Source organism: Dryas octopetala, chromosome 8, assembly GCF_963921425.1.
Source record: "Dryas octopetala chromosome 8, drDryOcto1.1, whole genome shotgun sequence".
Classification (NCBI taxonomy): Eukaryota; Viridiplantae; Streptophyta; class Magnoliopsida; order Rosales; family Rosaceae; genus Dryas; species Dryas octopetala.
This window is the reverse complement of record NC_141373.1, coordinates 19,518,165-19,590,253: the sequence shown is the minus strand read 5'-3', so window position 1 is coordinate 19,590,253 and position 72,089 is coordinate 19,518,165. Positions and strand designations below refer to the sequence as shown.

At 37.7% G+C, this 72,089-nt stretch overlaps 2 protein-coding genes, 1 long non-coding RNA gene and 1 other non-coding gene across 10 annotated transcripts; 3 read left to right on the top strand and 1 right to left on the bottom strand.

The window, feature by feature from the left end:
- Nucleotides 1-6,204: 6,204 nt before the first annotated feature.
- Nucleotides 6,205-6,311, top strand: LOC147277836 (small nucleolar RNA R71). Its single transcript, XR_015124149.1, has one exon. It is a non-coding gene; the product is annotated as a small nucleolar RNA R71 (small nucleolar RNA).
- Nucleotides 6,312-19,004: 12,693 nt separating this feature from the next.
- On the top strand, nt 19,005-27,855 carry LOC147277835 (bifunctional 3-dehydroquinate dehydratase/shikimate dehydrogenase, chloroplastic-like). Of its 3 annotated transcripts, XM_086254392.1 has the most exons (12): nt 19,005-19,182; nt 19,850-20,088; nt 20,845-20,950; nt 21,507-21,725; nt 22,458-22,804; nt 22,922-22,985; nt 23,131-23,239; nt 23,332-23,475; nt 24,326-24,474; nt 27,222-27,384; nt 27,493-27,537; nt 27,753-27,855. In XM_086254392.1, exons 1-11 carry the CDS (start codon nt 19,162-19,164, stop codon nt 27,534-27,536), a joined length of 1,605 nt encoding a protein of 534 aa, XP_086110518.1. In that variant the 5' UTR covers nt 19,005-19,161; the 3' UTR covers nt 27,537; nt 27,753-27,855. The 3 variants fall into 3 exon arrangements, with proteins under 3 accessions (XP_086110518.1, XP_086110517.1, XP_086110519.1); XM_086254391.1 differs by having other exon boundaries at nt 27,493-27,805; XM_086254393.1 differs by having other exon boundaries at nt 19,047-19,182; nt 19,875-20,088; nt 27,493-27,806.
- Nucleotides 27,856-38,374: 10,519 nt separating this feature from the next.
- On the top strand, nt 38,375-48,389 carry VPS45 (vacuolar protein sorting 45). Of its 5 annotated transcripts, XR_015123882.1 has the most exons (8): nt 38,375-39,256; nt 39,428-41,851; nt 41,999-42,107; nt 42,200-43,584; nt 44,440-44,547; nt 44,632-44,753; nt 47,208-47,339; nt 47,837-48,389. XR_015123882.1 is itself a non-coding variant. In XM_086254309.1 (5 exons), the coding sequence occupies exons 2-5, from the start codon at nt 44,530-44,532 to the stop codon at nt 47,886-47,888; spliced, it is 324 nt and encodes a 107-aa protein (XP_086110435.1). In that variant the 5' UTR covers nt 43,366-43,584; nt 44,440-44,529; the 3' UTR covers nt 47,889-48,384. The 5 variants fall into 5 exon arrangements, 1 of the variants encoding a protein (XP_086110435.1); XR_015123883.1 differs by having other exon boundaries at nt 38,375-41,851; nt 44,440-44,520; XR_015123881.1 differs by having other exon boundaries at nt 38,375-41,851.
- Nucleotides 48,390-60,478: 12,089 nt separating this feature from the next.
- On the bottom strand, nt 60,479-63,224 carry LOC147277833 (uncharacterized). Its single transcript, XR_015124043.1, has 3 exons — nt 62,836-63,224; nt 62,235-62,291; nt 60,479-61,106 (listed from the first exon to the last, which is right to left on the bottom strand). It is a non-coding gene; the product is annotated as an uncharacterized LOC147277833 (long non-coding RNA).
- Nucleotides 63,225-72,089: the final 8,865 nt, after the last annotated feature.

The following is a 72,089-nucleotide window of genomic DNA, read 5'->3' as shown; positions in this document are numbered from 1 at the left end:
CGCCGTTGCCGCGCCCCCCCTGCCGCGTTCCCCCCTGCCGGATCCACGAAAGACGAGCATTTCCGAGTGGTGAAGCTGAACAAAGGCGACGGCGGCTCGCTTTCTGGGTAAGTGACTGCGTGAGGCGGCTGGGTTTCTGGGTAAGTGAGTGAAATTTCGACGAAATTTCTCTGAAATTAAAAAAATTTGGCTGTTAGGGTATTCGAAATTTCGCCGAAATATTCCGAAATATTGTCAAATCAGTGTTAAAATTTCGGACCCCTTCAAAATCGAAATTTAAACCCTTGCTTACTGTTGATGTGTTTTCTTAGAACAAAATAAACAATTATCTCATTCTAAGTTTACTCGCAAGTGCACGAATCGCATCAGTAGCAAAGCGTACAAGCACGAGGTCGATCCCACAGGGAATGGTTAATAAACAACAAATCAATGCCATTAATCACTAGAATAACTAAATGGGGGGTTTTGGAAAGATGGAACACACGCACACATCACCACACGCACACACACTTTATTCTATCTTGCAATGTTAAGTTTTCGGTTTCAAATCAGATAAGCATGCAATAACCATCCAAGGCTAATGACAGTTAATTTGAACACAACATATTAAAGTTTGACAGCTAAAAAGGTTTGGCTAGTTACTTTCTCGCCATTGTTCTCCTAATGCATAAACTAAGAGCTTCTTGGGCCTTCCTTAGCTAGTTAACCTACATGTTCCCTAGTTCAAGCTAGGGCAGCTGTTACCCATGCAGGAGTCATTAAGTTTTATGAGAACGTCAAACATGCACAACATATAAGCTTTGACTATTTCCTTATAGAGGTCGCCCAACCCCACTACCAAGAATAATCCCTTATTCCCTTGTTACTTGTGGTTTAGTGTCTTTGACTATTTCACAGCTAAACCTAACAGATAAACTAGATGCAATTACCCTAAGGTGGCCAGTCAAAGGATGCAAACAACTAGTGACGGGGGTTTTAATAGATAGTGGAAATTTAATACGTGCAAACATCAAACTAACAGACCAAGAGACGGATAAACGATTTGTTAAAGCATACGAATCCATTAATCGACCTACAACTAACATGCAAGATAGAATAACTAACCTACATAATTAAATAAAACAAATAAAAGACAGAAACTAACAAATAAACAAAGTCTCAATTCATGCTTGCAAAAGGAAATCAGAAACGCAAAATTAAAGAAATTAAAAGCATAAACAAATGGAACTCAGCAACATGAATTGAAAGCAATAAAGAGATAACTAAATAAAATCAGATTGCAAAGATTAAATAACAACTAACTAAAATCAGAACCAAAGCTATAAACTAATTAAATTCAGAAACTTAAATTAAATAAATTCAGAAACCAATATCCAACATTAAATCTGAAACTAGAAGGAAAAAAGAAAGCAAAAATCAGAGGTGCAAGCACATGGGGGCTGCGGCAAGGAGAGAGGAAGAAGGAGGCACCTAGCACAAGCAATTGGCTCACGGCAAGGTGAGCTTGGGCTTGTGGCAGCAGGTGATACTTCCCTCTTACTTGTCACGCCACCCTCTCTCTAAACCTCTCTCTGAATTCGGCTCACCTTACAAAAATAAAAGTCTGAAACTAGAACCCTAAAACAGAAAAATAAAACTAGAAGGGAGAGAGGTTTCGGCTGAACTAGGAAGAGAAAAAGTGTTCTCTAAAAGTCTGAATGAGGGGGTTTAAATAGGAGAAGCCTTCCTTGAGAGGCAAGGAAGAGGAAGTTGCGGCTGGCTAGGGTTTGCTCTCCTAGTTCCTTGCGGCATCAGCTAGGGCTGGCTGCACCTTGGGCTTGCGGCATGGGCTGCTCCCTTTGGGCTTAAGTGGCTCACGCCTAGCCTAGCTAGGGTCCCTCCTTGGCGCATGGGCTGGTAGTCTTGGGCTTTGGGCTTGCATGTTGGGCTTCCATTGCTTGCACAAGATGGGCTAGGGTTTCACTCCATGGGCTTCCATCTTGGGCTTGTCACCTTGGGCTTGCGCATGGCCCCTTGTCTTGCTAGGGTTTGCATGGCATGCATGCGCATGCATGGCTGCCATCTACGCCCTTGCGTGTGGCTTTTGGGCTGCTAGGGTTTGGGCCCATGCATGTGCATGCATGGCCCACTTGGTTCGGCATCCCTAGGGCCCATGGGCCCTCCACTTTTGACTTCCCATTTTGCCCCTCATTTCCATTTGAATTCAAATTCATTTTTTCCCTCCATTCATTTCCATGGATGTCCACCACCTTCTGGAAGCTTCTGGAACCTTGAAAAACATTTCCTGGTGCAACTAGGATTTCTTGGAAATGAGAGATTCCTTATCCATTTCGACTTCTCGTAATGACCATATTGCCCCTGGGGTCTCCTAGTGTCACTAGGACTCCTTTCCCTAGTTGGGTTAGGTTTCCTAGTTCAACCAGGATTTCCTGTTCGGATCAGGATTTCACATTTCTGGCTCCGCAATGATGGTTCTGGACTTGATGTTTCCTAGTGTGACTAGGAATCCTCATTTGACTAGGATTTCTGCACTTTTCCTGGTTTGACCAGGATTTCACTCGTTTTCCTGGTTTGACCAGGAAATGTCCCAAAATGGCTCCATTTGCTTCTTTTTCTCATTTATGCTTCATTTGACCTTAAAACACAAAAACAAGACAAGAAACACAAAATAGCGAGTCCTCGAGCAAATAAAAGAAAGAAAAGACTCAAGACTGACTCTAACATCCCAACAACTGAATTCATGCGCACAACCATTAATCACATAGGAAAGCAAGGCATATAAATTGTATTCTCCAAATTCTAATAACATTTCAAATAACATACATCGCTCCTCTATTGTCATATAGGCCATCCTTGACACAAATCCAAGTATTAGACAAACAAAACTAAATCAATACATACATAATAGATTCAACTCCAATCCTCACTATGGCATACTCTCAATGATAAACACTCAAGAATTGGGTTGATATGTGCACTCAAAAGTATATGTGAGAGGAAATATGTAACAAAAACAATTAGCTCACATATGTACATGAAATAAAGGCACATTTTAGAAAGAAATACTGATCTCATGAAAAGAATACAAATGCTTGAAATAGAATCAATAGCCATAGGCTCCCTTCTTAAATAGACTCCACATAAGTATAATACACACTCTTGAGATCAGCTAGGGCTTTAATAGGGTTATAATGAAGGCTTAGGCTAGGATAGGGTATTGAAATGAAAAGGAAACACAAGGGCTAAACTCATGGAATTGCAAGCATCAATAGAACATTCTGAGGTACCCTTTGCTTCTTTGCACTTCATAGCTCAATTTGAACTCTTTTTGCTCACTTTTTCTTTCTTTTGAAACCGTCCCATCTCTTTTCTTTGATTTCTTTTTTTTTTTTTTTTTTTCTTTTCTTTGGGCTCGGCATACATACATTTCTAACACATTTTTGTATAAGCTATGCATTTTCACTTCTTTTTCACCTCAATCAACATATAAACAACTTGCAATACCATAAAAAGGGTAAAACGGATGAAAGGGGTGTAACACCCCCAAACTTAGGGTTTGGTATGGGGTAACAAAGAAAACGGCTTAAAAGGCTCAAAATGGGTAACTAAGGATAAAACATGTATTGGGTAGGCTTTCAGGCTATGGGGTACACAAACAGGGCCTAAATTCATTTCTCAAGAGTTATGCAAATACGGCATGCTTTGTGTACACAAGAAAAGAGTTCTAGCTCATTGATTCAAGATTATGCATATTCCAAGCAAATGACCAAATGAAAGATAATGAGATCAAAACAACGACTTATATGACAATGATAGAATCAGAGTGGCGCGCAACACTCAAGAATTGAAGAACAGGGCTCAAAAGCTCACTTAGGTCATGCAAGTCTACTCTATTATGCATATAATCATTAGTAATGCTAATCACAACCTAAATTCATATCAACAAGGCCAAATGACATAGAATTGCAAGATATGTTATGGAACACTATTAGAATGAAAAGAACACCAAATATACACACAATACTAAAATATGCTCATAACAATCATGCACACTCAAATCAATTAGTTGGGGACTCAAAACGACCTGAAACAACCAAAATGACTTAAAAACTTTTTGTTTTTAAAACGATGTCGCACACTTCAAAAGAATCACATCCATCACTAAGGTGAATGAGATCTAACGAAAACGTGCATTTTGATGTGGGTTTTGACACCCTAAGTTTAAAAACAAAAGAAAAAGTTTTCTCCTAACCTAAAAACACTAAAAACGAAAATTTTTTTTTTTTTTTTTTCTAAAAACGCTCAAAAACACTTAAAACACTCTAAACACTTGTTTTAACCTAAAAACACTAACAAATGACAATTGCCCTTCCCCCCACACTTAAATGATACATTGCCCTCAATGTATATGAAATAAATGCAAGAATGATCAAAATAAGCGAAACGGGAAATTGCAAACATCCAAAACCAAATAAACACACCAAAATGAAAAATTGTCTTATGAAGCGAAATAAAGAAACTGTTTACTTGCGTACGCAAGCGTGGACACTCCAAGGGTAGGCGCAGCCTCCTTGGTCCTCAATGACTCCTCCTCCATTATTCGAAACAAAAACTTGGGTTGCCTCCCAATAAGCGCTTGTTTTTCTGTCTTCAGCCTGACATTGCCATCTCCTTTACTTGCGTCCTTTCCTCTTCCTCTTTTTGTCATTGCTACTCTCGGCACTCCCTAGGAACGAACTGAAAAAGCTCTCCGTCTCTGACTTCTCCTCTCCATAAAGAGTGATCTCCTCGTTTTCTGGCATCTCGGAAGTGAGCAAATACACCTCTTGCTTGGTGTAGTACCGAATCTTCATGGTGCTCTCCAATGCTTTGTACTCCATGTTAGAGGTGCACAAAAATGGTCTCCCAAGAATAATAGAGACGTCGCTCGGAATTGTCGGCACATCTAGCACTATGAAATCAGAGGGGATTAGTAATTTACGACATTTAACCAAAACATCCACAAGCATACCACAAGCTTTTTGGGCTGAAGAGTTGGCGAAGCGAATGTCCACATCAAATGGTTGCAAATCAGCCTCCTTAAATCCAAGCCTCTCGAACACAACCAGCGGCATGACATTGATAGCTGAGCCATTGTCAACTAAGGCATTGGTGATCTTATGCTCCCCTATGCTGCATGGTATGACCAACGAGCCTGGATCCTTCTTCTTGCTTGGAAAAGATGCAAAGAGATAACCACAAATCTCCCTAGGAACGTTGTGACTATGCCCCTGCTCCTCAACCTTCTTTTCAATAGACTTCAATTCCCTCATGGTTGCTGGAAATTTGGTGATGTCAATGTCCGGAATGAGGGGAATCACACGTGTATCAGCTTTCTCCTCTATCATTTCTGGATCCTCCTCTTCCTCACTATCCATGATCTCAATCACCTCCTTCACCTCCTTAGTCTTGACCACTCTAACTCTTTTTCTTGCAGTAGTCCTCAGAATAGCATTTACATGCTCCTCATTCTTCGGGTTGACGATGGGCTGACTTGGCAACTTCCCCTTCTCTCTCTGACCCAAAGTAGTGGCAATCTGACCCATTTGACTCTCCAAGTGTGCAATAGCCTTCGAATTGGCTTGCATCTGCTGCTCGGTACGGTTCATGAAGGCATTGGTGCTTTGGGCAAGGGAAGTGGTGCTTTGAGCAATCTGAGCAATCTTGTCCTCCAAACTAGACCTCTCGGCATTAGGGTGCACATACGGCTTGTTGGTGCTCCCACTAGCTTGCTGTCCATTGTTGTTGCTCCACCTGAAATTCGGGTTGTTCTTCCATCCAGGGTTGTAAGTGTTGGAATATGGATCATACGGCACCCTAGGATAGCTCCCAACCTGGTTCACTTGTTCCATGTCACCCCCTTGTCCTTGCACACTCATCATCTTCTCTTGAGCCAAAGATAACTTCTGCACCATAGTCTTGATTTCCAAAATCTGTCCCTCCATGGTGTTCGGCACATCAGCTACCTCATACAACCCTCTCTTTGGTCCTCCTCTTGCACGATTGGAATCCCATTGTTGAGAACTCAAAGAAAGCGACTCAAACAATTTTGTAGCCTCATCCTCCGTTTTGGACATGAATGCACCACCACATGCCGAATCCACCTTGGCTTGGTCTCTCTCCAATAATCCCTGATAAAAACAGCAAATCACATACCAAGGAGATAGGTTATGGTGTGGGCAGCTAGTAAGTAACTCATTGAATCTGTCCCAAGTTTCATGGAATGGCTCGTCCGCCTTCTGCACAAATCCAAGGATCTCCTTCCGAATCGAATTAGTCTTGGAAATGGAATAGAACTTGTTCAAAAACTTGCTCGAAAGATCATCCCATGTCGAAATGGAACCACTGGGCAGCGAATACAACCACCTCTTTGCCTTGTCCTTAAGCGCAAAAGGGAACATCCTCAAACGGTACTGATCGGCGTTCAGGCCCCTCAATTGTGCGGCTTCACAAACCCCGGAAAACTCCTTCAAGAAATGGATCGGATCCTCCCCATTCAGCCCATGGTAGCTCGGCAACAAGTGAATCTGGCCACTCTTGATTTCGAAATCAGTGGCTATGGTGGCATACCGAATGCACGATGGTTGAGTGGGCAGCGAAGGTGCTGAAAAATGGCTCAGGGGCTGCGGCACTATCTCATTTGCTTCAGCCATGTCGACACTCTCAGTCTCTTCACTACTCGAATCTGATACACTAGGTTGCGGGCTGACTTGTGATGCACTTAAAGCTTCGTCCTTGAGCCTCTCCAACCTAGCAACAAGTTCAGGGTTCATAAAACACACCTAATCAAGAGAAAACACACAATCAGTAGAAAGAATGCATATAAAAGCATGGCATTTATTAAAAACTAAAAATTAGCAAAAACTGAAATCTAACTAATATAACCTAATTCTAATGACTAATTACACCAATTCATTGATATTAGACACCATTCCCCGGCAACGGCGCCAAAAACTTGTTGATGTGTTTTCTTAGAACAAAATAAACAATTATCTCATTCTAAGTTTACTCGCAAGTGCACGAATCGCATCAGTAGCAAAGCGTACAAGCACGAGGTCGATCCCACAGGGAATGGTTAATAAACAACAAATCAATGCCATTAATCACTAGAATAACTAAATGGGGGGTTTTGGAAAGATGGAACACACGCACACATCACCACACGCACACACACTTTATTCTATCTTGCAATGTTAAGTTTTCGGTTTCAAATCAGATAAGCATGCAATAACCATCCAAGGCTAATGACAGTTAATTTGAACACAACATATTAAAGTTTGACAGCTAAAAAGGTTTGGCTAGTTACTTTCTCGCCATTGTTCTCCTAATGCATAAACTAAGAGCTTCTTGGGCCTTCCTTAGCTAGTTAACCTACATGTTCCCTAGTTCAAGCTAGGGCAGCTGTTACCCATGCAGGAGTCATTAAGTTTTATGAGAACGTCAAACATGCACAACATATAAGCTTTGACTATTTCCTTATAGAGGTCGCCCAACCCCACTACCAAGAATAATCCCTTATTCCCTTGTTACTTGTGGTTTAGTGTCTTTGACTATTTCACAGCTAAACCTAACAGATAAACTAGATGCAATTACCCTAAGGTGGCCAGTCAAAGGATGCAAACAACTAGTGACGGGGGTTTTAATAGATAGTGGAAATTTAATACGTGCAAACATCAAACTAACAGACCAAGAGACGGATAAACGATTTGTTAAAGCATACGAATCCATTAATCGACCTACAACTAACATGCAAGATAGAATAACTAACCTACATAATTAAATAAAACAAATAAAAGACAGAAACTAACAAATAAACAAAGTCTCAATTCATGCTTGCAAAAGGAAATCAGAAACGCAAAATTAAAGAAATTAAAAGCATAAACAAATGGAACTCAGCAACATGAATTGAAAGCAATAAAGAGATAACTAAATAAAATCAGATTGCAAAGATTAAATAACAACTAACTAAAATCAGAACCAAAGCTATAAACTAATTAAATTCAGAAACTTAAATTAAATAAATTCAGAAACCAATATCCAACATTAAATCTGAAACTAGAAGGAAAAAAGAAAGCAAAAATCAGAGGTGCAAGCACATGGGGGCTGCGGCAAGGAGAGAGGAAGAAGGAGGCACCTAGCACAAGCAATTGGCTCACGGCAAGGTGAGCTTGGGCTTGTGGCAGCAGGTGATACTTCCCTCTTACTTGTCACGCCACCCTCTCTCTAAACCTCTCTCTGAATTCGGCTCACCTTACAAAAATAAAAGTCTGAAACTAGAACCCTAAAACAGAAAAATAAAACTAGAAGGGAGAGAGGTTTCGGCTGAACTAGGAGGAGAAAAAGTGTTCTCTAAAAGTCTGAATGAGGGGGTTTAAATAGGAGAAGCCTTCCTTGAGAGGCAAGGAAGAGGAAGTTGCGGCTGGCTAGAGTTTGCTCTCCTAGTTCCTTGCGGCATCAGCTAGGGCTGGCTGCACCTTGGGCTTGCGGCATGGGCTGCTCCCTTTGGGCTTAAGTGGCTCACGCCTAGCCTAGCTAGGGTCCCTCCTTGGCGCATGGGCTGGTAGTCTTGGGCTTTGGGCTTGCATGTTGGGCTTCCATTGCTTGCACAAGATGGGCTAGGGTTTCACTCCATGGGCTTCCATCTTGGGCTTGTCACCTTGGGCTTGCGCATGGCCCCTTGTCTTGCTAGGGTTTGCATGGCATGCATGCGCATGCATGGCTGCCATCTACGCCCTTGCGTGTGGCTTTTGGGCTGCTAGGGTTTGGGCCCATGCATGTGCATGCATGGCCCACTTGGTTCGGCATCCCTAGGGCCCATGGGCCCTCCACTTTTGACTTCCCATTTTGCCCCTCATTTCCATTTGAATTCAAATTCATTTTTTCCCTCCATTCATTTCCATGGATGTCCACCACCTTCTGGAAGCTTCTGGAACCTTGAAAAACATTTCCTGGTGCAACTAGGATTTCTTGGAAATGAGAGATTCCTTATCCATTTCGACTTCTCGTAATGACCATATTGCCCCTGGGGTCTCCTAGTGTCACTAGGACTCCTTTCCCTAGTTGGGTTAGGTTTCCTAGTTCAACCAGGATTTCCTGTTCGGATCAGGATTTCACATTTCTGGCTCCGCAATGATGGTTCTGGACTTGATGTTTCCTAGTGTGACTAGGAATCCTCATTTGACTAGGATTTCTGCACTTTTCCTGGTTTGACCAGGATTTCACTCGTTTTCCTGGTTTGACCAGGAAATGTCCCAAAATGGCTCCATTTGCTTCTTTTTCTCATTTATGCTTCATTTGACCTTAAAACACAAAAACAAGACAAGAAACACAAAATAGCGAGTTCTAACACTCTAGGTTAAGGAATTAGTATCATAAAGTGATGCAAAATGCACACTCATCACTTACATGTCATTTTATACTCTCTGATGAGTGATGGATATTTTGTGGGATTAAGATACTATTTATTTATATGTCAAATGAAAAAAAGCTCAAATCAAAGAGATCAATATATTTGTGATCTAATCTAAAAAACTACATTTAAATTTGGTAGTTCAATTGAAAAATTATATGGTCTTCATGCTATACCAAAAAATTATTGAGATTTGGTATTTAATCTTAATTTTCTAATTTATTAATAGTATGTATACATGTTTTTTTTGGTCGAAGGATGTATACATTTATATGGTAATACAATTTTGTATTTGCATAAAATTAACAAATATTTGTCATCGTATGAAGGGATGACCATTTTACCCGTGGGTTTGGGTATCTGCGAGTACCTACTCTATTTGGGTAGTGTGGGTATGGGTAATGGGACGAGTATGAGTATACATGTTAATACCCGTATAAAAAATGGCCGGATATGGATAATACCCGTGGTTTACCTAAACCCTCTATTTTAAAATTTAATTTTTTTTTATCATTAAATTCAAGTATAATGAACCTGAAATTTAAATTTAAATTACAATTAAACTAATCAATGAATATAAATAGGAAAACAGAAAAAACATATGGATCAATTAAACTGAAAAACGTAAATTAATAGATCAATTTTTTTTTGGTCGAAAACTAATGGATCAACTAAACTGTTGCAATATTTGATATATTGCAACATGATTGAAGTAGGGAGTGGAGCTTGGCCAAAAAAAGAAATAGGGAGCGGAGAGAGAGAGAGAGAGAGAGAGAGAGAGAGATATATATATATATATATGTTATATAATTGTAATTGTTCATAATAACATGTAACTATGTACTGTAAGAGTGGTAAAAAAAACTATGTATTGTAAGAGCTGATCTTTATAAAAATAAAATAAAAAAACAAAAACTGAAATCAAGACAAAAAAAAATCAGGAATGTTGGGTTTTTGGTTGGGTTTGGGTAACCCATTACTTTGGTGGGGCGAGTAAGGGTAATACCCATTATACTATGAGGTGGGTTACATGGGTATGAGTTTGATAAATTTTTCACCGAAATGGGTTTGATTTTGTGGGTATCTGCCCGCTGGGTCAAATGGTCATCCTTACGTATGATTGATTTCTAGTACGTTAAAACTACCTCATGAAGAGGTCTGTTTTTTTTTTTTTTTAATTTGTTTTATTGGAGGGAATTTGAAAATCTCTTAAGAAATATCACTATATTAATCATTTTAATCATCTTATGTTCTAAATTTGTAAGAAATTTTGACCATAAATTTAAGAACAAAAAGATAGTACAATCATTTTTTGCTTCTTTAGTTCAATTTTCATTTGAAAAAAAAAAAAATTCAAATTTTTAGTGTGTTGCGTAATCTACCCTTCTTTTCTACATCCAACTTTCTCTCTTGCCTCAAACTCCTATCACGTTGCACACGCACCATGCGTGTAAGCACTCTAACCTCTTCGATCTTTTTTTTTTTTTTTTTTTCTCTTGTTTGTTTTTTTGGGTTGAAATGCAACTTTACTTAACAAGCCACACTTTTTTTTAATGGTCAAGAGTTGAAGACCACTGATGATCTAATAATTTACCCAAGACTTTATGCTCAATAAGAGAGTGGCCCATAATTAAATGATGATATTTTGTAATAATGTAAACTAAAAACGCATAATTAAGGTTCTTAATGATATTTATTATGCTCGTGCATTTGGATTGTGATGTGCAATGTCGTATCAAATTAGCAATTATTTGTTGTCACAAATGTCTTATCCATGAGAAGATTTGTTTAATAGTCTTTTTTTGGTACTCATCCATGAAAAGAGGAGATGGGGTGAATTTTCAAGAGCGAACTACAATGAAGCCCAAAACAAAGGACATCAATATGGCTGAGATTTTGCATTGTTACCACAAACCAAAGGCCATCAATATGGCTGGGGTCGTTGGCATGAATCATCAATGTTTAAATTGACAGGACATTAATTAGAAACCATCTTAGCGTCTTTGGACCCCAAAAAAACAAAAGCAAGGAAAAACGCCACCAAAAATTAATTGAAAAGTTGCATTCATCAAAGTGAAAGAGCTTTTAAAAACTGGAGTTTCATAGGGCGATTATATTGTCATGGAAGTCTGTACTAGCTAGATGATCAAAGGAAATAAAGAATTTCATACAAATACGTTATTATTGCCATATCACATATATAAACTAAACAACACAACCATTGTTCTAAGTTTACTGAAGGTCTCAATCATCAGAAAGATAAATAATGAGAACTTGAAGAGCATTAGACAGAGGATAAAATGTAAAAAAGGCCACATTTGGCATTCTACACGGTTAACACAAAGCTTTTAAACCTTTGCCAAAAATAACAAGGGTAGATGCAAATATTGCCGACCTGGAAAATTGGCATTAAAGGTACATTTTATATATTTCTAAATAATTAATGGATTCACTTATGAGAAAAGTACATGTATATCACATCATTCATTCTTATTTGACTAAATATCATTCCATTCATTATGAAACAAATTGCACAACAAGAAGACATTTTGTAGTTGTGTATCTAATAAAATTTTGTCAAATAATCATTATTTTGTAAGATGCCAGGGGATTAATCACACATTTCCAAAATCATATTTTTCACATCATTCCATTCTCCCCAAACTAAATCCTAAATCCACAAGTAAACACAAAGACCAAAAAGATTCTTACTATATATTGGGGGGGGGGGGGAGGGAGAATATGCATTATTCAAACTCAAGATTGCATTCTTCATGAAACCCAAATTCTTCATCAATCAATCTCAAGTTTGGCCTTATCTAACCTCTAACAATACCCATCTAAAAATTCTCAAAATTCTACACAGCCCAGCTTCCAAAATTACTCCAAAAGGACACCTAAAACAACGCCCCACTGAACAACGTACACTAGGAAGAAAAAAAATTCTCACTTTATGTTCAAGATAATAAGTAACAAATCAGTCTTAGAATACGAGCAATCCACAAAATAGCCAAGACCTCAAAAGCAACCCACATATAAACGTTAAAGCGAAACCCCCCAAATCACACAGTTCTAAACATAAGCAATGATCAAAATTTAAATCTATCCAACATCAGATTGAAATAAAAACTCATTAAAGCACAAACCTGTAAATCACTCATTCGAAAACAAACACTCCACAAACAATCAAAACTCATTTCAAACAATTGAATTTGAGATCAAGACCAAACTCAAAGGCCACCAAATATCCCACACACCCACCCACCTTTAAATCCAGTAAATTAAACACCAAGCGCCGGCAAAACACAAACCAAAAAACCACCAAATCACACTCACATACGCATACCTCTTTCTTCATATCGACCCTCATAGCCATCATAGCGGCATAGAGAAACCTCGGCAACCGATCAAACTCCGCAGCCTCAATTCTGGGCAGCTAAATCACCTTGGACGGGGGTTAGGAGGGAATCTAATATATCCAATTTGGCATAATCACTAATTGTATTGTTTGTTACATGAAAGGGTTAGTGTGAACCCCTAATAACCCCAAATCGTTCATCATCATTGAATTTAACTTGTACTTGAATTTGCTTGCATTTCCATGTGTTAGTTTCGAATTCTAGTGTTACTTATCATCAATCAACCAAACAACAACTCAATACTACACATTTGCACATACCATTATGCTTAGTCTTGATTTTGCATTGTATATAGAAGGTTGTATGTTAATTAGTTTCATGACCCTAAAATCAATCTAGCTTATGGTTGAAGTCTCAATCCAATCTTTTTGGTACAACAACCTCCTACTTCCATTTCCATACTAAAACTTGAAAATCTTGCACTTGAGGTAAAGCATCATAAGCAAATAATAGAAACCCACACCTCCAATTAAACAAAAGTGTTTATGAGTCAAAAAACATGTCTTTATTCATTGACTTGCAGTAAAAAAACATGTCTTTATTCATTTCGAAAGTCAACCACCCAAGCTACATCTTTCGCTTCCTCCCCCTCCCTCTCCCTCTCCCTCTCCCTCTCCATTTCCTTCTCCATCTCCATCTCCATCTCCCTCCCCCGTTCTTGCCTTTCCCCCACCTGACTGCTGCCAAAGCTCCATCTCTTTCTCTTTCTCCCTCCCCTGCTCTCGCCTCTCCCCCACTTGACTCCACCTTGCCTTTCTCCTAGATTTTCATCTCTCTTTTTGAGATCTACTCCACCCCCTTTAGTGGTGTTTGCTTCACCCTTTTGTGGTGACTTTTGCTTCACCCTCTTTGTGGTGATTTTTGCTTGAGCTATATGCTCAGATCTTGAGATCTCTACTCCTCGTGCTCACGTTTTCAATTTCCCATCGCCAAGCATCGGGCAGCTACTGCCTTCGCTTCCTTCCTCCCGGCATGTCATCTTCGTCTTTCGGCGATGATGGTTGGATCGTGGTTATCGCTATATCACTGGAAGATGTGCGCTTCGGCATAGATGTTCGCACCTTCATCTTCCTCGGTTACTCTTTATTTTTTGGGGTCTCTTTGACTCATTTGGTGGTTGTGGTTCTTGCTCGGTGCTGATGCGATGAGATATTGGGAATTTTGTGGGTTCTGCTCACTTCCACCTTACGGTGGTTCTCGGCTTCCAACCACTGGCGGCGTGGCTCTCCTGATCCACCTCCTTTGCCTAGGGTTTGGTCTTTTGTTTAGATGAGCCTTTTTGCTTGGGCTCTTTGTTAGTTGTTTTTTTTTTAATGTTTTGGGCTTGTGGGTTCTTGCTTTGTATTTTCAATGCCTTTTGGGCTCTTTTAATGTAATGCTTATTTCGACCAAAAAAAGAAGAAGACTTGTAGTGACTTTATACACTAAGCCACAATATACAAATGCTAAATTGTAGGAAAATAACAACTACATGATAAGATCAAAACTACTTAGCTAAAAAATAGAAGATAACATAACATCATCAATTATCAAATAACCCCCAAAGACCCGTTCCAATAACAGTCTTTCCCAATGAGGTGGCAACTTATTCATGTTACACATGTAACATTCCTTCCCCCTTAAGCAGTGCCCTTGTCCTCAAGAGCATAATCAAGGTATTGTTTCTTCATGAACTCCAAATCCTCCCACGTGGCCTATGCAGGGGAAAGTCCTTGCCAATGAATCAAGATTTATGTCTTTCTTCTCCTCACTCGTCGATCTAATGTAGCTTAAGGCCTTGGAAATAACTTATAATCTTCATCCCTCACCAAAGGTAGTTGAGGCTGGGCTGATATATGCTCCCCAATTTTTTTCTTCAACAATGAAACATAAAATCCTAGATGAATACAGTAGTCACTTGGCAACGTACTCTGACTTGTAAGCCACATCTCCTACTTTTTAAAGCACTTTAAATGGTCCGTAAAACTTAGGAGAAAGCTTGAGATTTTTTCTTGCAGTCAATGAAACTTGCCTGTAAGGCTGAAGTTTTAGATAGACCCAATCACTTATGCAAATTCTCTTTCTCTCTGATGTGAATCATACACCTTTTTCATTCTAGCTTGAGCATATTTAAGAGTCTCCTGTAATTCTTTAACCACTTGATCCCTGTTCAATAACTCTTGCTCCACAACTGCAACCTTGGCAGTCCCTGGGACATAAGCCAATAAAGAAGGAGGTGCTCACCCATACACTACCTCAAATGGTGTCTTCTTAATAGCAGAATGCCAACTGGTATTATTACATAACTATGCCCATGACATCCACTTAGCCCAATCTTTAGGCTGAAAACTTGTGAGGTAATGTAAGTACATATTCACAGTTTGATTGACAACTTCACTTTGCCCATATGTTTAAGGATGGTAGGCTGAACTAAAATTAAAATCAGTGTCATTCAATTTGAATAGTTCAGATCGAGCGAGACCAAAACCCACTGGTGAATGTTGGATCCCTGTCACAAACAATAGTCCTGGGCATACCATGGAGCTTAAAAACATGATCAAAAAATATTTGAGCAACCCCAGCAGAAGTGTAAGGATGAGAGATTGGAATGAAATGGGGCATACTTAGAGAGGCGATCAATAACTATCAAAATAGTAGATTTTCCCCATGATATGGGTAACCCATCAATAAAGTCCATCGAAATATCTTCTCATACCTAGTATGAAATTGACAATGGCTGTAACAGGTGGACTAGGGTGAGATTTTCCATCTTATTACGCTGGCACGTGTCACAGTTTTTGATAAACTTTTTGATCTGCTACCTCATACTTGTCTAATAAAAATTGGATCGAATCCAATGCAAAGCTTATGGTAACCTTCATGTGAGCTATTATGGAATTGACTGATAATTGGTGTGTTTAAGGGAGAGTCTGCAGCAAGATAAATGCGTTCTTAAAAGAAAAGCACAACATCATGATGTCTCCACAGAACCACAGCTTCATCTTGTTGTAACCAGCCTTTGAAAAGAAGGATCCTTGTTGTTTTCCTCTTTCACGACTTCAACCAAATCAGGAACAGGATGAGAAAATGCAGTCAACTCTACTTTTCTTCTCTCCTTGATAAGGCATCAGCAACCACATTCTCGTTGCCCCTCTTGTACTCAATGATAAAATCAAAAATCCCAAAAGTTTATATAACTAGTGTTGTTGAGCAGTGGTTGTAATTTTTTGGGACCACAAGTACTTAAGACTTCTTTGGCCTGTACTAACAATGAATTGGCGCCCCAAGAGATATGACCGCCATTTTTGCACAGCTAACACCAAAGCCAATATCTTCTTCTCATACGTGGACAATAATAGGTGCTTCCTTCAGAGTGTATGACTATAGTCAAAATGCAATTGGGCATTCTTGTGTTCTCCAAACAAGTCGTAAAATTGCAGCCCTTCTTTGAAGTCGTCCCATGAGATTTCTCTCGTAGCTTGCTTAAGTAGTCGGTACCACAGCTGTTGGTACGTACAAGTTTCCTCTACCTATTTTTGTATTTTTTGATAATGGAAAATAACAAATAGCTGGATAGTTTAGGCTAATAGAGGAGCCTATGACCTCAAATAAGGCTGATTGAGGAGCCTTTGACCTCCAAAATGTATAACACGTTAATTGTGAATTTTCTTGACACCTGGTTTATTGAGTTTGACACCCTTAAATAGGTGGAGAATACAAACCAAATAGAGAAAAAGAGGGAACAAATTTATGCCCACTACAACCTACATGGAGCAAAAATAGGAGTTTTAAGTCAAATAACAATTGACCCACGTTAACTCCCACTAACTTGACTCCTTATCTTAACAAGTCTCATTATCCTAACAAACTAACATCAAGACTTATTCAAATACCAGAAAATTAATAAAATAGATTGCAATGAAAATTGCAACCATAAAAACTTCTCCTCCCTTAGAAAACAGTCTTGTCCTCAAGGCTACATCTTCAACACATGTCCCGTTCCATAACTACGTCGCCATCTTCTTCCTCCCAGCAAGGTGATATCATGAACAACTTTTTACACCGATGTCCCAGCTTGTATTGCTCATCACAATTAAAATAGAGGCCCTTATTAATTTCTTCGTTCTTGCATCTTTACACTTGTTAATTGTTTCACACGGATAAGTGATGGTGGTGCCAATTTGTTGGGTGATGTGTTTTCCTTTGATTGAGATAAAGTTTTAGCTTCATAGAGGCGTGCCAACCCGATGGGTACGGACAATGTCGCAGGTCTTCCACCTTGCACATCAACACGAACAGAATCTACCAACCCACTAATAAAACAACTTACTTGTCGAGCTTGTGGGAGTTGTCCTGCTTTGGTTAAGAGTCGTTCAAACTGTGTTTGGTAATCTTGCACGGTTCTAGTTTGCTGCAACTTTGTGAGTTCTCCAAAGAAATCACAATATTGATTTGGACAAAAACGGGAAAGAAGGTTGTCTCGAAACTCTTCCCAAGTGATGAGAGTCAGCTCTTGCTTCAGGAGTTGATACCATAATTGGGCATCTCCTTCAAGATGAAAAGAGGCCAATGAAACTCGGTCGCCTTCTGGGGTGTCGTGAAATTGAAAGAATTGCTCTGCTCGGCAAAGCCAACTAGTTGGGTCTTCTCCTCCATTGAAGCGAGGAAAATCGATCTTCACCAATCTGGGAGCGAAAGAATCGCTGGAGCCAACATGTTGTTTTCCACTATCCTTCTTTTTGGTGGAACTCCCTCCATCTTCATGGTTGGGCAATGACTTGACCAGTGCAACGAGCTCACCTAGTTGATCTTGGATTTGTTTTTGGCTGATGGCGAGGGAGCTTGCGTCCGCCTCCAATTTCTCTATGCGTTCGTCCATTGCCAGGCTCTGATACCAAGCTAGTACGTACAAGTTTCCTCTACCTATTTTTGTATTTTTTAATAATAGAGAATAACAAATAGCTGGATAGTTTAGGCTAATGGAGGAGGCTATGATCTCAAATAAAGATGATTGAGTAGCCTTTGACCTCCAAAATGTATAACACGTTAATTGTGAATTTTCTTGACACTTTGTTTATTGAGTTTGACACTCTTAAATAGGTGGAGAATACAAACTAAATAGAGAAAAAGGGAACATATTTATGCCCACTACAACCTACATGGAATAAAAATAGGAGTCTTGAGTCAAATAACAACCGACCCATGTTAATTCTCACTGACTTTTCCTTATCTTAACAAGTCTCATTATCCTAACAAATAACATCAACACTTATTCAAATACCAAAAAATTAATAAAATAGATTGCAATGAAAATTACAACCGTAATAGCTGTGCATCGCCTTCAAGATGAAAGGATGCCAAAGCAACCTTCCCGTTCTGTGAAGTGCCATGAAAGAGTTCTGTAAGTTTATCAATAATCAGATGTTGGCCGTGATAAGAGAACCTACGTAATGTTCCAACTGCTCCACCCGTTGATGTGAGTTTTTTTTTTGTTTTTTTTCGTTTTGATTTTTTTCTAATTTTTTAATATTATTAGGGTAAAATAAAAAGTTAAGATGTGGAAGACCTCAACCATTAAAAAACATGGCTTATTTACACCATTGCTCCCTGTAAGATACACTTTTTTTCACTTTGCCTCCTGAAACTTAAATCCTCTCAGTTTGGCACCTGAACTTCACAAAGTTATTGCAAAAGACCCTATGCCGTTAACTCTGTCAATTTTTCCGTTAAAATAGCTGACATGACACCTATATGGCATGAGTGAGACCCTTTTTTAGTTATGTAAAATCCATGTGGACAAAAAAAATAATTTTTAAACTAAAAATAATAAGATCCATGTCAATTTTTTATAATTTTGCTTGTCTACATGGATCTTACATAACTAAAAAAGGGTCTCACTCATGCCATATAGGTGCCATGTCAGCTATTTTAACGGAAAAATTGACAGAGTTAATGGCATAGGGTCTTTTGCAACAACTTTGTGAAGTTCAAGTGGTAAACTGAGAGGATTTAAGTTTCAGGGGGCAAAGTGAAAAAAAGTGTATTTTACAAAGGGTAATGGTATGAATAAGCCAAAAAACATCGAAGGGTTTAGATTAGAAGTCTGGTACCAGCCTTGTAACCAAACAATCTAGCAGATGATCCAAGTCCATTTTGTACTAACACCAGACGCGCGATAGAGAGAGAGAAAGTGATAGAAAGAGGAGAAGACTCACAGTCACAAGCTCACAGCTGTTGATTGAAGGTTCCTGCTCAAATTTTGAAAAAACCTTTTATCGCTGTAACTTTGCCTGTTTCCGACACTCAAACACAGCAATGGACCCTCAGAACGTCGTGGTAACTCTGATTTTGTTTTTCTACTTTTTCCATTTGCTTGCTCACACAATGCAGAATTTTTTAGAATTTTCCGAATCCCGGTCGTTTTTCTCAGCAACCAAACGAACATGTAAAGCTTGAAAGAAAGCAGAATGTTTGTGATTTACTCAAATCGGATTCGGATTGATTCTCAATTGGTCTACTTTTTGTTCTATAATTTGTTTCGTTCTCTGTCTGATTGGTTGCCTAGAAAATAAGTAGGAAAAGGTAAGATTATAAATTGTTAAAGTGTTACATATTTTCCCGTGCTGTCTTGCCAACCAAACAGATACTTGAACTTTCTTAGAACATATTCAGAGTTATTGTACCCGCAGTAGTGTGAATGCACTCTCATTGTACCCACAGTAGTGTGTAAGAGAGCAGAATGTTTGTGATTAACTGAATGGCATCGATTGTCAATTGGTCTGCTTTTTGTTATATAATTTGTTTGTTTTGTCCGATTGGCTGCCTAGAAAATAAGTAGGAAAAGATGAGCTTATAAAATTTTAAGTGTTACATATTTTCCTACATTGTCTTGCCAACCTAACTGATATATAAGCTTTCTTAGATCAGGTTCAGAGCAATTGAACCCGCAATAGTGTGAATGTACTCTCATTTTTTTTTTTTTTTTCTGTTTGGTTAATTTCAGTTTGCTTTTACTGATGGCCTGCAAGTGGGAGGTGAAGGAATGAGGAGGAGTTCAACCCTAATTTGTGCTCCAATAATGGCAGAATCGGTTGATAAGATGGTGGTTGATATGGGCAAGGCAAAAGCCCTTGGGGCTGACCTTGTGGAGATTAGATTGGACCATCTGAAGCTCTTCAGTTGCAATGAAGATCTCAAGACCTTAATTAAAGAATCCCCTTTGCCCACTCTTTTCACTTATAGGTACGTTAACATGAGTTTCTTATATGATTGAGCTTGTTTTGTGGTATGCCGTTGTCAAATATGTTGTAGTGGTGTCAGTATTTTAGGGACTGGGATTTGGATATATTGGCTGAATTAAAGTATTGGACGAAAATTAAAGAATTGTTGAAATACAATAATTATTAACTTATTATGATCAAGAAGTGTGGAATTGAAGTAATGTTAAGTTCAATTAAAAGTAATTGAAAAGCCTGATCAGTAATATGTGTTTTGTGTTTGATTAGTACTGTAAACCCTTATAGCCACTTCCAGCTAGAAATAAGTGTGATTACTTAAGTTGTTTCCCTGACATTAGGAAATCAATATCTGATTGTTTATTTGGCTAATAGCATATGTAACCTAGAATTGAAATTTTGAAATTTTGTTGTTTTGAAAATGCATTTAGGGTGCTAATTTTGCTTTATATTTGATGAATTGAGTATTTGTATTAAATGGGATAAATGATAGTTCTTATGGGTATTGAAATAATGAATGAGGTTTTTCTGCCTCTTCTCATAATTTTAAAGACATGAGTTTAAGTTGACTTTTCCATGTGAAAATTTTATCATTCAGATGGATGTAGCAATTATCCTCAACAAATTTCACTGCAACATTGTCAAGTGTTTGCATATCGTCGTATGCTAGCCAAGTGTTTCTTTGCTAATTATTAGCTTTTGTACTTTTATCACTCTAAGAATCTCCTCGAAAATTTCTATTTGATATTATGTATTTTTCTAGACCAAAATGGGAAGGTGGTCAATATGATGGTGATGAAAAAAAGCGACTGGATACACTTCGATTAGCGATGGAGTTCGGAGCTGATTACATTGATGTTGAGCTTCAGGTTGCTCCCTTACAAATATATAACTTCAAAACATTTCCATTGTTTGGCTTGATGGAATTATAAGATGTGTAACATGATCTCACCCATCTCATCCTTCATGAATACTAGGTTCTGTGAGGGTAAAGAGAACTTCTAGAGGACTCATTTTCCTTTCTGTATTTTTTTTCTTTGTTAGGATGATTCGCGAATTAAATGCAGGTGAAAACCTCATTTTTTTTCCTAATGAACCAAATACTTGAATAAAAGAATTAATAACATCTCATAGATTGAAAAAAGAGAAAATACAGAAACGAAAGGAACCGATAGTGTTTGATTCTTCTGAAGTCCAAATTACTGATATAGTTTTTGCAAGAGGTGCTTATTCAGCTAGATGTGTTATTATAACCGTAAACTTGTGCATTGAAGTATTGATGAAGAAGCTTGTCAATACGTTATTTTGCTTGTAGTCACAAAGATATTAGAAAATTCATTTATCTTTCTATATGCATTTGAAATTTATCACTAGGATTATAAAACCTTAATTACCTCTTACTATTTTTATTACCTCTCCTTGAAGGTCGCTCATGAATTCATTGACTCCATATATGGGAAGAAGCCTGAAAAATTTAAAGTTATTGTTTCTTCTCACAACTATCAAGATACTCCATCTGTTGAGGCTCTTGGAAATCTTGTTGCAAGAATACAAACCACTGGAGCTGACATAGTGAAGATTGCAACCACTGCCTTGGATATCACTGATGTAGCACGCATTCTTCAAATAACCGTGCATTCTCAAGTAAGCAGTGTTGGTGGTATGCTACTGCATTGTACATTTTAAGCTTTGTCCAAAGTTTCTTTCCATTATGAGTGGAATTTTATATCTATGATTTCTAAGTTACCATTTTATAATGCCAATATGTAGGAATTAAAGTTGATGGATTTCAATTGACCTTATTCACAAAACATTTCTATGCACATATGCTTGGTTGACCTAAGGTGTGCATTTTATATGATTTATACTAGTAGTAATTTTGTAAATATGAGCTGAGCCTTGGCACAACAGTAAGGTACTCCGTTGCGACCTAGAGGCTGCAGGTTCGAAATGGAGACGACCTTCCCTCCAATGGGGGATAAGGCTATGTATATCTGGTGTCCCCAGATCCCGCAATAGTGAGAGCTATGTACCAGGCCACCTTAATACTATGTGAATACCAATAGTTAAGAATGGATTGTGTTTCCTTTTGTTTAAGGTGGTTAATATAATAATAAGTATAATCTTCAAATCAAATAATTGGGGTTCTACTACGGGATGAATGTTGGCAGATTACAGCTCTGGTTTTAGAACTGATTCTCATGATTGATGAAGAGTAAGTTGTGGATAATAACATGTTACTCTGATGCTAAAAGGCTTGCATTAATCTCTCTCTTCCCCTGCGCGCAAGCGTGCCTGTACAAAATGTCTTCTTCTTGAGCCATTGCATTTTCTTCATATGATGAAAATAAAATTAACTCTTTCATGGAATTTCAGGTCCCGACAATAGGACTTGTAATGGGCGAGAGGGGTTTGATTTCACGGATACTTTGTGCAAAATTTGGTGGTTATCTTACTTTTGGTACGCTCGATTCAGGAATAGTTTCCGCTCCTGGCCAACCTACTATCAAGGATATATTACATCTATACAATTTCAGACAGATAGGGCCTGACACAAAAGTGTTTGGAATTATTGGAAAGCCTGTCAGCCACAGCAAATCACCTATTTTGTACAATGAAGGGTTCAAGTCAGTAGGTTTCAATGGAGTTTATGTACATTTGTTGGTGGATGACGTTGCAAATTTTCTGCAGACTTACTCATCAATCGATTTTGCTGGATTCAGGTTCCTTTTTCTACCGAATATCCTTAGTGTCAAATAGAAACAATAGTAGCTGTATACAGGTTGTTCTTGCTCCTTTTACATCAAGATCACAGTGTGTAGTCTTCGTTTCCAAAACAGCATTACAATTCCTCACAAGGAAGCTGCACTTAAGTGCTGTGATGAGGTTGATCCAGTTGCAAAGGTAGTGTACAAACAGTTAATATGTGCTGACATTCTTTGTCTGAGTAGTCGGCTGACATGTGAGTCATGCTTATACATGTCTTTTGTTTTTTGAGTCATATACATACTTATTAATGATCAATTTCTATCTTGATCACAATATTCAGTCAATAGGAGCTATTAATTGCATTATAAGGAGACCAACTGACGGGAAGTTATTTGGATTCAATACGGACTATGTTGGCGCTATTTCTGCGATTGAAGATGGACTGCGAGGTTTCTATTATGTTGTACTGGCTATATTTCCATCTTAATTATGGCTAGAATTTTTCTTTAAGGTGTTCTGGGTTCCCACATCTTTTTCACAGGTTCACATAATAGTGGCAGTATGACTAGTTCACCTTTAGCTGGTAGGCTGTTTGTTGTCATTGGTGCCGGAGGTGCTGGCAAGGCGCTTGCTTACGGTGCAAAACAGAAGGGAGCAAGGATTGTAATTGCCAACCGCACCTATGGTTCAGTTCCAGCTTTTCTTTCTTTCTTTTTTTCCTTTTTTTAGCACATATTTGTTTTTCTGATCTGCCTTTTCACACCATTTCATTAACAATTGGTTTTCTTGTTTATGGTGTCAATTTTATTATCCATGCTCATTATTGTTCTTTGTAATGGCTGAACCTCACAGTCAAAAATCCACTTATACATCATGTCAGCACCAGTTTCTTGTTGTTCAAAATCAGCTATTGAAATTATAAGTTAAAAAGGTTGAAGGGCAGTTTCATTTCTTTTGAAAAAAGAATTCGGAATAAAAATTAAAATTCTGAAGATAAATTGGTCGAGCTGAATTTATTGTAGAAGATAGAGATTCTCTGTGATTAAGAGAACTATAAAGAGCTGCTTTTTTTTTTTTTTTTTGTAGCCTTGGTTTTCTTCAATTTGTGAGTCTTTTTTTTATACTGTTGTTCTGCTAGTAATTTTGGGGTGGACTCCTTGTCCACTGCATGTATGTTTTTTTTATTTCTTTTACTTTATTGGTTATTAAACGTTGTTTCTTAAAAAAAGAAAAATAAAAAAAAAAACCCGGTGGAGCATATTCAACTTGTATCCTTTTCTATTTCTCATTGCAAAACCTTCAAAGTCTGCTTTATTGTAGTATAGATTTGTACTCTATTGCGTGCTTTCTGTTGTTTAGACATGATGTGTGTTGTACTACCTCAATTCTCTGCTTGACATTATCCACAGTTCTAATCAGTTTTGCATGTTAGCTACAAACAATTTTTTTTTTTTCCTATTTCTTCACTTTCATTTCATTTCAAAAAAAAAATCACTGTGATTTTTTTATCTGACTGTTTATTTATTTATTTCAAGATCGAGCTAGAGAACTTGCAGACACAATTGGAGGAGATGCTTTGTCTCTTGCTGATTTAGATAATTTCCACCCAGAGGATGGCATGATTCTTGCAAACACAACATCTATTGGAATGCATCCAAAAGTTGATGAGACACCCATTTCTAAGGTGTGCCACCTTCTTCCCATTATGTTGCAGTATAAATTGTCAGTTGGTCTTGTATTAAAATATGTGATCATAATTGAACATGCATATAATTGATATGGTTGTTATGTTCAGTAACAATGTGGATAGCGTAAGAATGTGTTAAATTCTTTTTAGTTCGCCCAAATTCTTAAATGAAATTTCTTAAAATGTTTTGTTTTGTTTTTTTCTTGTTTTAAAAAATTCATTGTTTTTATAGAAAAGAAATTTTACTGAACAACCCAAGATGTACAATAGCTGTGGACAAGGAGTCCTTATCAGTTCTACAAAGCACTTTACAGTCAAAGTTAAAACACCACCCAAACCAAGACTAAAAATAAGCATGTAACTATCAAGCTGCTGCCTTCCAATCTATTAGAATAGAGGAGAATGGTGAGTCTTTAAATTCTACTGTAACAAATGCCCACAGCGAAGCCCAAAACCTTACTCTATCCCAAAGCTCCTCCACCTTTCTGATCTTCAAAGTTCCTCCTATTCCTCTCCATCCAAATAACCACGACACAGCCAAAACACTACAACCTCAGAGAACTTTGGCCTTCATCCTTCCTCCAAGCACCACATGTTTTTTGCTTAACAAAGAGTAGCATCCTGCTGAATTCATTCAGCTCACCCCAAGTTCCCTAAAGAGTTTCTGCCATAAGCTTAAAGCTACGTGGTAATGCACAAAAATGTGATATGCACATGATGCATTAAAACCTTAACCTTTGGAGGGGCCTTGACCTTCCAAATTGTCCTGGCTGGCCAAAATTTTGGATAAGAGGTTTCTTCCCCCAAAAATTTGAAAAAAGGCTTACAAGAAAAAACTCCTGATGATTCCACTCTCTATCTTCTCATGTCAGGCATTTCCTCTATCAATCTGACGCTTTCTAATAATACCAGCAATAAAGCTAACTCCTCTATCGTTTAGATTTCTTCAAAAAATTGAATTGACAAACCACCAACCCAGACATCTTCCCGAACCTTACTCTACTCCCATTGCCAATAGTCAGTTGACAGCACTGTGAAAATTGAGCCAAACCAGCTGAGATGTCCTTCCAGGGACTTCGTCTTGATCCCCTAAGAACACGTCAAGCATCCCAACCATTCCCATGGTAACCATACTTACTCCTAATGACTGCATGCCATAGTGAATCGCTCTCCAGTGGAAATCTCCACAATCATTTGCCCAGAAAGGCTTTATTAGTTTATTCCTTACCACCAGATTTCTAACTCCCAGTCCTCTCTCCATACATTGAGACACTAGACACCACAGTGGATTCCCACCTAACAAGATGTGCCTTCTTACCCTCTCTCCCTACTTTGAGACCCCACATCTCCACTATGCCCTCTTCTGTGTTTATTCCCACCAAAAAGCATTTGGCTTTATAGAAAAAAAATTCATTGTTGTGTAACGCAGTAACTCAGTTATGTGCAATATCTAGCATTCAAAAGTCATCATTCTTTTGACTAGACAAACTTTTAGGCATCATTATAAATAGCATCTTGAGATTATTGGTAACACTGATCAAGAGAAATGCGAACTCAACGCAATTTAAAGAAGCCAGAGTTGGCACAATGTGTTAAAAAACTTAAAATAGATGAAAGAAAGCTATTTATGATGAAGGTCGTGAGTGGAGCCAAGACAGGTAGTATGGTCGTGAGTGTAGCCAAGATGAAGGTGCCCCAGAATAATTTGGAATAAATGTGATTTGAGGATTTCAGAATAAGCATATTGGTTGTGGCATAATGTATGGGGATATATAGCATATATCACAAGGGGCCAAAAATGAATCTCCAAGGAGTGGGCTATGAGACTGTGTGGGAGTGCACTCAGATTTGGCACATAGGTAACTTGGTTTATGACCATTTAACTGATGAATTTTTCTAAAATGTTTGGCACAAAGAGCACTTTTTCAAGCCATTTAAACCTCAAATCACAAACACATTAACACTAGGATTTTTACTTGGTTCAACTACTTACCCATATCCTTGCCAACACACATTAGCTAGAATCAAACAACTCCACTAATCAAATTGGGGTGTTTTGGGCTAACCCAAAATCAAAATCCTCGCAATACTAATGGGCAGTTTGTCATAATGAGTTCACTCTGTCAACTTCCTTTAACTTCACATCTAAGCATCATCAATATAACACTTGTTATGGTTTTGAGATCTACACCTAAGGTACGTGAGCCAAGTATTAGTGTGTGCCTATTGTGTCATCATACACAAAAAATCCTACTCAACGTCGTCTTTAGTCTTGATGCTTTGAGTCTCCAAAAATCCTAGATGCTACAATCTTCTACTTTGACAATTTCATGACTACACCTGAAGTTCTGGAAATCCATACATTTAAACTCATACAAATAAGTCCTCACTGGATTTTTCACTCATACTTAAAAGTGTGCGTGTGTAAGTGTGATGACTAAAAGTTTTGATAGGATGCAATGGATACATGACCAAAGGATCCTATAACTCTACTGTAAACTATGGAATTGAAGATTTATAGGTTCTTCTGAACCAAACTCCAATCTTAAGGTATGTGAGTGAAGTTTCAGTGTCTACTATTATTGTAGACAAAAAATGGAAATTTAATCACAAGAAACAGAAATAGGACATGGAGTAGAGATGTGAAGCTTATCCGTGATTCACTCTCGTCAAATGCTTTTTATTCATCAAGTTGCAGTCACTTTTAAAGGAAAGAAAAATTAAGTAGCTTTCTGTTTTTTCAGCACGCTCTGAGAACCTACTCATTGGTTTTTGATGCCGTTTACACCCCAAAAATGACCAGACTCTTGGGGGAAGCAGAAGAATCTGGTGCCACTGTTGTTAGTGGGTTGGAGATGTTCATTGGACAGGCATATGAACAGTTTGAGAGGTTCACTGGATTGCCTGGTAAGATTTACTTATATGACTTAAAGAATTCACATTCTACCAACTTAGTATCAATAAGAATGTCTCTTATCGGGTGTTTTTGTTTTTTTCGTTAACTGTTAATTGCAGCACCAAAGGAACTCTTTAGGAAAGTTATGGACAATAACTCTTGAGGTTTGTTTGGTTTTTTATATAACTATTATATTTGATTTTTTTTTTTTTTTTTAATGTAGATGAGTATGTTTTACCCATTTGTCTCAATTTGCATTATTCAATTGATGCTGCTTAAGAAATGTTTTATAGATGCTACTGAGCAAGTTTGTGTACAACTTTTTTGACGTTTCAGAACCTATATTTTTGGGTTCAAAATATTTATTGCTTCCTTGTAGTGACATGCGAAGCTTAAGCAAACGTGATTTCACCTCCAATATAATCTGAGTGCAGGAAATGGAAAGCATTATAGTTCTATGCAATTCTCATGGTATGACCATTGCTTTGTGCAGTGTAACCACAGTCTTATCTTCCAACTCTTATATCATACATCTCTATCGGGCATTACGACATCACGTCAATTCTTTTATGGAGACTTTAGACTAAAAGAATAAGCATACTTTAGACTAAAAGAATAAGCATATTGAGTATGTCATACACCCTTGCTGCTGGTAACTGGCAGTGGGTGCATGTGCATGAGTGCATTTGCATGAAAATTTAGAGAAATATATTATGTAACAAGCAAAAAGTAATTACTGCCACAATCAGAATAGCCTGTTGGCTCTTGCGTTTTTGCATGAGGAGCCAACTTGAGGCTGAAATAATTCGGATTGGGTTGAGGGGGATTCTGACACAACCAGTTAAGCAAACATAAAATGTGGAGCATTTTACCTCATTAATCTCAGGTTGATTGGGTCATTGGAAATTTCACTTCAAATCCAACAAAATATATTTAGCGAAAAGGGATTTGGATTTTGACAACAATAGTACTAAATTAGTTATTAAAAACAATAACTATTAAAACATTAGCCATCGTTAGACATAATGTATTTAAAAAGAGTAGAAGTTACTGGTACTCTGTTTTTTACTTTGAAATGTTTGGATCTAAAGAGACTCATGTGCATGCATTTTTTCACACAAATATGTTACTAATAATCCAGTCAGGTAACGATATAATATTAACTAGGTCTACAATCTTTAAAGGCTAAATTTCACTTTTGGTCCTGCAATTTCAATTGTTTTAATTTTGGTCTTACAATTTATAAACCGTTGTAATTCAATAACAGGTTAGCATTTTCGTCTATTAATTCATTAAATTTGTCATTGAATTGTTAATAATATATGATAAAAAATGCAATGCTTTATAAAGAATATAACAAACAGATGCAATGAATTTGACAATTTAATGAAAGAAAATGTTAACGTGTCTTTAAATTGCAACAATTTGTAATCTATAGAATCAAAATCATAACAATTGAAATTACAAGGATTAAAGTATAACTTTTTCTAAATTATAGGTACCAAAAGTAAAATTTGGCCATCTTTAAATTTTAAAATTGCTTTCCAAATATTCTGAATAAAGTATTGTCTATCAATCTATTCACAAAGTGGCTAATGACCATTTGGACTAATGGATAACACACAATTTCCTTTGTTGGAGTAGGTCATGAGTTCAACGTAGTTAATTATTAAAAGAACAAATATTATTACAAAGTGTTAGTGCAGGAGTGAAATACCATTATTCACTTAAAACATAACAAATGGTCATGGGTAAAAATGTAAAGCATTTTATAAGAGTTGAGAAATAATTATTAAAAATGATTTTGAAGTTCATTTTACAATCTTTAATGATAAATAATCTCACATAATGTTTCCAAGTGTTAAAATAGCCTACCTAATTCGAAATAAGGTCACCTTTTGAAAAACGGGTGCTCAAACTAACAAAAAAATAGTGAAACACACTAAGGGCACATCTAATGTTGTACAATGCCGATTGTCACTGTCTGTTGCATTGATAGCCACTACTTTATAGTGGCTTTAGACAAATTTGACAATAGTTGATACGACTCCATAAGGGTGTTTTTTTTTTTTTTTTTGTATGCTCTTTAGACTCCATAAGGGTTTTTTTTTTTTTTTTTTTTGTATGCTCTTTTGACATGTTTATGCAAGAAAAAGATAGATGGATAATATAAGTTGCCCTTTTTTTTCAGTGTTGTTGTAAAGTAAGAATAGCCACCGTTCAACGGTGACTATAAATAATTGCCACTATTGAACAATGGCAATACTCCAGAAGTGAAAAAAAAAAAGCAACATATGTTGGGCTTTGTGCCCAGTGCATTTTTTCACGTGATTCATTAAAATGGATTGAGTTGGGACCGATTTTTTTCATAGTGGGCCTTAAAACAAGCTTATTATTCATTTTAGGCTTTTAAAAACAAACCCCAAATTAGGAGTGGTCATGGACCCGATTAAATCAACATGTTGGGTCAGGTCGGGTCAGTGACATATCATCACGGGCTCACCCAAGCCCTCTAGCCAACCAGCCTGCAGTCACTTGGGTTGGTAATGGTTTTGGGCTTCCATTTCTCAAAACGAAACCGACACGCTCGTGTATTCTTATTCAATTAAAACTATAAAGGAGTTGCCACCTAAGCTGACTTCGCTGCTTGTTCATTTAGTGACGCATAACATATTTATAGGGTTTCATAAAGCCTATAAGTCTCTCACTCTCTCTAGTCTCTAGTCTCTAGTCTCTCAATTAGGGGTGGGCATTCAAACTAGAGCTGGGTTTTTTAAATGAAAAATCGACAACCGAACCGCAATCGCACTAATTGATTCGGTGTTAATTTGTGAAATATCGGTTTCAGTTTCATAACCGAACTGAACTACCAATATCAGCGTCGAAAGCAGTTTGGAATATCACAAACGTCAGTTTACCAAAACCGAAAACTACACCGAGAGCTCGCTGGATTTCCCGAGTGATCATTGGCTTCCCCGAGTGCTCGCTGGCTTCAGCCTGCTCTGCAATCTCTCCTCCATCCTCTCTCTCTCTCTCTCTCTCTCTCTCTCTCTCTCATTCCCCCATGAATCTTCGTCAATATCTTTTCTCTTAAGCGAGTTATCTGGCTTTTCATTCACAGTTTTTGCCTTAAGGTACTACTCAGGAGGTTTGGTAGAAATAATAATTCGATACTTCAGTTCTTCTGGTCAAGGTAACTCTTTTAGAGAATTAGATTCAAGATAAAACAACATATCACCAAATGTTTGAGTGACCAACATATCAACATATCACTCTTTTAGAATATATATATATATTGTAACTTTGAATAGTGCTTCTAGTAAGAATGAGATACATTAATCATAAAAGGATTAAAAAAAATCACTTATGCTACATTATCTTGGAGATTGGGGAGGTAAGGTGGTCTTCAAGAGTTATGATGACAGGGTATGGAGATGCAGAAAAAGCATGCTCTTTAATTGATTTCAAGCATTTACTAAGTCCCATAGGGGTTGTCAATGTCCTAGATTCACAATACACATTTTGAATATCTATTTCATTAGTTGGAACAAGGCATTTGCTCTACTCTTGCGTGGGAAAACAGAGCAGACCATTTTCTTTGCTCCTGTGTGGGAAAACAGAGCAAGCTTCCTCCTCCTCTCGGCTTATGTTTACGGTAAGACCATCATCGACCGATACCGATTTGTCGGTAACCGACTTCCGATGGTTTGGTGTCGGCTTCAAATCTGTGCATTCCGCCGGCCGTTGGTTTGCCCATATTGGTTCGGTTACCGAACCAAACCCAGCCCTAATTCAAACCGATAAACTGAAAAACCAATCCAAACCGAACAGACAGTTTGGTTTGAATCAATTTTTTTCATATTTTTTAACTGAACGGTTTGAAAATCAAACCAAACCTTAAATTTCGTATTGTTTACAGTTTCGTTATCCCAAACTGCCAATTAAACCAAACCAAATCGACTACTTATATGAATTAATAATATATTATTTTTTACATGTGGCATTATATAATTGGAACAAAATTAATCTATATGGTATTATGCACCATATACAATCATGTATAATGTCTTAAACTTACATTATAAACTAACTTTTCAAAAAATAATCACTATGTTTCGAAAATTTTGGGATTGAAAAATAATGTTGGGCCTTGAAAAACCAAACCAAACTAAACCAATCCAAACCGAAATTTTAGGTATACCGCACCTTCGGTTTTCGGCTTCTATGGTTTGGTGATGGTTTGAGAAAATCTCAAACCGACCATAGCGGTTTGGTGATGGTTTTGACCAAAAATTAAACCAAACCAAATTGTGTCCACCCCTACTCTCAGTCTCTAGTCTTTTTGAGAACTCTCCCAGACCCAGACCCAGACCTCACCACCATCTCACCATCACCATCACCTCATGATCCTTTCCTTCCTTCGATCTCCTCCATCATCTGAGCACCACCACCACCTCATTTTCTTCACTGAAGCTAGCTGGTCACATCGTAAAGATTTTTAGGTGCTTTTTTATTTCCGAGGGTTAGGTGGTTGTGATGTTAAGTTGAATTTACTGTCCTCTTGTTTTCGGATCTAGGTATTTTATTGCAAGGCATTCATTTGCTAATATTGTGTTGGTTTTTACAGGGTGGTCAACAGTTTTGCTACCAGCCACATCGTGCTCAACAATTCCTCTGCTGTAGCAAATCCCCGCCATTTAATTGCGGATGATCAAAGCCGATCTTCTCGTCGCTGAGCTGTCTTCAGGTTGTCGTTGTCGTTGGTGTTGTTGTTGCCAACCATTTGTTTGTCGGCTAGGCCGATACCGCCTAACCCAAACCGTTTGTAACGACCCGACTCAAATTTCATTAGAAATTTAATTTTTTATTTATTTATTCGTAATGGTCATTTAGAGGTGTAGTGGGAGATTAAATTGTGAGACTTCGTATTTTTTTTCAAGGAATTATTTTAAATATTTTGAGAATTTATTTGGATCATTTTGGGGATTTATTTTGAAAATAAAAAGGTTTTGGTTTAATTTTTAATTTCTGTTTTAAATTGGGTTTGACCCAAAGGTTGACTTTTAAAACTAATGAGCTTTTGATTTTGACTCTGGGCTCGTTACAAAGGTCTCGAACCCACAATGTCATAGACATATAGCATGCGTTGATCCGAGTTATGGATCGTACAAGTGTGGAGAAATTGTGTAAAATTGCACTTAAGAATTTTAAAAACCTTTTTTTTTTTTTCCTGAAATCTCTCGTTCTCTCTCCAGAATTTTCTACAAAAATCTCTCTGTCTCTCTCTATCTCTTTGTCTCTCTTTCTCACTCTCCACTCCCGCACCCCTCCCCTGCGCGCACCAACCCCAGCCACCCCCACTCACCATCGCCGGCCACTCTTGCTGGCCACCCTTGCCGGCCTCAACCTCCGGCGAACACCCCCAGCCGCCGACCACCCCCCCCCCCCCCCCGAGCTCACTCTTTCTCTCTCTGCCTTCTCCCTGTGCGCAGCCACCTGGCACCAGCAGCGCCTACCGTCGTCCACCAACCCGAGCCACTGCACCACCCATCTCGCCGACACTGACCACCTGCCCCGACCATTTTTCCAGCCAACCCAACCTAGCCTCTGCACACAAGTCCGATTCGGAGAAACACCAAGAAATTGCCGCACCTTCCTCCATCAATTTCGATCAATCTCCTGCACCAATCAACTCGAATTTAGGTGGGTATTCTTCCCTTCTGAGTAGGCTCTCATTCTCTTGTGGCTGATTTGTCTGAATTTGAGAAATTGTGGAAGATTGAATTTGGGAAATTGATGTCATTTCGGGATTTCTTTGGGGTTTTCGGATTGGGGGCGATTATTGTTGTTTATCTGGATATAATTGCAATATTAGGAAGTTCAATTAATGTTTAGGATGCAGAAATTGAGTGGGTTTGAGAAATTTTGATAATTTTAGCAAATTTTGGTCTTGAACCAGCCTCTTAGGCGGCAATCATCGAAATTTTGAACCCCCACTGCCTTTTTGTGATTTTGGGATTTATTTATGGTAATATTTTGAGTGGGTGATTGGTTTTGGGTATGTAGAGTGTGGTTGGAGAAGCCGATGCTGTTTTGGAGTGGAAATGTGAGACTTAGTCGATGACAAATTTCTCTACAACGAGCTTTTCGACTGAAATAAGTCTTGTGCAGATTTTCTTTTAAGTTTAGGATTTGTTTGCATGGTTGGGTGACGTTGGTTAGAGCCAAGAAGCTTTGGATGTTTGAGGAGGTGTTTGTGAGTTTAATTTTAGCGTTTTAAATCGTTGTGCTGGATGAGAGACCGGTGTATCGTACACACACCTTTAATGTGGTCAAGTCGAGGTAGCAAGTTCCCCAATTGCAGTTTGTCAGTATCTTTGAGCTTAATGGGTTCTTCCCTTAGTTAGTGTACTTGAGGTGTAAAGTTAATTTAGTATGCTCTGATAACCCTGAATTGAGTGAATAACATATTTGGATGTGGATTGGTTATTGGGTCGGAGATCCTTTTGGTTGTGGTAGAGGTGGCTGATGTTTTTAGAAGTGTTTTTACAGGTTTTATAAATTTTAGGTTAGTCCATTTTCAGGGGAGGTTTTGCCGAAATTTAGGTAGGATTTTCTTTGATTTTGGATCCCACAAGACCTCTCCGAGTTTCAGGGTGGAATCCGGGGGCGGTCATGTCACCGTTAACCCACCTCCACTGACCGCCATAAATCAGACTACTTATCGGGCATGATGGGTTGTTTGGGCCTTAACCCGACGTCTCAGCCCGGCTGAAAAAGGCCTTCACCCGCCCAACCCCACCGCCGCCCAGCCTTAGCCCTAAATAATTATGGATTTTTAAAGAAAAAATCAAGCACAAAAACCAAAATATAATGATTTTAATAATTGGTTAAAGATCCATCAAGGGAGCTGGGACAACATCCAATACAAATATTTGCACTAATCAAATGCCTTCATTGTAACAGTTACAAATTCAATCAAACTATAATTATATACTATTTATCACACAGTTGTTTAAAATTTGTCCATCATCTGTACAACTTTATCTAGTAATTAATATAATAAGTTAGACCTTACTTGCACATAATATAGTTCACTAATATGGTATGAAATGTTGTCGTTCTACCATTACATTTAGAAAACTCAAATAAAGTTGTATTATTATTATTATTATTATTATTATTTTTAGAGCAAGCAATGCTCAAAATTATATATTTTTCTCTTGATGTCGTTCAAGCGTTCAAATGGTTTGTTGCTTCTATAATTTTTATGAAAAATTAGGATTAAATATCAAATCTTAATAATTTTTTAGAATGACATGAAGACCATATAATATTTCAATTAGACTACCAAATTAATTTAAATGTAGTTTTTTAGATTATGTCACAAACATATTGGCCCCTTTGTTTTGGGCATTTCCATTTGACATTTTTATTCTTGAGGCTTTTATATTGTCTTGAAAGTTGGCTAATGTAGTCTAATTGTACTTGTGAGCATAAAATTACAACATTGCCCTTAATTTAGTTTAGGGTATAGAAATAAGGTGCATGGTATATATAAATGAGGTTTAAGGTTTAAAATTAGGGTTTCAAAGCTTATAGCTTAGGGTTTAGGTCTCTGCCCAAAACTCGGGAGCTAAACCCTAAGTCGTTTTGTTGCGTAGCAGTCAAACACAAACCTAACATACAAGCTTTGACTATTTTCTTGTAGAGGTCCTACGAAACCATTATCAAAAATAATCTATTATTCCCTTATTACCTATGATTTATTGTCTTTGATTATTTTACAGCTAAACCTAACAAATAAACTAGATGCAATTATCATAAGGTGACCAGTTAAAGGACGCATACAAATAGTGAACAGATTCAAATAGATAATGAGAATTTGATACATGCAAACATCAAATTAATTCATCAAGAGACAGATAAACGATTTGTTAAAGCATGACATATTCAACAATCAACCTACAACTAACATGCAAGATAGAATAATAAATTACATAATTAAAATAAAAAAAAAAATCTGAATAATATAAATAAATTCTCAATCCATGTTAATTAACACACTAATTAAACAAAACAATTAAAAACTATAATTTTAGAAGAAAAGAGAATTGAAAACCAAAGGAAACATTACTAGGGGGGCTGCGGCAATGAGAGGAGACGAAAGAGACACCTAGCAAGCCGGAGGAACCCACGGCAAGGTGAGCTAGGGCTTGCGGCACAAGGCTTGGCTCCTTCTCTGTCTAGTTTATCACGCCAATCACTTACTCACTCTCTCTCTCTCTCTCTAGCTTTCGACCTCTCTCTCTCTCTGAAATTCTGAAAGTGTAAAATATGTGGACCTTGAATTATGAGAGAATATGATGTATTTATAGAGGTGAGAGAAAAATCCTTGTGAGGCAAGGCTAGGGTTAGGAATCCTAGGGTGTGCGGCATGGGCTTGGCTCCTTGGGCTTCTTAGGCTGCTAGGGTTGGCGCATGGAGTGCATGGCATGCGCATGCATGCATGCATGAGCTGCCACCTTGCATTCGACATTCACTTAGGCCTATGGCCCATTTGACTTCATGACATGTCATAGTTGACCCTTGACCATTGACCATTGACCATTGACTTTGACTTCCAATTTCGCCCCTCATTTCCGCTTGGATTCGAATTCATTTATTCCCTCTATTTGATTCCATGGATGTCCACCACCTTCTAGAAGCTTCTGGAACCTTGACTTGATTGAGTTGACTTTGACCACCCTTTCCTAGTCCAACTAGGATTCCTTGTAGATGTAAGATTTCTTGTCTGAAAGTTTGTATTGGGTGATCTATTCACTTAATAAACTTGATTAATTTCACTTTCAGTGATCGGACCCCAATTTTTGATTTATATGATCATTCAGGAACTAGTCAAACAGACACAACTCAGACGATTCAGTAACTAAAATCTGAAACTCCAGATTGACTTCTAAAACCAAAATCACTTTTGTGAACAACACAAATCAAACACAACAAAGGATCAAGTGACATCCTATACACTTAGAGGACCCATCACAGTAGGCATCCCAGTGTTATCCACAACTACAGTGGTGTGTGATTAGCTAGACAGTTCTATAAGACATATATCAATTTCAAACAAATAGCTACAGTGCAGATTTGTGTTTATAAGTTAAGTGAGTCAGTAAGCATACCAACACAAAAGGGGAGACGAATGCACACAAGATGTTCACCCAGAAAAACCACAAAGGGTAAAAACTGGGGGTCTTTTTCAGCTGACCGGGCAATCCACTAAAGAAGAAGTTCAATACAAAGAGAGTATACAGCACACAAGCTCAATCACTAAGTCCTAAACTAAGTGGCAGCTTTCTTACCCCTTTGTGCAACTTCCATAAGCAAGGCAATCGGTCATTCGGTCATTCATGAAGAAGGCAGCTCCAACTCCAAGCTCATCAACCCATGACACCAATTCACACCAAGCCCAGTAGATTCATCAATGTATGAACATGATATGCAAATTTTGGATTCTTTAAAAAAAATCAACCTTCTCAAGCAAGAGGCATGAAAAGGTTGATACAGAATCCTTCAACTAAAATCTAAATGAATATGTTTGAAAAATATATGAAAAGATTTAAACACTCAAGCCCATTCAGATTTTTAGATGAAACAAACAAGTTTAGAAAATCATTTTGATTTTGAAAATAAAAAAAACATTTTCTAACTTGATAAAAGATAAGCACTCACCCCGAAAAATACCCAGATAAGAACCCACGAAAATACTCACTGAAAATATGCTCATCAACACCCACCAAAAAGTCTGAACCGAATATCTCATATACCCGTACACACACACGCCATTTCCATGTTTGCCCGAGCCACGTGGAAGCCAATCAATGACTGTCCACAAGAGACGAATAAGGGGCATATTCCTTTTGTCCTAGAGGGGTATCCTAGTATTACTTAGGATATGAATGATGAGCTGTAAAAACAAATATTGTTTTATTTTGCAAAAATCAGAAATGGAGAAGATGATGAATAGTGCTGAGGTGTGTGTAAGTGTGTGGCGTGAATGAATGAGATGCAATCAGATCTGATTGATACAGTGAGGGAACCAAGTCATGTGCAATGCACATGCATGTTTAGTAAAAACAGAAAAATGAGTTTTCAATGAAATGGGCTTTAATAAGTAAAACCCGAAATGGCCCCATTGCAGTGTCTGTCACTGTATCAACCACTGTACGTGAAAAACATTGTTCTTTATGACTAGTCAAATGGACAAAAAACTGTTATTTTTCATGAATTGAATGAAGTGCAGTATACCTTGAGTCTTTATTCATTCTTGACTTCTTCAATACAGCTGAACTTGTCCTTAATCTAGCCTAGAGCTTGTGAGTGATTAATAAAATTAAATACAAAGGTTTTGACAAGGAAAATAGCCAATATAACAAATCCTAGAAACTAACATTGTCCATTTTGACTTCTCGTAATGATCATGTTGCCCCTAGAGTCTCCTAGTCTCATTAATACTCTTTTCCCTAGTAAGGTTAGGTTTCTTAGTTCAACCATGAATTCTTGCTTCAATTAGAATTTCTCATTTCTGGCTTGACAATGATGGTTCTGGGCTTGATGTTTCCTCTTGTCATTAGGAATCCTCATTTGACTAGAATTTCAGTTCTTTTCCTGGTTTGACAAGAATTGACCCATTTTCCTAGTTTGACTAGGAAATGTCCCAAAATGACTTCATTTGCTTATTTTTCTTATTGATGCTTCATTTGACCTGAAAACACAAAAACAAGATAACAAACACAAAATATCGAGTTCTAACACTCTAAGTTAAAGAATTAGTATTATAAAGTGATGTAAAATGCACACTCATCAATACAATCAAAATTGAAAAAGCCATAAGATTTTAATCAAAAACTTAGGATGATGAAGGAGTACATCCTAATTTATGGCTCCAATAAGTTAAACTTTAAGTCTTAAATCATAAGATCTAAATAGAATGTAAAAATAAATTAAGTAAAACTGTAACTCTACTTTATGTGAAAATGTAATGTTTTGAACTAGTAAACAAAAAAATCACAATGAACATTTGGACACTCCATGTTTTATGGCTTAAAAATAAATAAGAAAATTTTTTTGTAGCTTAAAGATAAACATAAAATCTACAAAAAAAAAAAAAAAGATTTATTGCTAGAATGACCCCTTAAAATGAGGTTGATGAATGGGTTGCAAGATCATATCTCCATCTTAACCCACATTGTGACTTCATCTCATTTATGACGTGACCTTGATGTATTTATAAATGCATAATTTTTCTCAATTTTTTTTTGTTAAAAAAATGTGTTGTTTTTATTTTTTTGGCATAAAGTTATGTTAACGGGTTACTTTTTTCAATAAATTATTTCTTTTATATTGGGAAATGAAAAATTGGAACTTGGAAATATCTTTCAAAAGAAATAAAGAAAAATATTGCTAGACCAATAACTTGTATTATCGTCCATAAGATTTGAACTCATGACCTCTTCCTATAAAGGGAGACTTGATGCTCATTGACATTTCAATATACTTAAATAAAAGTTTCAATTAACATTTTACAATTACACTTATGAGATTTGGGGTGATTCATAATTTGCACACTATTTTTTTAATTTAGTATGTAAACTTTTAATTTTGATACAATTTGCCACTATTATTAATCTGACAATCCACGCCGGACCTAGGTGATTCACAAAATATTTTACCTCCCTTATTATCTGGCTCAAAGAATCGAATTTGAAATTCGAACTCGGGTGTCTAGTTTACCTTCGAATCAACTCCTCCCTCCAACACCTTGGAGTTATTTCTTTTTTGCTGCGTGTATGGGTGTATCTTGCTACACAAAAGGGGCTTTTGCAGGTTAGTGGCCTTGTGCCCTTGTTTTAGAATTTCTCAAATAGAATGGCATGTAGTTAAACTTCGTGCCAAATTACGTCAAAATAGCAGCCATTGCAAGTTGCAAGGTTCGGTCCTTTTCTCTTTTTTACTATCTGTAGCATTCTTCATACACAAAACGGCTTGTACGTATAGACTGTAGGGTAATGGCCTTCTGTTAGAATTCCCGATGACATGCATTCAAACTTTGTGCCAAACTACGTCAAAGATAGCAGCCCTTGCAAGGGTTGGTCAGATAGCATGTGCTCGCAAGTTGTTCGATGAAATGCCTTACAGAGACTCAATCGCCTGGAACGCAATGCTTACTAGCTATACCCAACTGGGGTTTCACCAAGAAGCGCTCTCTCTTTTCCGCCGCATGAGAATCTCTGACACTAGGCCCGATCACTTCACATTCACCGCAACTTTAAGCCCCTGTGCTGGCGCATGCGAGCTTCCTATTGGAACCAAAGTTCATGCTTACTTAACAGTTTTGGGTTACCAGTCTTACTTGCCGGTTAGCAATGCGCTTATTGATATGTATGGGAAGTGTTTGAATCCCTCTAGTGCTAGCAGAGTGTTTGAAGAGATGAAACTTAGGAATGAAGTAACTTGGTGTTCATTTTTATTTGCGCTAACAAACTCTGGCCAGTTTGGCATTGCGCGTAAAGTGTTTGATGTGATGCCAAGAAGGGTGGAGATAGCTTGGAATGTTATGATTTTGGGTTATGCACGATGTTACGAAGTGGAGTCATGTTTGGGTTTGTTGAAGGAAATGAATGAGAGTTTGTCTCAGCCGGATCAGTGGACTTTCAGTGCAATCATGAATGCCTGCGCTGAGGATTTAGAATTTTGGTGTGGTTGCATGGTGCATGCTTTTATCATTAAAAGTGGCTGGGGCTCTTCCATAGAGGTAAAGAACTCGATTTTAAGTTTTTATGCCAACTTAGGTTGCCTTGGCAATGCAGTAAAGGTTTTTGAGTCCATTGGAACTCTAACACAGGTGTCCTGGAATGCCATGATTGATACCTACATGAAATTGGGGAATACCAACGAAGCACTTCTTGTATTTCAGCGAGCCCCTGAAAGGGATGTTGTCTCATGGACATCTATGATCTCAGGGTATGCAAGAAATGGACATGGAAACAAAGCTGCTAGCTTCTTTGTTGATATGTTGAGAAGTGGTCTCCAACCAGATGATTTCACATTTGGAGCTGTCCTTCATGCATGTTCAAGCTTGGCATTACTAGGACATGGTAAAATGATCCATGGTTGCATAATTCAGTATGGCTTCCATGCGTATGTCTTTATCGGGAATGGTTTAGTTAACATGTATGCTAAATGTGGGGACTTGGAAGGGTCAATCCATGCATTCAGAAATATATTTCACAAGGATCTGGTATCTTGGAATGCTATGTTGTTTGCATTTGGATTGCATGGGAAAGCTATCCTAGCTCTACAGCTTTTTGAAGAAATGGTGGAAAATGGAGTAAAACCAGATAATGTGACCTTTATTGGCTTGTTGATGTCTTGCAGCCATTCAGGACTTATAGGGGAAAGTCGTGTGCTTTTTGAAACAATGGGGTCAGTTTATGGGCTTTCTCCTGGAATGGATCATGTGGCATGCATGGTGGATATGCTAGGCAGAGGTGGTCACTTAGCAGAAGCCAAGGAGCTGGTTGATAACTATTCAGAAGTAGGTAGTGCTAAGACCAGCTCATGTGAAACTCTGCTTGGAGCCTGCTCTGTACAGGGGGACATAGGATTTGGAAGATATTTGGGTGAAACTCTGAAAATATTAGAACCACATAAAGAGACAAGCTATGTGCTACTGTCAAATTTGTATTGTGCAAGTGGACAATGGAAGGAAGCAGAAATGGTTAGGAAGATGATGGTTGAACAAGGGGTGAAGAAAATGCCTGGTTGTAGTTGGATAGAAGTGAGAAACAAGGTAACAGCTTTTGTTGCTGGGAAGCATTCTTATCCATGTATGAATGAGTTATGCAATATATTACATTTCATTGATTTCGAAATGAGGAGTCCATGCTTTGTTGGTGTTGAAAATGGAAGGAATTGAAATGTCTGTCCTATGTGCAATGGGTTGTCAAATGACAATTTAATTCAATTTTATTGATTTTTGAAAAAAAAAAAATATATATATATAGTTTGCAATGGGGTTTCAAATGGCAATTATGGAACTGACTTGGCAAAAAGTGGGTCAAAAAAATGAATTGGAATTTGACAAATGACCTACATTGGAACCAAAAAAGTGGCGGGACCAATGTGCAGAAGCTGCTAACGGGAAGAGAGAGAGAGAGAGAGAGAGGTGGCTCAAGCTTGTTCCCCTGTGTCTGGTGCCACGGGCCCTGCGGGCAGATGTGCAGCAGACCACTTGCGCCTGATCTAGGTGGGATCCAGCTGTCCAAATCCAATTGGCAACTGTATAGTAGCTGTATACAGTTTGTGCTTGCTCTTTTACATCAAGATCACAGTGTGTAGTCTTCGTTTCCAACACAGCATTACAATTCCTCACAAGGAAGCTGCACTTAAGTACTGTGATGAGGTTGATCCAGTTGCAAGGTAGTGTATAAACAGTTAATATTACGATGCTGACATTCTTTGTCTGAATAGTCGGCTGACATGTGAGTCATGCTTATACATGTGTTTTGTTTTTTCAGTCATATAAATACTTATTAATGGGATTTCTATCTTGATCACAATATTCAGTTAATAGGTGCTATTAATTGCATTATGAGGAGACCAACTGACGGGAAGTTATTTGGATTCAATACGGACTATGTTGGCGCTATTTCTGCTATTGAAGATGGACTGCGAGGTTTCTATTATGTTGTACTAGCTATGTTTCTTTCTTTATTATGGCTAGAATTTTTCTTTAAGGTGCTCTGGGTTCCCACATCTTTTTCACAGGTTCACATAATAGTGGAAGTATGACTAGTTCACCTTTAGCTGGTAGGCTGTTTGTTGTCATTGGTGCCAGAGATGCTGGCAAGGCGCTTGCTTACGGTGCAAAACAGAAGGGAGCGAGGATTGTGATTGCCAACCAGCTTTTCTTTCTTTCTTTCTTTTTCTTTTTTTCCTTTTTTTGGCTCATATTTGTTTTTCTGATCTGCCTTTTCACACCATTTCATTAACAATTGGTTTTCTTGGTTTGGTGTCAATTTTATTATCCATGCTCATTATTGTTCTTTGTAATGGCTGAACAGCACAGTCAAAAATCCACTTATACATCATGTCAGCACCAGTTTCTTGTTGTTGTTCAAAATCAGCTATTGATATTATAAGTAAAAAAGGTTGAAGGGCAGTTTCATTTCTTTTGAAAAAGGAATTCAGAATAAAAATAAAAATTCTGAAGATAAATTGGTCGAAATGAATTTATTGAAGAAGATAGAGATTCTCTGTGATTGAGAGAGCCAAAAAGAGCAGCTTTTTTTTACCCTTGATTTTCTTCAATTTGTGAGTCTTTTTTGTTATACTGTAGTTCTGCAAGTAATTTTGGGGTGGACTTTTTGTCCACTGCATGTATGTTTTTTATTTCTTTTACTTTATTGGTTAATAAACGTTGTTTCTTAAAAAAAAGAAAAAAGAAAAACAAAGAAATTGACCCCGTGGAGCACATTCAACTTGTATCCTTTTCTATTTCTCATTGAGAAAAATATCAACTAGGTTTTCAGAAATATTATGAGATTTGAAGCTTTGCCAAAACCTTCAAAGTCTGCTTTATTGCAGTATAGATTTGTACTCTATTGCGTGCTTTCTAATGTCTAGACATGATGAATTCTTTGCTTGACATTATCCACACTTCTAATTGGTTTTGCATGTTAGCTACAAACATTGTTTTCTTCTTTTTTACTATTTCTTCACTTTCATTTCATTTCAAAAACAAAATCATTGGATTTTTTAAAATGGATAAAACCATTTTAAATTACAATTGGATAAAACCACTAGAAATTTAAATGGTGCTCTTTGGTTACACTATAGTACAGGCAATGGTTCACGAATTGATCGGTATTGAAGACAACAAAGTTGACTTAAGAAGCATTGGAAAATTTCCAAAGGATGGGTTGAGCTGTATTTTCCTCCTATAATGCACATCTTTGTGTTTGTAATTTTTATTGCTAAACAATTACATTTGTGATATTGGTGCTTATAGGAGGTTGTGCTGTGATCAGAACAAGATGCTTTTTTCAAAAAAAACATGTACGAGAACTTTGGTGATATTGGGATGAACATCAAGCAATTGGTTGATGAATTTCAGCAAATTTCAAAAAGTAACCAGAACATTCAGACGATAGGTTCGTAGGACGCAAATATGAAAATTTCAATCATACAAGGAGCAGAGAACATGTCTATAATTTTTTTATATGATTGTTTACTTTATTACCGTCTGCTTATTGGGGATGTTCAACAGTTTTGAAACTAATGTTCTAGAGCGTAATAAAATTTAAAGCATTTGAATTTCAGAAAGAATTTCAAGTTTTTAAAGGTCAATGTTTAACAAGGAAAAAAACTGAGACATAATTTCATGCATTTGATTCGATTTCTCTCCCTTGAGATCATTTTTAAATGAAGAGGGCCTATCCTGAGATCATAACCATCTGATGACATTTGGACAGTTTGGAACTACCATGGAAAAATGGCATACCTTTTTCATGAAACACATGTAAGCCACGTGACTTAAGTAGTGCTATGAAGTTGACACAAGACCTGCGATGAGTGTGTCTGTGTTCGTTTGCCATATTTACTCTTCTTGTCACAAGTTATATAAGAATTTGGTCTTGAGCTTTTTAGTCTGTACGATATACTTTTTTAAGTTATTGACTTTGAGATAGCACAACTGAGTTTAACCTCCACAGAAACTTGAATCTGAAAACAACCACCTCTTTTTCCTATGTATTTTGCAGGCAGTAACAAATCTATTAAACAATGAAAGTGTATCTGATATTGACCGCCTACGACTTGTCATGTTGTATGCTTTACGCTATGAGAAGTAGAGCCCTGTGCAACTGACATCCAATTTTGTTGGAGATTGACCCTTCTTTGGGAGGCTCAATCAAAGCAGTAATTATGCCGAAAGCTGTCATGTACCTTTAATTTGGTTACTAGACTTATCCATGGGTTTTAATAAATTGGCTATTTTGGCATTACAGCTTGTCCAGTTTCTCTTAAAGCAAGCTGGTGTTGATAAGCGAACTGGGGATCTTTTTGGAAATTGAGATTTCTTAAATATTGCACGTAACATGGCTCGTGGGCTAAAGGTTTGTTTGGGAAAGTTATACTTTCTACTTTCTATTGTAGGGTGTGCTTTATAAGCTTATAGAGAATTTTAACTAATGCTGTAGGGGGTTGAGAATGTCTACACACAACACCAGCCTCTTCTCTTCCAAACTATGGAAAGTATTACCAAGGGACGGCTGAGAGATGTGGACTACCCGTTTGTTGGAAATCACTTTCAGCAGGGCAGGTTTGTTGCTGTTTTTTTCATTAAAATAATTGCTGGGGAGCACTTATAAGTTATAATTTAGCTGCAATTTGGGGATTGTTGTGTTGTTTCATTTTAAGCAGGCAGTACCTGAAGTATTGACATATAACACAAGTTGTCTTCCAGGAGATTCTTAACCTACCCCAAACTGATCGTACTTTCTAATAAGTAAAAACTTCCGATTTTATTATCCGAGATTATATATTGTATGAGAGAACAACAGTTTACAAGCTTAAAGCCATCTCAAATTATGTCATCTAATCAGAAATACGATGAGAATGTCAAACTTTTAGCCCTTGTTTAAACTAGGTAGGATGTAGATGGGGTTCAATTTACGCAAGCCTACATCAGTATATTCCCCAATTTCAAATAGTGTGGTTGTGTTTTGGGATTAGAGAGAAGTTTACTACGTTTGGAATTTCATGTCTTCAAGAGTCTTAACCTTGGGAACATTGTAAATGATGCTGCTGCACTTTTGACACTCTGTTCTATGCATGGTGGCTGGAGCCCATTTCTTGGGTGCTGCTCTATATACATGCCTGGTGCTTATTGACAGCTTATTCTTCAATATTTAGTTTATTAATCAGGACTCTTATAAATCATTGCTTTCTGGACAAGTTAGGAGGTCATCGAGGAGGCCAGGCAACCTCAACCTGATGAAGGTAGGCCTGGCCCTCTCAGCGGACCCTAAATTTAATCCCTATGGTTTCATGATTGCTTTGCACTTCATGAATCATGATTTTCATAATTGTAGACACCCTATGGTAATTACCAGGTTTCTTGCTGGTCATCTCAAATGACTCAGATATAACACCTGGCTGTTACTAATTATCATCTGCTAAGTCTCCCTTTGGCCTCTCCTCTCAAGTTGCTCCACCTTGTTTCTACTGTCTGGCCCACATCATTTTGTCTGGTTTGCATCCCAAAGGACTAACAGATAACCATGGATCTATGATACTTATAAGGGCAAATTACACAAAAGTACTTCAACTAACCACCCTATATCACTTGAGTACCCCAATTAAAAAAAGTTGCTCGTAGGTACCTCAATTACTGATTTTGCACACCCAGGTACCTCCGTCAACTTTTCCGTCAGGCCTGCTGTTAATTGCTTACGTGGCACACTAAAAACATGCCACGTGGACAAAAAATTTTAAAAATTTTAAAAAATGAACTAATTATTTAAAAAAACAAAAAACAAAAAAAAACAAAAAAAACTAAAAAAAATGGAGTTGCAGGGGAGTTGCAGGGGCTAGCTCCCAGCCTCCCTCCGCCTCCCACCCCTCCCAGCCATCCCCCCCTCCGACCCCAGCTACCCTGCCGCCGATCCACCCACCGCGCCGCCGACCCACTCGACCACTCACCCCCTCTCTCCTCTCTCTGCCTCACTCTCTCTCTCTCTCCTCGCCCCTCACTTTCTCTCTCGGCCTCGCTCTCTCTCTCTCTCTCTCCTTGCTGCTTCTCTGTCTCTTTTCCGCTGCTTCTTTATCAATTCATTGGCTTTAGCAATTTCAAGAGCTCTGAACCCAGCAATCTTGGCCTCCGTCGACGTTGATTTACTTTGATCACCAAAACCAGTACTAGTACCAAGAAGAGTGTGTTGTGCCTTAACAATGGTACCCGCAAACCTCGACCTTAACAAAGCAACCCGAGCCGCCCTACCTGGTGACAACTCAGAAGCTTGATCACCGACAACTACAGCGGTGCCGCCATCATGTGCAGGAGGACGACCTACTACTGATGATATTTGGCGCACCGGCACCGACCTACACGCAACTCCGTCAATATTTGCCCTCTTGACAATCTTTGGCTCCGAGTCGGATGGACTTGAACGAACACGCTTCAAGCCTTTAGGAGGAGGAGTCCGCGGAGCCGCAAATTGTGAAGAGAGGAAGTGAGGGGCGAGGAGAGAGAGAGAGAGAGTGAGGCAGAGAGAGGAGAGAGGGGGTGAGTGGTCGAGTGGGTCGGCGGCGCGGTGGGTGGATCGGCGGCAGGGTAGCTGGGGTCGAAGGGGGGGATGGCTGGGAGGGGTGGGAGGCGGAGGGAGGCTGGGAGCTAGCCCCTGCAACTCCCCTGCAACTCCATTTTTTTTTAGTTTTTTTAAATAATTAGTTCATTTTTTAAAATTTTTTTTATTTTTTTGTCCACGTGGCATGTTTTTAGTGTGCCACGTAAGCAATTATCAGCAGGCCTGACGGAAAAGTTGACGGAGGTACCTGGGTGTGCAAAATCAGTAATTGAGGTACCTACGAGCAACTTTTTTTAATTGGGGTACTCAAGTGATATAGGGTGATTAGTTGAGGTACTTTTGTGTAATTTGCCCTACTTATAATTACCTCTACATCATCTTGTTAAAGTTATAATCTGATAGTGTAAGGATAAAAAATTGCAATAATTTTGCTAATGTTGTGAATGACGCAAACTATCTCTAAGCAGGCCTCAAGAAGTGGTCATTTTCATTGTTGGCGGGACAACATATGAGGAGTCTCGTTCTGTAGCTTTACAGAATGCTATGAATTCTGGAATTCGTTTTATACTCGGTGGTTCTGTGGTTCTCAATTCTAAGAGGTATGCTTCAGGTCATCGTTGTGAATTTCACATAAATACTTGCATTGTGAAAAAGTTAACATTGCTGTGCTAGCTGCAGTCAATGCTTGGACCTCTGCACTAGTTTTAAATACTCTGGCTTGGTGCCAGTTACTTCGTTCTTGTGTTGGATGCAAGTTTAAGGAACTATTAGTTTGGCATTATTACTTTTAGCCTTTCTAAATCTTGAGTTGTGGTACTTGGGGTTGCATTATTAATTCCGTGTGAATTAAATTCATCTACAATTTTAGTTCCTAGGAATCTTCAAGATGGTAATAGAGCCATTTCACTCACCTAACCAATCCTGGAGAGTGGGAAGTTGTGATGGTGGGCAGACAGTTGTTTCTTAAAACAAAGGGATTTTGGTATAAATATACCGTAGAGGTTTTTAATCATATGTTGTAATTGCTTGAGGGTATTCCAAATTGTCTAATATAAGATGTTCTCTGATCCAATTATTATTTGGCTGGGAAATGCAGGTTCTTGAAGGACTTGGAAGAAGCTCAGAGAAGAGCTCGTACTGTTGTCTGAATGTTAATCTCTTGCATATCTAGCATTTGAAGAGCCATGTGGATAATTGTTTGTGGATGTATACAAGGATTTCAGTTTCGTCACCAGCTGTAAAAATTGTATAAAAAATTACCACACGTGCTTGAGGGATCATCAGAATATGCCCTCTGTTCCTGCAGAAGGCACAGCCTTTTTCTATACCATTTTGCTGGAGTGAGTAAGTGAATATGATCGGATGTAACTTCCATCAAATTTGGAGGGTAAGATCTAACACCAGCCCCCACCCTCTCATAGGAACCAAGGAAAGAATGAAAGAGATGTCACATATTTGTACCAATATTTTTTTTGCTAACCAAGCCAGATCAGATATGCCTACTGCCACGGGCTTGAATTAATTAACATGTAACTTATTGCCTTATTAAAAAGAGACTTGTCAAAGTTGTCATACATGAAATTCATTCTTTTTTTTTTTAATGCATATATTACTGCATTCATGTAGTTGTACTTGGTATATTGTGAGAAATCAACAAGTATGGCTTTACTTAACAGTCTTGGCTTCTCACTTTTGTTGTTGCAAATCCATGTCTTGGTGAGACTTTGTTAAGTTCTAAGGGTGGTGCACTGGTGCTATTTTTACCATCCCAAACTGGACACCTCATTTTTTATTACAAATTTATCCTAACAATATAAAATCATCCTAAGCTGACTTTGGAAACCCTACTTCCAAACATAATAAATAAACCTAAGTAATCCTAATTGACTAACTTTTCTCACAGGGTTCTTAAGTTAATTGACTTATCATACATTAGCGATAGCGAAGCCTAGAGAGAGGCTGTATATTCCTAATCCATAAGCCACGAAGGACAATAGCAATAGGGACTGACAGCTAACCGAAAGCTTTGTGCAACGCAACAGTTAGGAGCAACCCATCTCTATACATTGAAGATGGAGTTTCTCAAATCAGATGCCCAACATGATGCCCAACATGAAGAGTTTACTAGGTTCATGTATATGGTATGGTAATGGAGAGGCATAAGGCTTATCTTGCAATGCTCCTCGTACATTTTGTTCCCCTCCCTTGGCCCAACAGTTGAGGAATCGTTTGAGATATGGGAATGGGATCTCCATCTCCTTGAGAGTAAGATCATTTCTTATTGCTTAAACATGGTGTAACTAATTACACGAGCATCGATAAAACTTTAATTTTTGAAAGATGAACTGATTTTGATTTTGGAGGCACCACAAATTGATTTAATACAGTTTTAGATGTATATATAATGTATATGCGGATATTGACGGCTTTTATGATAATAAAAATAGATAATTCATATATGCAGCCCTCTTCAGTTAAGGGATCCTTCATTTAACATTAAATAAGGGATTGGGCAGGCTGTCTGGATCTCTTTTAATGAGATCTTGTTATAACCCGTCTAAACAGACCAAATAACCCATAAAAAAAAATAAAAATAAAAATAAAAAGCTGTTATTTGCACATTTTTTTTTCTTTTTGCACACCCCTATTTAAAAAAAAATACACCCAAGAAAAAAGACCACACAACTCCTTTCTTTCCCTCTCTTTTTTCTCTCGTTCACACCCCCTCCCCCTTTTTTTTTTTTCTTCTTCCCCTTACACGAGCCACCACCTTCTTCCTTCTCTCTCTCTCCGCATGCACCACCAAAATAGCCACCACCACCACCACCACCTTCTTCTTTCCTCTCTCTCTCTCTCTCTCTCTCTCTCTCTCTCTCTCTCTCTCTCTCTCTCTCTCTCTCTTTCTCCTTTCCCCTTTCCTCTTTCCTCTCGCCTAAGTAGACTACAAAAAAAAAAAAAAAAAATGGGCGCAGGTGGTTGGGCAAACCAGTGCCGAACCCGTTGGTTTCGTTCGGCAGGTACCCACCGAATCACTCTCTCCTAAAATTTAAACTTTCCCTTTAACACACCCCTCTCATTACCAAAATACCCCAAAAGCCAAAACAGCCACCACCATCTTCTTCTTTCCTATCTCTCTCTCTCTCTTCTTTCCTCTTTCCTCTCGCCCAAGTAGACTACAAAAAAAAAATGGGCGCAAGTGGTTCGACAAACCAATGCCGAACCCATCGGTTTCTTTCGGCAGGTACCCACCGAATCACTCTCTCCTAAAATTTAAAATTTCTCTTTAACACACCCCTCTCGTTACAAAATACCCCAAAATTAGTCATCTCACCAAATTTCTCCAAATTTCTCATGCACACCCACCCCATCTATCAAACTCTACACACCCCACTCAACATCCCACAAACACACCCCATCCTCGACCCCACCTCCCACCTCCCACCCCAACCCCGCACCACCACACGCAACACCCCCAACCCCACATCTCTCTATTTTCTTCTCTCTCCTCCCTCCCTTTCTTTCTCTGGCTTATCAACCTAGCCACCCCGCCAAGACTAGCAGCAAACGCAAAAGCCACCAACCAACGCCGACGCCGCCACAGTCCTCGTCACATGCCGTTTGGCACTAGAGAGAGGAGGGGAGGGTCGGCGCTGGGCTGGGCTGGGCTGGGGTTGTCGCCGGAGAGAAAAGCCAGAGAAAAGAGAGAAGTCGAAGATGGAAGAGAAGCTGGGCTAGGCAGGGCTGGGCGCGGGGCAGGGCTGGGTTGGGAGGGCCGGGGTTGTTTTCGGAGAGAAAAGCTACAGAAGAGAGAGAAGCCGGAGATGGAGGACAAGTTAGGCTGGGCTAGGCTGGGCGCGGGGCGGGGCGGGGCTGGGCTAGGAGGGCCGGGGTTGTCGCTGGAGAGAAAAACCAGAGAGAGAGGAGAGAGAAGTCGGAGATGGGAGAGAGAAGTTAGAGATGGAGGAGAAGCTGGGCGTGGGGCTGGGCAGGGCTGGGAGGGCAAGGCTGTCGTCACCAGAGAGAGGAGAAAAAAGCCAGAGAAAAGGGTGTGCCTAACCAGATTGAGGAGAACAGAGAAGCGAAGCTGGAGATGGAGGAGAAACAGAGAGAGAAGAGAAGAGAAGAGAGATGGGTGTGTAAATGAGTTTTCCATTTGGGTTTTTTTATATTGGGCTTTAGGGTAAATTCACTAATTAAGTGATTGAGAGTGTGCAAAAAAAAAAAAAAAAGGGTGTGCAAATAGCAGCCCTAAAAAAAACCTTACGACCCGCTTGAGAAGACGCACAACGTGACTTCACTTTCATCTGGTTTGAGAGAATGCAGAAGAGCTTGAGAGAATGCCTCGCAACACAAAGAGATCCAACGCAAAGAAGCTCACGATATTGCAAGAGAGACGGAGAAGGCGACGACGTGGGAAAATCCCAAGTTGGACGTGATTGTTTCAGGTATGTTCTTAGTTGTTCGATTTAGGGATTTCTTTTTGGGTTTCCGATTTGGGTTTTTTGATTTGTTATCTTCTTGTTGTATGAATTGGGTTTTCTTGCTTTAGGGTTTGAAATTTGGTTGTTCGATTTGGGGTTTTATTCTTGGATTTTGGGGTTTTCTTCAAATATTTAGGGATTTCCGATTTGGGTTTTTGAATTTAAGTATATATTGATATAGGGAATGAATGAATTTGGCTTTCACATCTTAGTTATGTATTTACTGTTATTTATTTTTATTTTCTATAGCACTCCCAGGCTCTGTTTTTCTTTGTATTTGGATTTTCTTTTACTGGATATATTTAGGGTGACATGGTGACATGGCATGAGATGACTGTTGTTATGATGAATTTAATGTTTACAGAATGTCTAATAGTAGTACTAGCAATGAAGTTCAACCAAGGCAAAAACAACAACAATGTTCGTGCGGCAGTGTTATCTACACATGCTGATCATATATCTTGCAAGGAAAAATGAAGCATTAGAGGAAGAACTTCGAAGGAGGAACGTACCAAGCTAGATTTGGCTTTTTCATGAAAACTATTGTACTATTTTTGGTGTTTTTTATGTTCAAATTTACTAACTAACATGAGACTTGTAATCTTCAAAGTGAGGATGTTCTATACCTTTGTTGGAATGTGTTATTCAAATCCTGTCTGCATTGGTTGTGGATGAATGATGGCTATGCGTGTTCAATTGTAAACTTGAATCTGTTAGTAACGTAGTATGACATATTCTTCAAGTATTGTAAGCGTGACAAAGAGTGGTCATAAAAATGGAAAATAAAAAATATGTCTTGCTCAAACAGAAAGCCTTGCCTTTGCCTAAAGAATTCCCTAAAGCCTCTGCCTCAAAAGGTCAAAGCAACTAAAACCTTGATTTTTCTCTTTTTCCCTGGCTTATTTGTTAGAGGAAATTACAGATTTGGTCAACTTATTTTATACTTAGTCCAATTTTGGTCCACGATCTTTTTAAATTGTGTTTTGGTACACTAATTGTTCTACTTAGTGGACCAAATTTGGCTGAAAAGATTGTTCTACTTAGTGAACTTAAAAAAGATTTGTTCTACTTAGGTAGAACAAATCTTTGTTCTACTAAGTTCACTAAGTAGAACAAAAGATTTGTTCTACCTATTTCAAAAAAGATTTATTCTACTTAGTGAACTTAAAAAAAGATTTGCTGAGATTTGCTAAATTTGGTTGAGATTTGATAGGGTAAAAGGTGAGAACAAATTCAGCAAACATATACTTGTTCTAAAGCTATTCATCTCCTTTTACAACCATATAAAGATCATTCAAATCGGAGTTCTAAACTCAAGATAATTAACCTCAAAGTAGGGTACCCGAAACTACCAATTTTTCTTAGAAAATTTTCAGATTTTTCAAACTTTAATTCTCTTTGATTCTAATACTCCAAATTGGTTCCTATGACTAAAAAATGATGAAAAATAACTTATACTTCAATTATAATTAAAGAAAACATAACCAAAATGATTTAAAATCATAACTTAAAAAAGATCGTGGATTAAAATTGAACTAGGTATAAAATAAGTGAACCAAAATTGAACTTAAAAAAGATCGTGGACCAAAATTGAATTAAGAAAATAAGTGATCCAAATTTATAATTTCCTCTATTTGTTATTACAGTTTCAAAGAAGTCATTGTGGAGTATGAAGTTTTTCAACTTAATCTCATCTTTTCGATCACTTGAGTAAATCTCTTAGGCTATAATGAGGAGTATGAACTAATCAAATTGGAGTTGAGGAGTGTAAATATCTTCTAAGAGTGTTGTTAAAGATGAAATTAAAAGGGAAGAAAAGATTTATGAAATGGACCATAACTATCCATAATAGGGACAATCAAGCAGGCCATTAATAATTTCAAGTGAGGATTTGGATTTGATAATTGTAGGATTCAAATTGTTCATTCAGTCCTCCAAATCATTTGTGGCTTTTTGGAGAGCATGCCCAAAAAGTGCTGAGTCATAAAGATACATGCATCATCATTATCATCGTAATCATAATAAGTACTTTGACATAGTCAGTTAAGTATACAGTGTATACTTGATGACAAAATTATATCTGAAAAACAATTGCAAGAGCCTTTATCATAAAAATGGAAAATATGTCTTGCTCAAACAGAAAGTCTTGCCTTTTCTGAGTTACAATTCCCCCCTGAAGTACTTGCTTGCCAAATAAGATTTTACAGAACCACATCAACTCAACACCAAAAATTGACAAACATACAATTTCAGCAATCTAAAAACATACAACTTCATATAACAGTAAAAGGAAAACACAACAGCAAATGGTTCCATACTAAATCTAAACTAAAACTTCACCAAACAAAAATTGCAAATCATCCAAGTAAGGATGTTCCATACTAAATCCAAACTAAAAGTATCCCAACATCATGGCATCAGCCCATCATCCTAAAAAAAGAAAAAAAAAATGCAAATACCATTACAAAAAACATTTAATATTTCAAATTAGACTATATGGTATAATATATATGGTGAGGAATACCACAAAGAGTTATCATCATCCAAGGCCTCAATCAAAGAGTCATTAGGATCTTGGGGAGTGGAAGACCTACAAGAAAATAAAAAATAACTAAAATAAACCAATCACCTACAATGATAATATCAATGCACCAAAAAAGAAAAAAAAACCAGAAAAATATAAACCATTGCTACATCAAATGAAGAATTAGTGGTATGAAGGTACAAATTCTTACCTATTTAATATCCTTGGACAATTTATTTTGTCATGAGATACTCTAGTTTTCCCACACCCATTACAATGTCTAAATTTTTCACTTTGCTTTCCTTTCGACTTCTATTTTCCTTTCTTAAGTCTTTGCCACTCCCTTTAAACTTAACTAGATTCGGCTCATTATAACTATCAGCACAAGTAATACTCGGTCTATTAGAAACTCCAACACAAGAGCCACCACTACCAATGTTTAAGATAGCCTCAATCCGGTCAATAATAGAATCCATGGCCTCACAAAATATTTGTCTTGCTTTATCATTTAAGATGGCCTTATCAATCATGTATGAGTATAGGTGGAATAATGTACTATGTTTTTCAAGTAAGGATGTGTCAATATTTATCTCCTCAACATCATTGTCCGCCACAACATCAGTTTTAGTAGATCTAGTCCATCTTCTCAAAATGTATTGAACCGATAAGGTATGGAGTTGATGTACCTTGTGTAGAAATGACAAAATATGGCTGCATAGAATTTCTGCACTCTCGAACATCTTACAACTATTGTGAGGCCCTGGAAAATTTTAGTGTTTGATTTTCAAAGGTTTGGAGATCAAAAGTTATTTGTGAACCAATAGGAAGTTTGTATTCATTTTTATAAGTACGTAGTATTTTTCTGAGTCCTGGAGTGTTTTTGGTTAATTTTTTAAGTTAAAGGAATTTCGGCCATTGATTTATTTTGATCAAACGGCCAAGATGGTGACAAGTGGCAGCAGCTGGTGGCAAGGGAGAAGCCACGCGAAGGCTGGACAAGAAAGGAGAAATCGGTGGAAGCTTGTAGAATTTCTCACCGAGGGCTCGGCAGCCCTCACCGATCACTCGGTGCAGAGGTGAGCGCTCGGTAAGCCATGCCGAGGGCTCGGCAGGCCAGCGAGAGCTCGGTGGTTTTGCTATAAATAGCCCCCAGTTTTCTCTCTTCTATGTCATTTTTCTTCCGCAACTCTCTCCCTCTCTGTTTCTCTCTGTTCTCTCTCTTAGCTAAGAGTTTTTCTTTGAGTTTCTCTTCGCCCATGGTGAGGTGGTGTGGTGCACATGGTGGTTTAGGATGCACGAAATCCAGGTGGGTGTACGGAGTATATTTTGTGGGTGAACATAGTATTTATTTTGTGGGTAAACAATGTGTTTATTTTGTGGGTTTATCTTGTTATTTAACTGCATTATTTTCAGTTATTTGCTTGTGTGCTAGAATTTGGTTTTATTCTAGAATTGGAATCATGTTTGTGATTCGAGGATGATTTTGAATCTATATGATTAATTGGTTTTTATATTATGAACTATTGAGGTTAATAGTTGTGATTAGACATTTAATTTGCCTGTTGGATTTATTAATGTTAATGGATTATCCTGTGATTCGAGGATAGATTGTTGGGCCAGATAGGCTAATTGTGATTTGAGAATATCTTGGGATGACCGTGTTGACCGGATTTGAGATAATGTACCGGTAAGTCAAGATATTGTGGTTTGACAAGACCTAAGAGTAACAAGTGAATTGGGTAGGTTGAGATACCAGTGTGATTGTATGATGTGGCAGGTAGCTCGAACATTACTGTGGGCCATTGTACGTGGTTGTTGCCAGATCATACAAATGTGCATGAAGTATGTGTAGCAAATGACCAGGTTTACAATCAGAGAGGGTCACTTTCTCTACAAGTTCATTTTTACGTTGGATCGATCGTGAGATTGTTGATATTGGTAGTTGGCCAATTTGGATCGGCCATATAAGTGAGATGATTAATCTTGGAGATTAATGGTTAGTGTTAGTATCACATTGGGTACAGGAACACTTAGAGATGTGTGATTTGTAATCACTGTTAGTTAGTGGTTGTGGGTGTGAGTCGTTTCACGCATACGAGCTTACGAAAGTTTACCGGGTTTGTTCTTTAACCCGGTGCACCATTCAACGGAGCAGCGGTTGGTTTTGCAGGTTAAGTAAGATTAAGGAAGTAGCGTGGAGGAGATGTGGCAATTGGTAATCCACAAGTGGTTTTCTCTTTTATTTTGTAAATAGTGGTTGTATTTACTTCAGCTCATTAATATTCGAAACAGTTGTACAAGGTTACTATTTATTTATATAATCTTGGGGGTTGGTTTTTAATCAAAGCATTTGATTGATTTATTCCACTGTGTAATTTGCATTCTGATCCAACCCTGTATTTTTGTTTTTAAACTTAACCTTACATTGATTGTTCAGTTCTAGATGTGAGTTGCTGAGCTTGGTAATTCTATTTAGGGCTAAATAGTTAGCTGTGGCGCATCCGAATCTACCAGCATGGGGGTTTGGGGCGTCACAACTACATGATGCAAAGTCCATAGATTTTTCATAGATAATCTCTCGGACTCTCCCCTTATGATCATCCATGTAACTTTTATAAATGCAATTAGTAACACTCTTTCTTATAAGCACTGTGTTATAGTTGTAACTCTCCCACAACTCATCTTGAAACTTATAAAAATATTTGCGCGTGTAAATTTCAGCCATTTGCTTTTCCATCTTAATAGGGCACTTAAATTTAGGCTTCTCAGTGATATCAGTATGATCCGCCATAACCTCATTTTGACGCTGCCGTAAAGTCCCCAATTGAATTGAATCATGAAGTCCACCAAAGAATTTGTCTTGGCCACATAAAAATGAGTGTCCACTTTTGGCTCGTTGACTACTAGACATGTCAGCTCCAAAAACATGGTTTACATAGGCCAGCACCCATTTAAATCTAATTTCATATAGTGATTGCAACCACTTATTTTCTTTTAACCCGCTTTTTTCAAGAATATCATTCCACCTTGAGTCAAACTTATCTCTAGTCTCTGATGTCCAAACACAACGTTTGAAGTCTTCCCAGTAATCTGTATATTTGACTGTGTCAAGTTTCTCCATGAATTTATTTAAAATAAGTCAGCTACAATATCTGTAATATGTGTTGGGGAGAGTTTTTGAAATTAATTTTGTCATTGCTGGATCTTGATCAGTAATGATCATCTTAGTTGGCATAACTTTCAAGAATTCTCTAAATAACCAATTGAATGAGTCCATAGTCTCGTCACTTAAGAATGCCCCAAATAAAATGATTGTATGGCCATGATTGTTTACTCCCATCATTGGTGAGAATATCTTCTCATACCAATTAGTGTTGTAGGTAGTATCAAAGAAATCACATTAGCATAGAAACCATATGATTTCCAAAAATTTGCATTTGACAAAAAACAATGAGTTATCATATGTGAATCATCTGCTTCGATCTTGTAAGTGAATACAATTTCTCTTGTTCCAACAGAAAATGGTCACGCAACATGTTTCCATCGTGCCCCTTCAACTCAGTACACTTATCTCTGCGATAGTTGTACATATCTTGTTGTGTACAACCAATATTTTCAATTCCTCCTGATTGCACTCCAAAAATGTCAAAATGTCGGTGAGGGGTATGTCCACCATGCTTAGTTGTTCACTTAATGATTTTTGAGCACTTGAAAGCCGATCAAGTGGCGTCTTCGTGGGCTTATCAAGTCATGGGTGTGAGCCTCATCAAAGATGGTGACTACAAACCCACCTACTTTTGACTTCACAACTATCAATCTCACTTTACAACCTTCTCTTCCTATTCCACGATACCTTTTTTCGGTACCTTTCAATTCTTTTGAGTATTCTCCCTCTTTATTGCACACAAACTTCTTCCTTGTGATCTCATCATCCTTACTCTTCTTAGTTGAGTGTTGAATCTGAAATTTCTTTTTGAGAAATTTAGTCAACAATAATAAAGATTAACACACGAACATCCGTGGAACTGATTGTACTAAACTTTTCCATTTATCTCGTCGAAGTTTCAACTCCTCGTCGATGGGGTGGATTTCTTGCAAAAAACTCTCCGATGCTAAAGTCAAAGAAATGAAATCCTCTAATCGATAAATAACGATTTTCACATACCTCTCATCAACGATTTCCATGGGTTTTTATAAACTTTCCTCATTAATTCCCATATTTTGTCCGTTACTCTACCTTTCAGAAATTGTAGAATTCATGAGATTTTCTCTTATAAATGCCTTAACCTGTTGACTTTGGTGATAACGTGAGGAGTTATTTTCCATGTTTTCCTCCCCATTAAATCGCCTAATTAATTTATGTTATTATTACTATAATAAATATCAGAAATCCTAATCACTCTTAATTATTATTTTAAATATCTAATTAATTGTGAATATATTTCTTCCTTTGAATGAGTCTTTTATTTTCAACAAATAGGAAATCGCCACATGTCAATATTGTGATTTTTTGCTCCAACAGATGCCCTATTTCCTTTTCATTCTCAATCTCCTTGAATTTAGAAGGGAAAGGAAAAGTTTTTAGATGGGTGAAACACGAACTCCTATCTCCTATAAAATTCCCCAATCAATTCCTCCAATGTACGATCCATCCAAAGGTATATTACTCGTCGATGTGAATTGTCGCTATGTCGAAATCCAAAAGGTGAGTCACAAACTCCTATCTCAATGTTCTAGTGATGATGAGCTCTGTAACTCGTTAGGCGATCCACTAAAAGTTCCATCACTCTACCCAAGGAGTAGGTCTTACGATTAGGTAGCGAGTAAGCGTTTTCGTTTCCATCGTAAATCAAGGTGAGAAATCAAGATCGTTATCAACTAATGGTCGTGTACTATACCGTTAATTCGTGACAATTGGTGATTGACATGCTAGCTCATTTACCTTACTTGACTAGTAACTGTAGTCCAGATATGACAGGACCGCCCTTGGATTCCACCCTGAAACCCGGAGAGATCCTGCGGGAATCCAAAATCAAGGAAAATCTTACCGAAAATTCGGCAGAACCTCCGCTGAAAATGGACTAACCCAGAAATTCCAAAACCTGTTTAAAACACTTCAACACAGCAACCACCTCTACCACAACCAAAAAGGGTCTCAGACCCAACAATTTCACAGAGAAACCAACTTAATACTTAAAGTGGTTATCAGAGCCTCTATTCTATTACAAGGAATTCCTAAAAAAATTAAATGGCGCTTACAGGGTCCGAGTAGGAAGATGGATGCAAATGTCTCGACGTTATCGGCTCGACCTCCACCAAAGCTACTACCTGGGGGAGACAATTCAAGACAAAATAAGAAAATTGTGAGATAACTCAGTGAGTGGACGTGTTAAGAAAATGAAATATAAAACTTATTTATCCTTTTAGAAATCTTTGAATAAACATCTCTAAAACCTCACAATCGTTCTTTGCTATCCCCCAGTTTTAAAACCATTTCGCAATCCATTTTCGAAAATCAACTCAAATAATCCTTGATATACTGAAAAAGCAATAAAACTTCCCAAGCTGAGAAATGGCAATCTGAACTGAAATTATCTTTATAAACTGATATCTCAAAACTCTTATACTTAAACCTCACACCATACTTGTACCCGTACTGTAGACAATGTTCCTGGCCACAATCCCACGCATGGGCAGAATCAAATCCTGGCCACAATCTCGTACCGATGACCCTTCCGCACGAGCAGGCTCGTATCCTGGCCACAATCTCGTACGAAGGGGTCGCTCCGCACGAGCAGGCTCACATCCTGGCCACAATCTCGTACGGATGACCCTTCCGCACGAGCAAGCTCGTATCCTGGCCACAATCTCATACGGAGGGGTCGCTCCGTACGAGCAGGCTCGTATCCTGGCCACAATCCCGTGCATTTAACACAGGTAGGCTCGACCGGTCAACACGTGCATTTACCCAGCAGTTTTTTTTTAAATACTCTTTTCACAATTCCCTTTAACAACCCAACTCAACAAATCAGTAATTAATCCCATGGCAACTCTATAATTCTCAAATTTATTTCCTTAGCCTCAAATCCTCGTCAATTTATTCTCATAATCTAAATCCTCTACTTAGCGTTCTCTAACATAAAGCAGCAAATCACACAAAACAGACAATTCATTAACGGTAGTCTACATTAAACTCCAATAATTATCACTCACATGTTTAATTAACTACGTAAACGACCGAAATGCCTTTCACGGCGCCATTGCCCGGATCTCCAATCCGGCAGCATAACAGCGTCGAGAATGAGATTTCCCAAGCCCGTATACCTGTTAAGACCAGACAACCAATATTTAAATATTCAGAGTTCACAACTTGGCCGTTCAACGACCGAAATGGACGGTAACCACCACGTACGGTGGCTGCCCGGCCCCAAACCACACACAACACTCACCAACGCATATACAGACCCTGGGATTGGCCTCTAAGAGTTCTGGGAAGGCTGATTAACAAGAAAAACCACCCAACTCGCCGCCACAAGTGGCGGAGCCGACAGTGACAGCAGCGGCACAATCTAAAATCATTAATTTCCTAAAGTTTTCAATTCCAAATAACAATTATAGGTTATTAGGGGTGAGAATTGTCTAAAAACCATCCAAAATCATTTCCCAAAATCCAACTTCACCAATTTCATAAAATTAACCATCAACACCTTAGGGAAAAGATTACTCGTACCTAGAGGATCGTTTTTGACAACTGGACCGACGGCCAATTATCGCCGGAAACGTCGGAATCGGCGATAGAAGCCGCCGGCCTTCACAGCATCGATTTGTCTTTGAGAGGCGTCGGGTGGACGATCGGAGCACACCACCATGCTCGGCTCGACGAGAGGAAGCTTTCTAGGCCGGTTCTGGGCCGCGAAGACGCCGGAAACGGCGAGTCAACGCCGGAGTTCCAAACGGCAAAATCTGAGTTCTCGATTCTGAGGGGTTTTTGGGCTGCGCCAATGACAGGACCGCCCCCAGATTCCACCCTAAAACCCGAAGAGGTCCTGCGGGAATCCAAAATCAAGGAAAATCCTACCGAAAATTCGGCAGAACCTCTCCTAAAAATGGACTAACCCAGAAATTTTGAAACCTGTTAAAAGCACTTCTAAGTCATCAACCACCTCTACCACAACCAAATAGGGTCTCAGACCCAACAATTTCACAGAGAAACCAACTAAATATTTTAAGTGGTTATCAGAGCCTCTAATCTATTACAAAGAATTTTACACCGAAAAATAGAATGACGCCTACTGGTCCGAGAAGGAATATGGATGTAACCACCTCGACGTGATTGGCTCGACCTCCACCAAAGCTACCACCTGGGGGGACAATTTAAAACAAAACAAAATAAACCGTGAGACAACTCAGTGAGTGGACAGTTTAATAGAAACGAACATTTGAGGTAAACTTCATGTTTCAGAAAATCCTTCAAAAACACGTTTAGCTCTAAGACCTCGCGTCACTCTTTGAAATCCCCCAATTTAAAACCATAAAGTTTATTTAAACTTAAAAGAATCCTATAAAACAATATGTATTTTCTCAAGATAACAATTTCTTAAAAACAACGAACCGTAAAACATCGTAACAACAACCTTGATAGAATTCAAAAGAAATCCCTCACTTAAAAACATATTTAATAATTTCTAAAAATAGCCAAATTCATTTTTCCACCATGCTATATACCCTGAATAATCCTGGCCATACACCTGCGCGGAATTCCTGCATCGCACAGGCAGGCAATATCCTGGCCATACACACGCGTGGAGTGAAATCCAACACGTGCAGGCAATATCCTGGCCATACACACGTGTGACTAAAATCAGCACGTGCAGGCAAACCTGGTCGTACGTGCACGCAGAGCAGCCCCCAAAGGGCGAAGCATCCCGACACACGGCCCAAAGCCTATATGTGTGTCGTGATGGGTCCCAAAGACCTATGTATCTGATAATCTGGAGGGTACTGCAAAGGGTGGTTTGAAAACCATTTTTTTCCATAACCCAAATAAATCATTTTTCCACCAAGAATAGAATAATTGTACTTTTCCAAGAAACTTTAAATCCATGAACTTATTGCATAAATTCCAAATTCAAAATAAATTATCCTCCACAACGAAAATTCCCAAATTAACAAAGTCATTACTCAACATGGAAATCTCATTTACAAATTTTCAAAACTAGATAAAATCTCATATTTGATTTTCAAATGATTAATTAGGCAAATAACCACATAAAACCCATAATCAATTTAAAATCAAGATCAAACTCACAAATCATCATATTTGGATAAAACTCATTATAATAATCATGACTTAAATCTCAAAGTTCATGAAAAATCATTTCAAAGAAAACAAAATCTAACTCACTACTCAGAAATCAATTACTCAAGATATAAAATATAAACAAATCCATGAAATAAATAAAAACGTTCAAGAAACCAAGTCCACTCACAGTGAGAATCCTAGCTCCGATCCTCCGCCGAATCGTTTCGAGCCGCGGTCGTCTCGCCTATAAAATAGACAATCAACGAAATAAAATTAGTTCCGACTCAAGACACTTAAACGTAGATATGTACTCAACTTAACATCACACCCGCCTCCCATTCTAGTTCGACGATTCCCAACCTCCACTCGTAGACCTAAAACCCCTACATGAACACTCCGGAAGCTCCTCGGCTCAGCCTAACCAAAAACGTCCTAACCAAGATCAATAACTCACTCCACCATTTCCTTAAAATCATCCTACATTCACTAAAATACAATGGGGTTCGAAATCCCCTTGTGTGCCGCCTAAGGTGGCTGTCTCAAATCAGATTTTTAGCCGAGAATGCCCAATTCCTCAAACTCATTCAGTCCTTCAATATTAAACCACAATTGGGGTTCCTAGGAATAGAATTTATTATTCAAAACAACACAAATGGTCCTCTAGTCCGAAAATTAAAGAACACCCGAAATGGCTTCAAAACTCAGAAACTTCAAATTCCCAATTACTTGAAATTGAACAATATGAATTTAGGGAAATGAAGGCCCAATAGAAGAGGAAGAAAACTCACCAACAATATGGATGAAAGGGGCTGAGATTTGGCCGGAAGTCGGTGAGGGAGAGGCGGCGGGCTGGGCTTCCTCTGGCCCTGGTTCCGCGCGTGTGGGAGCTGGGCTAGCTGGAGGAGTGGCCGGGAGAGGTGGTCGGCGTCGGGAAGGCTTGCTGGTGGCCTGGGCTGGTCGGGTAATGGCCGGAATTGGCCGGGCTGGGCTGAGCCGATCGCGCGCAGTGGGGGAGAGAGAAGAGGGAGTTGCGGAGAGGGAGAAAACTGGGGGGGGTCTGTGGGGTCGGTGACGACGAGAGGGACTCGTCGCCGGCCTCTGGTCGCCGGGGAGTAGGCCGGAGCTGGCCGCGCCGGTGAGAGAAGAGAGGGGGAGGTGAGTGAGCTCGGGGAGAGAGAGGGAGAAGTGAGGGAGTGAGGGAGAGAGAGAGAGAGAGAAATAAGAAATAACAAAAGGGAGAGAGAAAGTTCTAGAGAGAGAGAAAGTTCTAAAAAAATCTGATTTTTTTTAAACCCAATTTGCCCAATTTGCCCCTCGCTTCAAACGCCCATATCTTTCAAACTGTAACTCGGATCGACGCGTGCTACGTGTCTATGAAATCGTGGGCTCGAAACCTATCTAACGGACCCGAAGTCAAAATTGAAAGCCCATTTATTTTAAAAGTCAACTTTGGGTAAAGCCCAAATTAAAACGAAAATAAATATTTAAATCAAAACCCTTTTTATTTTCCAAATAAATCTCAAATCTTTAAAATACAACCCAACATTCTTTAAAGACCTCTTAAAAAAGACATACTTAAATAAAAATTTAAATTTCTAGTGAAAATTTGGGTCGGGTCGTTACAGCCGACACCAGGGCAAGGAAGAGGGAGAGACGGCGAGCTCGGGGAGCTCTCGTCTGCCTTCATCCGCCGCCAGACGTGCTCCCACGCGCCGATGACAGGTCGGCGGTACTGAACAGGCGTGGGAGAGAGAGAGAGAATGTCGGGGAGAGAGGGGAGAGAGAGTCCCGAATTTTCTGGTCCCTTTGGGGTTTTTAAAACTCATTTCATGAAATTTACAAAATTGCCCCTCACTTTGAACGTCCATAAAACCCAAACCGTAACTCCGATTTACGCGTGCTTCGTGTCTACGAACTCGTGGGATCAGGATCTATCCAACGGACTGAAAGTCAAAATCAAAAGTCTACTAATTTAAAAGTCAACTTTGGGTCAAGCCTAATTTAAAATCAAAAATTTAAAATTTAAATTCAAAACCTTTTATTTTCTCAAATAAATTCCCAAGATATTTTAAAAATTCTTCCTTGAAAAAAATACGAAGTCTCACAATTTAATCTCCCACTACGCCTTAAAATGACCATTATGAATAAAAAATAAAATTTTTAATTTCTAATGAAACTTGGGTCGAGTCGTTACAAGATATCCTTTTATTCATATTTGAAATTCGAAATCTTACCCAAGCTATCTCAATTCATATCTATCTCATTAATCCCTTTGCTAACAACATGTCGGGGTGATTAGTCTAAGTCTCGCTACGCTTCTGTTGCGCTACTCTGATTGACTTTGTAAGCTTTAACAAAAACCAATATTATTCAAGATAAAATCCGATGACAACCTCTAGCATCGTTATTGTGATTTTATCCATCGAGTAATCATTAACCTCCAGTCGTGAAAGTTTAGTGGGTGATTAACATTTTCGGGTTCACTCTTAACTTAATTTACCACTTCACATGCTACTGACATACAATGTACTTCTTCCCTCTTTTTCTTTTATCAACACTACTTGCATCCATTACCTTAGGGCTATCACTTTCTAGATGCTTACTACCTCCTAATTTCTCTTATAGTTTCCTCATCTAAGGTCGTGTCATCCTACTTAGTTTCCTTAATTTTCCTCCATGAACTTCCAAAATAAAATCAAACCATAAAACTCTTAATCATTCTTATGATATACTTATTTCAATCCATAAACATGAAATAAAATCAACTAAGTGTCACCATATAAGGACATTTCTCATTCACATATCACAAAACATTCCCTTCAGTTTAACTACGTAACTTCACCCAAGATAAATAAATTCGCCAAAACAGATATATCATCCAAAAGCGTCTACTTTTAATACAAATCCAAAAAGGACATATATTACTCGCAACTTTTCATCCACATATACATTATCTAATCCGTAGACATCTATCTTTGTTTACCTTTACTATAATCCATCAAATCTCAACTCTAAATTACAAGTTTCATTCCATATCGAGGCCTGGCATCAATCCAACATAACTTACACAATTATCAAATCTTTGGACATCAATCCTCATCACAAGACACCAAGCTTTCCTTCCATCCACATTAAATTTCAAAAATTTGCCTTGGTTTTACTCCACACTTCGCTTGGTATTGGTTTACCCAAAACATCATTCTGATCACGAGTGAAATTTCTGTTAAGAGTTTTAATCTTCCATAACAAATATGAACTTTTATACTATCACTACCTCAAATATACACAATACAAAGAAATTAAATCCATCAACATCCCTTATGTTTAACTATGTTACTTCCTCAAAATTTAAACTCACTAGAGTGAATCAATAAATATCCAACAATGTTATTTTCCGAACGATTCAACCTAGTTGCTCAAATCAAGTTCAAAGCGTCGTGTCAAAACTTTTAAAAAAACTTTTTATGAGTACGATCAACAAACTTTTCTAAGCTTGAAAGTCAAGGTTGTTTCCACCATATTAATTCCTCATGTACTAACTATTGAAAAGTCGTCACAAGTATGAGCCAAGATTGAAATAGGCATACCGCAAACGTAACACTCACGTTAATTAAACAAACTATACTCCCAAAAACTCATTACAAACTTCTCTGAGGTCGGCCACGTCGAGGAGGCATATTCGTACTTTTAAGAGAATAAACGTTTCTGAATACTAGGGGATGCACACCAATTAGTGCGGAGTCTACAGGAATTCTAACCTAATTCTCTAATACCAAGTTGACAGAACCGCCCCCGAATTTCACCCTGAAACTCGGAGAGGTCCTGTGAGATCTAAAATCAAGGAAAATCTTACAAAAAATTTAGCAAAATCTCCTCTAAAAATGGACTAATCCAAAATTTATAAAACCTATAAAAACAATTCTAAAAACTTCAACCGTCTCTACCACAACCAAAAAGGGTCTCATACCCAACAAATACAAAATAATCTTAAAATTTAAGTATAGTTACCAGAGCCACTACTTCTGTTACAATGATATTTACATCAGGTGAAAAGAAAATTTTAAAAAATTAACCCAAAACCTTTGTTTTCTCAAATAAATTCCCAAAATCTTTAAAAATAAATTCTCAAAAAAAAAAAACTTTAAAAAATACGAGGTCTCACAATTAACAACGAAACACTTTTAACCGATAAGCTTGAATAACGTTAAATCAGTTTCAATGAAAACACCGAGTAAATTTTTAAGACATTTCCAAAGTAATTTAGTAAAAATTTCAAAGGTCTTTTAAATTTCGTTTCCTTTTAAAGTCTCTTAATATAAACAAAGTTAAATAAAAATTTCTTATATCTTTTAAAATTTTGGGTCGGGTTATTACATGCCGTACCAAATAATAGCCTTACCTTACTTAGGAAACCAAGGTTTGTCCCGGTGTGTCATCATTGTAATGTCAAAGGTCACATTAGACCAAATTGTAACCAACTTAGAGGGAAGAAACCAATTCGGGTTGAGAGAAACATTTCACTTCCAGAGCAAGTGAACCACCTACTCAAAGAGGTAACCAAAATTGTCATACTTGTCACCCCAATACTCAAACAAAAGTCAAGTCCAAAGCGAAAATGGGTTGAGAAAAATACCACCAAATGTCTTATAGCCATGACTGCATTTTCAGCCACAAACAGAAAAATGACAGGTGTTAAGAAAGTATTCACTTCACTAGCACCTTATGATGGTGGTAGTGTCACTTTTGGGGGTGGTGAGAAGTCTTATGTGAGTGGTAAATGAGTGGTTCATATTTCTAGTGTACCCAATGATTGATCTATCTTCCAATATTTGTGTTTCAATGTCAATTTTATTTTATGTCTAAGTTTGCATTTTCATTTTGTATAATAATTGGAGGATCTTAACACTACACTCACAGTCTACTTGATTTCAAAAAGGCATCATAGAATATAAATTTTAATATGTCAATGAACATAATCTCTTCTTCTTGTCTAATGTAAGTCATGATGTCTTTTTCTTAGAAACTTTGATAAGTTAAGTTAAAATTGTTAAGTAACTTCCAAAGATAATTTGATTGAGTCTGAGCTTTGATCTCTAGGGTTAATTCTTCATTTGTATCATTTCTTAAACTCAGAAAAAAAAAAAAAAAAAAGTTTCAAAAAAAGGTAGCTAATGAAGTCACTAACAAAATGTTCTAAAATCAAATTTCAAGAAGTATGACCAAAGACGTCACATCCCTAAGGAGTGATAAGGTGTCCTTATGGAGTTCTAGGGTAAAGAGTCGTAAAATTGGACCAAAACACTGCATTGAATCTGGGAGTGTGCTCAAAATTGGGAAAAAAGAAAAGAAAAAGAAAGATATGTGCTTAAGTTTTGATATCAAATCAGAAATTAACTTTGACTGATCAGCTTGTGCACTCACTTTATTGAAGAAACTTGCTTAACATTGGTTTTGACTTTCATTGTCATTGTTTTTATCCTAGGAAGAGTCTTGATTGCTTACCATGACCTCCCTATATCCCAAATCTGCTCATTTGATTATAAAATCTTGCAAGTTTCCCTTTTTCATATCAGTTGGAGTGAGATAGATGTGTTTCAAATCCTTTCATGAAAATTTCATGCATTTAGTGTCCTTTGGTTTCAATTAAATTGTCAAGTTTTATGTCTAAATTTCAATAAAACAATAAAGCACAAGTATTTGGAAGTAAGATCTTTGATTCCTAAGTTCTCTATATGTGTCAATTGTTTCTTTGAAATTTTCTTTTTATAAACTGAGGTACATTTTTTTTAAATACTCTCTAGAAGATCATCTTATATAGGCCTTGGTTAAGTATGGGTGAATTGAAAATGTGAATGTCTTTAAGCCTTCTGTCAAAATTTTGTATGTTTTGACTACTTCAGTAACTGGTCATACAAGAGTAATTTTGGTTGACCCGGTTTCATTAAGGGTAGAACATGCATTTTGTTGCTCTGAGGATATTTTGTCTGCCCAACACCTGTCAGGTCATGTGTTCCCTTTTACCCATACTCTTTTTTTTAGTTTCTCACTCTCTCCTATGTCTAAAAAGAGGGTTCATTGTCTGTCAAGGAGCCTTTCTTTTGCATGGTCTTCTATTCCTTCTTGTATCGCGCACCATCTAGAACTTGGACAAAAAGGAGATCTTATTTTTTAGGGGAAGTTCTTATTAAGGGAGAGTTAGAATTAAGGGAGAGTGGTCTCTTAGACTTTTGAGACTGTTGTTCAATTCATTTTGGCTTTTAGTCTGTATTATCTGATTTTCTCTCCTTTTTTTTTTTTTTTTTTTCATTTGGATGATTTGTTGCTTTGGCTTGGGTTGTATTAACTTGATATCATGGCTGCCTATTTTTCTTTGAAAACATTTTATTGCCTCATTGCTCTCTTTGGCCAGCTTGTTGCATATTTTGTTACATCCTTTGGCCAGATTTTATGCATGTTACTCACTTGTCTCCTTTTGTCTTTCCATGACATAAAGGGAGAGTCACAATTTAGGGGAGTTACATATTTGGGAGGAGTTTTAGATTCTTTGATATTCTTAGTTTGTATTAACTGTGCTTTGGAACTCTTTTTCCTCCTTTCATTTGGACTTAAGCATTTCTTGGTGCCGCCTTGGTTTGATAGCATCTTTTGCCCAACTTATGTGCATGATTTTTTTTGTGCTTATAGCTCATTCTCTTCTGTCATTACCTGAATTTTATCCTTAGAGCTTCATTTTTCTTTATGCTTGGACTTCTTGCAAGTTTGACTTGCTTTGATTGTATTTTTTTATTTCTTATGTTGCTCTTCTGCTCTTATTTGCCTTTGATTTTTTTTTTCTCCTTATTTTACTAAATCTTGTTATTTCCTTTTTGTCTTTTCATGACAAAAAGGGGGAGAAATTTGGGGAATCAATTCGATGCATTGCTATTCTTTTGTGTTAGTATTATTTCTTACAGGTTATATGATCTCATTGAGGCACATTCTTTAAGGTGGGAATTGTGTTAAGAGAATTATGAGCAAATTGGGTTATTTTGTGAAGGAAAGCCAAAGGGGGAGATTGTTAGTTTTTAGGATTTTGAATTGGCTTTTCCTTGCCAAAATCAATGTATTTATTTTTAATTATTCACCTACAAGCACTAGGCTAGAATTAAGGTTAAGAACACTTGGGATGAAGAAATCAAGATTGAAGTTGCAATGCAAAAGACTCTAAGGTATAATACATTTCATGCATTTCACGAATCAATTTTGTGTCTGTTGACTAACCACTCACTGATCATAAGGACAGTTTTCTTCACACGTGCACTGCACATGCATTTTCATTACTTAAATGAATGTTGATACTTTAAAGCTCATTTCGTGAATTGGCTTTTAAAGCCCATTTCTTTTTCAGCCCATTAATGTGTTCAACTGTGCTGAAGTTGGACCAGTCATACAATACCATATCTGCAAGCCCAGCTTCTTTTTAAAAAGTCATGTGACGTGCACATGTTCTCACTCACATGTTTTTAATACATCTCACATGCACTATTCATCATCCTCTTCAAACACTCATGCACACAGCTGAAGACACTCTCACAGCTGAAATTCTTACTGCTCAATGTTATCCTTTATCCACATCATCATTCTTATCAACAACCAACCTAGGATTCTATTCTTGGATATTCCATTTGTTGTCATTTTGCTTTTAGCTCAAACCAAGTGGAATCCTCCACGTGTCCAAGAGTTGGTGAGATTGGTTTTGATCAAAACATTGGTTACGGCACACACTTTATGAATTTATGTCTTGGGCATTTATAGAGAGAGTTTGTTTTTGTTATACAAGTGAGGAAAAATCATTTTTCTTATGAAAATTGTTTTCTGAATCTGGGTTTTGGTTTCTAAAATCTGAGTGGGTCTTGAGTGTTCTTTATCTTCATCGTACACTCATTTAGATTTTAGATATGGATTCTCCATCAACTTCTTTAAGTTTTGTAACTTGAGGAAGCTGATTTCTATAGAATCCAAATCTGCATTTCATGTTCATACATTAACGAATCCGCTGTGCTTGGTGTGAATCGGTGCTATGAGTTGATGAGCTTGGAGATTGAGCTGTCTACTTCATGATTGACTGATTGCCTAGCTTATGGAAGTTGCACAAAGGGGTAAGAAGCTGCCACTTATTTTAGGACTTAGTGATTAAGCTTGTGTATTGTATGCTACCTTTGTATTGAACCTCCTACATAGTAGATTGCCCAATTAGCTGAAAAAGACCCTTAGTTTTTACCCTTTGTGGTTTTTCTGGGTGAACATCTTGTGTGTTCTTCTCCATTCTGTGTCATGATGTTTACTAACATACTTAACATTTAAACACCAATCTGCCTTGATCATTTATGTTTAATGTTGTTATATGTCATATTGAACTATTCAGTTAATTACACACCACTGTAGTTGTGGATAACACTGTGATGCCTATTGTGATAGGTCCTCTGAATGTATAGGTTGTCACTAAATCCTTGGGTGTGTTTGATTTGTGTTGGTTACAAAATTTGTATTTTGTTTTTCAAGTGTCAATCTGTAGCTTCAGATTTAAGTTTGTTTGATTAGTCTCTAAGTCATCACATAAACAAAAATTGGGGTCCAATTATTGACTATGGTTTTAATCAAGTTGATTAGATAATTAAATCACCTAATAACAACCTTCAGATGTTAAGACCGCTTTCTTGAATGGAGACTTAGATGAAGAAATATATATGAGCAACCTAAGGGTTTTATTGTAAAAGGTCAAGAGCATAAGGTTTGCAAGTTAGTTAAGTCTTTATATGGACTTAAACAAGCCTCTAAACAATGGCTTGAGAAGTTTGACAAAGTCATTTTGGATTTTGAGTTCAATATTAATGAGCATGATAAGTGTGTTTATTATAAGGAAAGTAATGGAGAATGCATTATCTTATGTCTTTATGTTAATGACATTTTGTTTGTTGGAACAAATTTGAAGATTGTGAAGGATGTGAAATGTTATCTATCAAATAAGTTTGATATGAAGGACTTAGGAGAAGCCTACATAATTTTGAGAATGAAGCTAGAAAAAACACTAGTAGGCTATACCTTAAATCAAGCTAGTGCAATTGACAAAATGCTAAAGAAATTTATTTAGTTTGCATGTAAATCTGTTTCAACTTCATATGATCCAAGTGCGAATTTAAAGAAAAATGTGGGGGAACCTGTGTCTCAACTTAAATACTCACAAATGATTGGATCATTGATGAACATAGCAAATAAAACTAGACCAGAAATAGCCTATGTTGTGGGGAGATTAAGCAGATACACCCATAACCCAAGTAAGGATCATTGGAATGCTTTAGAAAGAGTATTTAAGTCTCTAAGAGGTACATTAGATTTTTCTTTATGTTATAGAGGTTTTCTTGATGTAATAGAAGGGTACACTGATGCAAATTAGATTACTGATAGCTCTGATGTAAAATCAACTTATGCATATGTATTTATTTTGGGTGGAGCAGCTATTTCTTGGGGCTCTAAGAAGCAAACTATTATTTCTAGAAGTACCATAAAATCTGAACTTATAGCTTTAGATACTGCATGCATTGAGGCTGAATGGATTAAGAATTTTTTGCTAGACATACCATTGGTTAGAAAACTCATACATACTTTTTCAATACATTGTGACAATAAAGCAATGATAGAGTTGGTAAAGCAGACACATACAAATAAGTAAATGAATAGACATATTCAAGTTAGATATAAATTTGTGAAGAGCTTGTTGAATAAAGAAGTTGTATCTTTAGATTATGTTAAGTCAGAACATAATATTGCTGATCAGTTGACTAAAGGTTTATCTAGGAATGCAGTCCTAGATTTGTCGAGGGGGATGGGTCAAAACCCATAAGGCAGTCACCTAGGGAGGTAACCCAACCTTTGTGATTGGAGATCCCATGAAGGAGGTTCAATGGATAGAAACAATCCATATTGTATGTGACTTACTTTCCAGCACTCAAAAAAAAAAATGAAGGTTTAATTAAAAAACAAAATCTTCTACTCATCCCTATGA

Excerpts from the sequence above, each read along its gene's own strand:
- VPS45 (XM_086254309.1), top strand. Across the intron at positions 44,754-47,207 it reads AATCACTTTCAGCAGGGCAG|GCCTCAAGAAGTGGTCATTT; the intron begins GTTTGTTGCTGT and ends ATCTCTAAGCAG. Across the intron at positions 47,340-47,836 it reads GTGGTTCTCAATTCTAAGAG|GTTCTTGAAGGACTTGGAAG; the intron begins GTATGCTTCAGG and ends TGGGAAATGCAG.
- LOC147277835 (XM_086254392.1), top strand. The coding sequence starts at position 19,162 with ATGGACCCTCAGAACGTCGTG. Across the intron at positions 23,240-23,331 it reads GATTGAAGATGGACTGCGAG|GTTCACATAATAGTGGCAGT; the intron begins GTTTCTATTATG and ends TCTTTTTCACAG. Across the intron at positions 24,475-27,221 it reads ATGAGACACCCATTTCTAAG|CACGCTCTGAGAACCTACTC; the intron begins GTGTGCCACCTT and ends CTGTTTTTTCAG.